General features: G+C 41.3%; 2 protein-coding genes and 1 non-coding gene across 10 annotated transcripts; 1 reads left to right on the plus strand and 2 right to left on the minus strand.

Annotated features, from left to right (window-relative positions):
• Positions 1–3,967: 3,967 nt before the first annotated feature.
• Positions 3,968–13,623, plus strand: HNRNPA3 (heterogeneous nuclear ribonucleoprotein A3). 3 transcript variants are annotated; one of them, XM_066346620.1, is made up of 11 exons: positions 3,968–4,122; positions 5,988–6,110; positions 6,201–6,347; positions 6,427–6,637; positions 6,943–7,032; positions 7,116–7,211; positions 7,297–7,374; positions 7,719–7,862; positions 9,401–9,520; positions 9,610–9,680; positions 12,444–13,623. In XM_066346620.1, exons 1-10 carry the CDS (start codon positions 4,051–4,053, stop codon positions 9,663–9,665), a joined length of 1,137 nt encoding a protein of 378 aa, XP_066202717.1. In that variant the 5' UTR covers positions 3,968–4,050; the 3' UTR covers positions 9,666–9,680; positions 12,444–13,623. The 3 variants fall into 3 exon arrangements, with proteins under 3 accessions (XP_066202717.1, XP_066202716.1, XP_066202718.1); XM_066346619.1 differs by lacking the exon at positions 12,444–13,623 and adding an exon at positions 9,774–10,910; XM_066346621.1 differs by lacking the exon at positions 12,444–13,623 and adding an exon at positions 9,774–10,910 and having other exon boundaries at positions 3,988–4,056.
• An 8,387-nt stretch (positions 13,624–22,010) lies between these two features.
• NFE2L2 (NFE2 like bZIP transcription factor 2) lies at positions 22,011–57,571 on the minus strand. 6 transcript variants are annotated; one of them, XM_066345039.1, is made up of 7 exons: positions 55,019–55,156; positions 37,054–37,190; positions 29,076–29,192; positions 25,681–25,947; positions 24,928–25,017; positions 24,116–24,304; positions 22,011–23,747 (listed from the first exon to the last, which is right to left on the minus strand). In XM_066345039.1, the coding sequence occupies exons 4-7, from the start codon at positions 25,942–25,944 to the stop codon at positions 22,518–22,520; spliced, it is 1,773 nt and encodes a 590-aa protein (XP_066201136.1). In that variant the 5' UTR covers positions 25,945–25,947; positions 29,076–29,192; positions 37,054–37,190; positions 55,019–55,156; the 3' UTR covers positions 22,011–22,517. The 6 variants fall into 6 exon arrangements, with proteins under 6 accessions (XP_066201136.1, XP_066201137.1, XP_066201135.1 ...); XM_066345040.1 differs by lacking the exons at positions 37,054–37,190; positions 55,019–55,156 and adding an exon at positions 56,592–56,727; XM_066345038.1 differs by lacking the exon at positions 29,076–29,192.
• A 10,062-nt stretch (positions 57,572–67,633) lies between these two features.
• LOC136379252 (small nucleolar RNA SNORA65) lies at positions 67,634–67,763 on the minus strand. The gene has a single exon (XR_010746735.1). It is a non-coding gene; the product is annotated as a small nucleolar RNA SNORA65 (small nucleolar RNA).
• Positions 67,764–71,508: the final 3,745 nt, after the last annotated feature.

Raw genomic sequence — 71,508 nt, forward strand, 5'->3', positions numbered from 1 at the left:
CTATTAAAAAAAAATTTATTCATATTCAATTTTAATATCTTGTCTGATACATTATAGTTTTGTTTTCTTAATACCTTGTTGTAAAGCCAGTAGCCACAGCCACCATCACAGCTGCCTGGCCCATGCAAGTTTGCATTTGATTTGGACAGATGGTAATGAAACAATGGAGCCAAGAACTGGTGGGCCATTAGCTTTAATCCTAGCTTGCATCCAGTGGGCGAGAAATACACACAGTGGGAAAACACTTCCCTTTCCATTCAGAGCTCCCAAAGCCACTGACTTATCCGAGTTTCCTAGAATCAAACGTTTGTACCTCACCAGCCTTATTCACCTCTGTTCCCCATCTCCTTCTCTCTGTACAAACTCTGCACAAACTGGCTTCTCCTTCAGCATTCTGCCATCTTGGCTGCTTCTCCTCTCCTCCATATGGCCTTTCTCTGCTCTCCCTTCTAATGCTAATCTCAGGAACTGAGAGAGAGCAAGCTCCTGGTCTGCCCCATTATATAGTATAGAAATCAAAACCTTTAATCCAATATATATACAAACAAGAAAGTCTCTGATACAAAGTCACTTATCTGAGGCATAAATGAGATTCCTCATAAGAGTGCACCACCTCCTATCATGCAACAGTCAAGGGTGTGGGGAAAAGCTTAGTTTTTATGTTTTTTCTTTTTTTTTCTTTTTTTTTTTCAGAGAGAGAGAGAGAGGGATAGACAGGGACAGACAGACAGGAATGGCGATAGATGAGAAGCATCAATCATTAGTTTTTCATTGCGCATTGCAACACCTTAGTTGTTCATTGATTGCTTTCTCATATGTGCCTTGACCGCGGGCCTTCAGCAGACCGAGTAACCCCTCGCTGGAGCCAGCAACCTTGGGTTCAAGCTGGTGGGCTTTTTGCTTAAACCAGATGAGCCCGTGCTCAATCTGGCGACCTCGGGGTCTCAAACCTGGGTCCTCTGCATCCCAGTCCGATGCTCTAACCACTGCACCACCACCTGGTCAGGCGGAAAAGCTTAGTTTTAAAACTAAGCCTTAGGCCTGACCTGTGGTGGCGCAGTGGATAAAGCGTCAACCTGGAAATGCTGAGGTCGCCAGTTCGAAACCCTGGGCTTGCCTGGTCAAGGCACATATGGAGTTGATGCTTCCAGCTCCTCTCTCTCTCTCTCTCTCTGTCTCTCTCTTTCCCTCTCGCTCTCCTCTCTAAAATGACTAAATAAAATAAAAAAATTAAAAAGAAAATTAAAAAAAATTTTTAAAAATTTTAAAAAAAAGAAAAAAAACCTAAGCTTTAGGCTATAAGGACCCTGCCTGCTTACAGCCTGTCCCCCAATGCAAACTATAAGCGAGCAAACATATATATTTATAAACTTATTTGACCAACAATTATTTTATTTTAGTATGTTTATATAAAGAAAACATTATGAATTTTTTTAACCAATCACCATGTAGATGTTTCAAAGTCTCATTTCTACAAGCCCCTGTGCTATACAAAAATTACTGTTTTCTGTATGTGTTGTGATATGAAAGCAGTTGAGAGGTCCTACTATAGATTATTTATAAAATCTGTCTGCCACTTCATCCCACCTTAGGATCCCCGCTCCCAACTTCATGTATTCTTTCTCTCTCTCACACACACACACACACATTTCCAAGAGAGCCAGGGCTACAAGGACAGACAGCAGCCAAGGATTTTGTATCCAACAGGGTCAAGAAGTCAAGTAGGGATATTTGTATGAGATACTTACTGGGTGGCCACAGAACTGGGGATAAACTTAGACAAAGTATAAAAAGTAGTTAATGTCCAAAAACCACAGAGTCTGGATGAACAACATATCTGGGTAAATCTAAAAGGGGGAATCCACATTTTACTGAGGGACAAAGGATGCAAATTTTAAAAAAATCTGAATGGATTGACACACCATGTTCCTGGATAAAGGAAGTACTTAGTATCCCATCCCCTATCATTTCTCAAATGAAAATAAGAATTTAATTCAAAGAAGAAAGAATAATAACACAAATTATTGATTATAAATGGTTCTAAAACTCCTAGACAGCATAGGGTAAAGCGAAGTCAAGTGATCAGTTTTCATGATCACACTTGCAGGTTCTCAGCAGGCGCTTTGATGTGGATACCATCTTCCTGAGGCCTTTAACTTTTTGTTTTTCTACATACTCAGAATTAAATCAGAAATTAAGTTATCTATGACTATTTTTTAAAAATTATTTTTATTTATTTTTAGATTTTATTTATTCATTTTAGAGAGAGGAGACAGAGAGAGAGACAGAGAGAGAAGGGAGGGAAGAGCAGAAAGCATCAACTCCCATATGCGCCTTGACCAGGAAAGCTCGGGATTTCGAACCAGCGACCTCAGTGTTCCAGGTCAATGCTTTTACCCACTGTGCCACCGCAGGTCAGGCTATCCATGACTATTTTATAGTAATCAAATTCACCAAGCCTGGATTGTTAAGGAGACTCTAAGGGTATCAATTTTCCCAGTGTCTCAAGTACTGTTGCTGGGTATCAGGAATGCCTGAAAAGCAGAGTACACAACAGTTTGCTGGAATCAGAGCAATTGGAGGAGGCTAATTTGGATGGTTATTTCATCCCAGTTACACTGAGGACTGGTGACTGGTTTCTGCCCTGGAACAAAGTGCCTTTTGTTCATGTCTACCAAATAAAACATCTGTTCCGCTTGGGCAATGCTAGATAAACATTAACAAACTCTTATTTTTTGTGCTCCTTTTTTCCAAGCTCTAAGCAAACCATTCCCCATTTGTTAACACAAGATTTAAAACAAAATAATTTACAATATAATTTATTAAATTTCTAATCTTTCCAAAGGAAGGCCTGATCAAATTTTAAAGGAGTTTTGCACAGACTGCTACATTAAAACACAGGGCATTTCTTGGCAGGGTAGGCAGACTTGTCATCTGTGTTCACTTCCATCATTATCTTTGTTGAAACGTGGATCCACAGATTAACTGACAGCTGTCATGGGTGTTGGAAATGATGAAATCTCACCCTTTCTCATTAAAAAAAAAACCCCAAAACCCTAAAACCGAAGCTTAGTAAGACCAAATGATTTAAAATCACTTAGCGAGGCCGAGAAAGGATTACATCTTTTTTTTCTTTACATCTCGTTTTTAACTCTTTGATCTCGTTTCATCGTACTTCATAATTAGAATCATTAAGGTAAAACGAGCCAGTAGCTAGCGTACTTGGCGACCCTATTTTAAAGTTCTGAATATCATTCAATTCCCTAAATCCCATCCCTGAGAAAAGTTGCTTCAGCTCTTTCCACAGCAACCAGGAAATAGTGAGACAATAATGCTGGTAGATTTGAGATCAGTTCAGTACTCAATGACCTGACCTCGACTAGTCCTGCCTCAGCTCCTCACGGTAACATTTCATTACGTCAGCCGCGTTTGGAGGCCTCTCCAAAGTGCCCATGATTTATAAGGGTCGGTGTCAAAAAGATTTTTAGTATGGGCTCTCCGAGTGGGCGTCGCAGCTGTCGCATTTGGGAACAGGCGAAGCGAAGCAGAGGGGCCGAGAGGTCTTTCTCCGGACCTTAACATACAGGAGAAAACTGTGGTTTCATGCAACCACGGGCAGTAAGATGAATTCGTAAATTAAGACTAGGAGGCCTACATGGGGGAGGGGAAAGAAGCGCGAGAAGAAAGGGAAAGGCCTTTTTCTCCGGTGGGCGCGGTCACGAGGCGTTCTCTCGACGTGTGCACACGCCATTGGCCAAGCAAGAGATGACGTCCCCGCAGCCGCCCCGGTGCAAACCGCGGCAAGGGCGGCGCCGCACTGAAAATTGGTGAGGCGCGCGCGCTCCCGCGGTCTGCCACGCCCTCAACCTCCACTCGCCAACCCGCTCGTCCAGTCCCTCTTCGCGCCCATTTAGCCACGCCCCTTTCGTCATCGCTCCTCCTTCACCAGACCGGCGGCGCGCGGAAAGCGCGTCACGTGATGACTGGCCCCGCCTCTTCCTCTCGGTCCCATATTGAACTCGAGTTGGAAGAGGCGAGTCCGGTCTCAAAATGGAGGTAAAACCGCCGCCCGGTCGCCCCCAGCCCGACTCCGGCCGTCGCCGCCGCCGCCGGGGGGAGGAGGTATTAGGGGGAGAGTGGGGGGTTGATGGGTAGTGGCCGGCGTGGGGGGGCCTGGCTCGGTGGGAGCGGGGAGGCCGGGTGGACGGGTCGGCTGTCCCGCGCTCTGCGTGGAGACGGGCGGTGGGAGGGGGAGGGGAGCGGGCCTCGCGGGCCTCCCCGGGACCCTCGCCTGCCTCGCTTCTCCTTCGGCTGCACAGGTCGCCCTTCTGAGGCGCGGCGTGGCTGGGGAGCCTTGGGGAGCGGGGCCAGCCGGCCGGCCAGCCGCGCGGCCTCAGATTTGAGGCCGAGGGAGGCATGGCGGGCCTGGGCGGGAGCGGTTGGGAAGAGGCGGTGGGGGAGGGGAGGGGACGAGCAGTCACATCCGGGCGAGCGAGCTGGCGGGCGGCGGCCACATTGACATTGATCCGCCGCCGCCGCGTTACGAAATGGCGCATTGGCCCGCAATGGCCGCCGCCTCACTCCGCCACCGGGAAAGAGTGGGATTGGAAGGAAGAGGGAGAAGGCGGCTGGGCAGAAAATGCCGCAGATGGCCTCGAAGCTTGCGGCGCAGTGCCTTTCCTGAAGTTTGCCGAGCGTTTCCAGTTCTTGCAGACCTATTTAAGGCGACGAGATTTTTTTCTTCGCAGCATCCAGTTGAAAATAAAATTTTGTAATGCTTGATATTTTATGATATCTCCTTATGTATTCTTGCTAAAGTAATTCAAATCCTATCTTCACGCCACTGTTTTAAAATAGGAACTTGGAAAATTTTTTATCTTTATCTTTCCCATGGCTCTGGTTATAGTTTCTTGAATCTTTTTAGAGGACTGCAACCACAGTTGAATTTCTCGTGTGCTTGAAATAATTTTATGTGGGGTATAGTTTTTTTTAAGTCAACTTGGTGTTAATTAAATGCATTTAACCAATACGTTGGAAAAGATAAGTGAATTAATGGTTTAGGCTGTTAATCATTTAACATTTTTTCCTGGGGTATGACGTTCATTTGCATTAAATGCTTTAACATCTGTACATACTTTTAAAAGACAAGACATTAGAATGTAAATGTGAACCCCTTTATGAAAGGACTGAATGATGTCTTGATGCATGGATTAAATGGCAATTTATATAATTTAGAAAACAGCTGGTTAAATTATGTTCACAGCTCTTTAAAAAAATCTTAACTCGAAGTATAATAAGTAGTATAATTTACATAGTCCAGTGTCCCTTTTTGTGTCCGTATAATATGCATTTAAAATTTTTGCCATGTGATACAAGTGCACATAGGGAATTTTTGCAGCATATAACTTAAAACAAATTGATTACAAAAATTTATCAAGGTGCATGGTGGATATTTTTAGAGTTTTGGGGGGTGGGGGGAATTTGCTTTATCGAGGAATGTCTTTTAGTATTTTCATTTACTTGTAACCAGTGAATTATTTTAATTTGCCACTCAAGACTTTTAAGTTGTACCGTACAGTTTTGTGATTTAGATGCTTGACATGAAAAGATGGCATGGATTAAACCCTGGTTCTACAACACTTTGGTTTCTTAGAAAATGGTATCTCAGTAGCAGCACCTTAAGTAATTGACCCCATGTACTTTTGTAGCTTATTATTAATAGACTTTTGATTCTGGGATTCCCTTTGGACTTCAGTTTAGTTGAAGTGATGTTGGTATTGGAAAAGCTGGATAAAGGTTTTCTGGTGTTTAGGTTTCTTTATTAAGTTGATGTGATTTATGTGATCCTACTCCAGTTTTTTAGCGAAGTGTTAATGGTACAGAATTTTATACTTTTTTTATTTGTAGCAGAGTAAAGGCTTGTACATCTTAGCAATTCACCTACCAAAAGAAATATATAATTAAAGTGTATTGATTTGTTTTCTCAGGGCCATGATCCAAAGGAACCAGAGCAGTTGAGAAAACTGTTTATTGGTGGTCTGAGTTTTGAAACTACAGATGACAGTTTAAGAGAACATTTTGAGAAATGGGGCACCCTCACAGATTGTGTGGTAAGTTACTAAAAGAACAAAAGAAGGTTCTTGGAAAGGGTAGAAGATGTGTGGAAGTGTATTTCAATGCTTTAAAATTTTCTTTTGTAGGTGATGAGAGACCCTCAAACAAAACGCTCCCGGGGATTTGGTTTCGTGACTTACTCTTGTGTTGAAGAAGTAGATGCAGCTATGTGTGCTCGACCACACAAAGTTGATGGGCGTGTAGTGGAACCAAAGAGAGCTGTTTCTAGAGAGGTATTTTAATACCATGCTGTATAACATGAACACGTTGTAAACATTTGGTTTTTTTGACTTACATATTTTTTACTTGTAGGATTCTGTAAAGCCTGGTGCCCATCTAACAGTGAAGAAAATTTTTGTTGGTGGTATTAAAGAAGATACAGAAGAATATAATTTGAGAGACTACTTTGAAAAGTATGGCAAGATTGAAACCATAGAAGTTATGGAAGACAGGCAGAGTGGGAAAAAAAGAGGATTTGCATTTGTAACATTTGATGATCATGATACAGTTGATAAAATTGTTGGTAAGTAGCAACTTGAAGAAGAAAGCTGAAATGGCTTTTTTGTTCTACACTAAATTTGTTAACTTGCTTATAATATTGTATCGTACATAATGGCGTTGACAGTGTATGAGTCAAGTAACTATGCTTGTGTAACCAGCATCTGGATCAAGAAATATATGTCGGCATCCCAGAGTTTTCTCTCCTCCCCACTCTGAAGTCATTCCCGTCTTGATATTTTAATGTTATACAGTACTAAAGGATATCATTTGTATCTGGTTTTTCAAACATCAAATAACTTTTGTTTGTTTGATTTAAAAAAAATTTAGTTCAGAAATACCACACTATTAATGGGCATAACTGTGAAGTGAAAAAGGCCCTTTCTAAACAAGAAATGCAGTCTGCTGGATCACAAAGAGGTGAGTAGTGCCATATATACTTAAACAATAAACGTGAGAGGTGTTTGTAAGGTTCTTAAAGACCTTCCTTGCCTGTGTTAAAGGCCGTGGAGGTGGATCTGGCAACTTTATGGGTCGTGGAGGAAACTTTGGAGGTGGTGGAGGTAATTTTGGCCGTGGTGGAAACTTCGGTGGAAGAGGTAGGATGGGTATGTTGTTTAAGTATGTCTGTCTAAAGTTTATTAGTAAATTAAGCTGTAATTTGAATTCATACCTCTTCCTCAGGAGGCTATGGTGGTGGAGGTGGCAGCAGAGGCAGTTATGGAGGAGGTGATGGTGGATATAACGGATTTGGAGGTGATGGTAAGTTTTTTTGAAACTTGTTAATACTATTTTGATTTTTCCTGTTTTTCTGAAAATTAAATTTTTCATTTTTCTAGTTTCGGTCAAAACTAGAATGGCTTGATGGTTAAAATAGGCTTCTAAATATAGAAGCCCACTAAAGACTTAACAGTAATTTTTTGCTAATTAGGTTAGTCAAACTGACATTATGTATCAAAATGTATTTAATCATTTATCTTCAGTTCTTACTAGCTTAGTGTTAGATCAGTACATTAGCTTATTTTTTCAGTGGCTTAAATGTAATATAAAAAGTCAATAATTTGATCCTTCATGCGCTTTTTTGTGTGTGACCCAATTTCTTTTAGGTGGAAACTATGGCGGTGGTCCTGGTTATAGTAGTAGAGGAGGCTATGGTGGTGGTGGTGGACCAGGATATGGAAACCAAGGTGGTGGATATGGTGGAGGTGGTGGAGGATATGATGGTTACAATGAAGGGGGGAATTTTGGTGGTAAGTTTTCACTTATTGTTCAAAACATTGTTTATAGTTTCATTACAGATGTTTAAAAGTGTTAATGCATTTAGTCAAATTTCATGTGTAGAATTAGATACTCAATTGGGTAATTGAACTAAATTATCTTACTATGCTTATTTAGTAAAATATTAGAATGTATTTCATTCTTTATTTTGTACTTGAAAAGGTGTTACTGTACTTATTGCCAGAATTTTACCTATCTTTAGTCACTTTTAAACTGGACAGATGGGAACTGCAAATTGTTGGCAGGATGGAGTGTCAGCTGGGGTCTAAATGATGAAAGCACTTTGAATCTGAATGTGTGGCATAGATACACTGCAGGCGAAGCCAGACTGCATCATTACTCTGTGATACTCTCTAAAGACCTTCGTTATGAATACTGAGTTGCACTGTATTGATGTATCAACAATAGAAGATTTTTTTTTAACAGAGTACTTCTCTGTTGACTTAAAAGTTGTCTTCTAGTCAGAATTAGAGGGAATCACAGACCCTGGCCGGTTGGCTCAGTGGTAGAGCATCGGCCTGGCGTGCAGGAGTCCCAGGTTCGATTCCTGGCCAGGGCACACAGGAGAAGTGCCAATCTGCTTCTCCACCCCTCCCCCTCTCCTTCCTCTCTGTCTCTCTCCCCTCCTTTCAGCCAAAGCTCCATTGAAGCAAAGTTGGCCCGGGCGCTGAGGATGGCTCCGTGGCCTCTGCTTCGGGCGCTAGAATGGTTCTGGTTGCAACAGAGCAACACCCCAGATGGGCAGAGCATTGCCCCCTGGTGGGCGAGCCAGGTGGATCCCAGTCAGGCGCATGCGGGAGTCTGTCTCCCCATTTCCAACTTCAGAAAAATACAAAAAAAGAGTGAATCACACAGTTTTGATGGTGTTAGTGGTGTGGACAGAACATGTGCTAGAATGTATTATCAAATATAAACAAAAAATGACAGCTAGCTAGGTACATACTTTGGGACCATCTTTCTCTCTTCCCTACACATGTCAGGTCTGCCAGTGGGCCTCTGGTAGAGTTTGGTAGCTCTGTCAAGTGTCTGTTTTTTTTTTTTTTTTTCTTTACCAAGTGAGAGGTGAGATAGACTTCCACATGCGCCCCTATTGGTATCCACCTGGAAACCCCTGCCTGGTGCCTATGTTCTGCCCATCTGGGACCATGCTCACATCGGAGCTACTTTTAGCACCTTAGGCAGAGGCTCCAGGAGCCATCCCTAGCGCCTAGGGCAGATGTTTTTGAACCAATTCAGCCATGCCTGTGGGGAGAGGAAGAGAGCAAGAGGAGGGTGAGGGATGGAGAAGCAGATGGTTGCTTCTCCTGTGTGCCCTGACTGGAATGGAACCCGGGATTTCTACACACTTGGCCAGTGCTCTTATCATTGAGCCAGGGCTGCAAAGTGTTTTTTCAAAGAGTCTCATAAATATTGTAGACCATGCTGCCATGATTATTAAGATGGTGTATGTATTAGAAGAGGGAAATTACGGTGTTTAGGTTAACCACAAATAAAACCTTTGTAATTTCAGGTAACTATGGTGGTGGAAACTATAATGATTTTGGAAATTACAGTGGACAACAGCAATCAAATTATGGACCCATGAAAGGGGGCAGTTTTGGTGGAAGAAGCTCGGGCAGTCCCTATGGTGGTAAATAAATTTTCATTGGAATTCTTTATATTCCTTAATTTATAAACTCGAGTATTTCTTTTTAAGTTTCTTAATGTATATATTTCCAGGTGGTTACGGATCTGGTGGTGGTGGAAGTGGTGGATATGGTAGCAGAAGGTTCTAAAAACTCAAGAAAAGGGTAGGTATCCTTTAAATTTTTATCATGATGATAAAGCATATGTGGAACTGTTCACTGAGTGTAATAATTTTTTTATCCTGTATTATTCAACAGGCTACAGTTCTTAGCAGGAGAGAGAGCGAGGAGTTGTCAGGAAAGCTGCAGGTTACTTTGAGACAGTCGTCCCAAATGCATTAGAGGAACTGTAAAAATCTGCCACAGAAGGAACGATGATCCATAGTCAGAAAAGTTACTGCAGCTTAAACAGGAAACCCTTCTTGTTCAGGACTGTCATAGCCACAGTTTGCAAAAAGTGCAGCTATTGATAAATGCAATGTAGTGTCAATTAGATGTACATTCCTGAGGTCTTTTATCTGTTGTAGCTTTGTCTTTTTCTTTTTCTTTTCATTACATCAGGTATATTGCCCTGTAAATTGTGGTAGTGGTACCAGGAATAAAAAATTAAGGAATTTTTAACTTTTCAATATTTGTGTAGTTCAGTTTTTCTACATTTTAGTACAGAAACTTTAACAAAATGCAGTTTGGAAGGTGTTTCCTTGTGAGTTAACGAGTAAAGAAGATCATTGTTAATCACTATTTTGTATGACTTTTGCTAAAGTTAACTGTAAAGAAACACCTGCTGACTTGCAGTTTAAGGGGAATTCTCTCCATTTCCAAATCATGAAATGAAATGAAATGAATGGGCTCTGACATGTGGAGAGAATAGATAATTGTATGTTTGCAATGTGTGTTTTAGATAAATAGAATTGGGTATTTAAATTATCACATTTGTGACTTTAATAGCATAAAGACTTACCTTCAAACGAAAAATCTCAATTTCTATTTGGTTTTTGTGCATTTTCTTTAAAAATGTAATCATGATTTTAGTGTGTTAGCTTTGCTGAGTCCTGCCTCTGTTTAGAATAACTCCATCCTACATTCACTTTGGTCACATGTGAGCTGTTGCCATAGTTTTATTTGGGTGTAAAGAATGTCTGTTGGCCCTCTGTTTAAATTCTAGAAAGGGGTAGAATGTTTTTTCTTCTCCATTAAAAACCATTCTTAAAGTTTTCAAAATATATAGGACCACTAAACCTGCTGTATCTGAGCAAACTAGTGGGTACCTTTTTTTCCTTTTTAAAGCACAAGAGGCCCATAAATCTTTAGTTATTTTCCTTGGTTTAATATATATTTTTTTGATACAAGCTCTCAAAGCAAGAGAATAAAAATCACGCATTGTTGAACCTTTAACTGGCTGGCATGCTTTCCTTTATGTACCCTCTACATTTTCCTGGATGAAACCAAGGACAGTCTGGATATAACTGACCCAAGTGACTTAATGCAGTTAGAGGAGTACCACAGTTGCTTAGTACAAGCTTCCCACTTCCCAGAGACCTGAATCCAAGTTTGGATTGTCTTGAGTTCTAATTCAAAATTCCAAAGAACACACTGTTACTCTATGTGTATGCTTGAACCTAAATCATGTTGGTATGAGGTAATTTGTTTGGAAGACCCTGGGTGAGATTTGTAGATAATAAGGTCATTATATAAACCAATGTTTACTGTTTTGCGCCAGCCTAGTGCTGAACCATTTCATTCAAGCCCTAAGTATGTGCCCTGCTGTTATTTCTTTTGACAGTTGAACATTGAATTCAAGGTTCTTATTTTTGTTTTAAGAGGTACTAAGCAAAACAAGCAATAAAAAGGGGGATGGGGCGTGTTAGTGTTTGCATATGCTCTCTTGTTGCTCTAATTCTGTGCATTAATATTTGGATGCATGCAATGCCAGCATGGATATTGGTCTTCACAGATACTTCAGTTTTCCAGAAAACACTCACAAACCAATAAATGTAACAGACAACATGCCATTTGTTAATGGATATGTGTGAATAAGCAGTGTAGAAAATAGGCAAATATTAGAAAATGGTTAAGTCTTTGACAACTGCAAGTGTGGTTCTATGAGTGGACACTGTCAATGTTTATAACAAACCTGGGTACCTGGTCAAAATAATGCTTGGGAAAAACATTTTATTAAAATTGAGCTAAATTGTCTCAAGTTCTTTTATTCATATAATAAAGGTTGAAGGAATGGGGGAGATTAACATTTCCTGTTTTTATGTTTGTGGAATTGCTTGACACAACCTTGACAGTATCCTTTAATGGCATATGAAGTTAATTGTACTGTTAACAAATTTTCTATGTTCTGGAACTAGTTTTAATAGTAAAAATATATTCAGTAAGTTGATGTCTGCAACATATAAGCAGGTGAAATCTGTGTATGTGACCTGTTTATAAGTTGTACTAGCTTAGTTCTTGTGAACAGTGTGGAAAAGTAAGCCATGAGGAGGGCGATTTAACCAGCTTGAAAGGACCTAAAGATGTGCTTTTTAAGCACAGTGGATCAAAGGAGACTCTCTAAGACAGGACTTCAGCAGCCTTTTGAGTATGGACAAGTCAGCATAAATAAAGAATGACAAGGCAGCAGCAAGAGCTTCAACTACAGAGAAGTGAAAGCATAAGATACTATGGTGATAGTGAGCAACTTTTCAAAAGCTAGTTTTAAATCTGCTTTTTACAACTGAAATTTCGAAGAAAGTCTAGCAGGAAGGAGCTCTTCGCCTTTTGGAACATCAATGAGAGATAGTTGCCACAGTCACTAGGTCTAGCATTTAGACCTGCAAGGAAGGGCAATAAGCATTAGGTAAGGCTTGAATTTGAATTTTTTCACTAATTAAAGAGTAATTTTTTGTAAAGCAAGGTAAGAGTAATCTTTTTGATTTGCAGGTTGAATGAGAACCCTACTTGCCTAAATGAGGAATGTCTTTCCTACCATCTTAAATACGAAGGTTTCTGGCTGGGTAAGGTTTGTAGTTCACAGTAAAACCTGATGACACCATTTGTTTCCCTACAAATTTATATTACACATTTGAAACTTAGGTACATTAGCAAAATGGTGCAACTGAAAGTATTTTGGAACCACATCCAAAACATTTTAAACAGTTTTTTATATTTCCCTGCAATAACCATGAGTGTTCATGTTGAGGTGTGGCCCCATATACACAATTCATTGTTGGTGTCTTAAGGATACATTTCTGACAAGAAGGAAATAACCAAATTTGCAGAGCGATTATAATAAGAATGACAGTTGGTAAAAAGAAGGATTAAGCTGCCAATCCAATCCTTGTTCTAGGAAAAACACTTTGGAGAGTAAACTATATTTTACCTATGGGCGGGTGGTTTTTAAATTGCTACATAATACAAATATAAAAATGGTCTTCATTTAGCTTACCTCATATATAAGTTCTGCATATAAGTCAGGGAATTGATGGGACTACTAGAATAAGAGTGTGTGTGTATGTGTATGTATGTATTTGGGTGTGTGTCTCCTTGAACCTGTTAACCAGAAGCAGTGGGGACCTAATTATGTTAATGCTCCTTTTAAAAAAACAGCTTCCCAAAGAGTAATCAAACTGTTAATTACTGTTCAAATCAGTTGCTAATTCCATAAGGGCTATTACTGCTGCCCCCAAAGGGCTTGTTAAAAATTGAGATTTGATGTTAATTCACTTACAAAACAATTGGGGGACATACATTTAAAGTGAAACCAGCTTCTAAATTATAAATGAAGTTCTTACATAAACAGGAGTATGCTAGTTTATTCTCACAAAAAGACTGGTTGGCTATCTAAATCACTAAATTTCTACACATCACTGAAAATGAAGTGTTGAACAAGTTCATCTTTTATTGATGCATTTTCTTTGCAGCATGGTTTTAGGGAAGCAAATTTGCTAAGATAGGAAACTTAAGGGATTTTTTTTTTTCAGTCCATCAGCTATTTATGAAGTAAACTGATTTAATTTAAATGTGGTTACACTCATTTCTGAAAAATACGCTCTTAAGTTCCAAAGGGAAATTGGTCAAGGCAAACAGCTGATTGTCAAAGCAACTCACAGGTTACTGCTTTCCACACTATTAAAAAATTCCATTTGCACTCATGTCCCAAAGAAGAAAATTGGGTAGTAAAGACCATTTGTTACAGAACTAAAAAATTTGAAGAGGTTTGGTTTTAAGAATTCCAGTATGGAAGTCGCAATTTGAAACATTTCTAGTTTGTGAGAGTATCTTTTGGAGTTCCTCTAATGTTGCAAAGTAGGAAATGAGATGCTAATGTGCAGGGGTAATTAAGGATTGTTATCAAATATTCAAAATTTTAAGTATCAATGTCTGATTTTTAAGATGAGGTGGTCTGTAATGGATTCAAATGTTTCATTTGTAGGATAATGAAATGTTTACAGAAAGTAACTTTTTCATTAAAATATTTTTAGAAATGTGTGTGGTGTTGTCACTTGCACGATCTTCATGTGACTAAAATGCTATAGGTGGATATGACAACAGTAATAAAGTGGAATGAGCCTTTCTTTACATGTGTTACTTTTAAAATGGTTTCTGTTAAATATTAAACATTGACCTGGGAAATACACATGAAAAAATGGTAAAACAGTTTACTGCCACTTCAGGATTTAAGTCTTGAAGGACAAAACAGCATATAATTTGGGTAAAAGGTGAAGAATCAGTGAATTTTCAGGGGAAAATGTATACAGTTAAGGATAATTTGAGCAAAAGGAATCACCAGTTGCTGAGTGTATTGATTGTATTCTGTTTTTAACTTGTAAAAAGGGGCAGGCAAGGAAGGATGAGAAGCATCGACTCCTAGTGTGACACATTTGCATTTCCACACGCTTTGGGGGGTGGGGCGGCCCTCCAGCTGGGTCAGACCTTGGTACTTCATGTCTGGGTCCTCAGTGCTCCAGACAGCATCACCACCTGGTCAGGCCAGTGAATTTTGGGGGTGGGGTTTTTTGAGGAGGACAGTCCATACTCCTGGAGCGCTGTACAGGGTTGATGTTCTGTCCCTGTTGGGCAGTGCTCCAAATAGCTGTAGGGGGAAGCAATAACAAGGGGGTGCGTGTGGCCAGTTATTTGAATCAACCCCGCGATGGCTGCGGAAAGGGGGAGTGGTGAAGAAGCAGGTGGTCAACTATCTGTCCTGACTTAGAACTGTCAGGTTACTGCTGAGGCAAGCGGCCAGGGCATTTTTACCCTTTTTCCAAGTGAGGGAAGATAGACTCCTGTGTGCACCTGAACTGGGCTCTACCTGGCAACCTTTGTCAGGAGCTGTGCTGCAACCAAATTTTCACCTGAGGCAGAGGCTCCATGGAGCCCTTCTCTGCACCCAGGACTGATGAGCTAGACCCAATCAAGCCATGACTTAAGGAGGGGAAGAAGAAAAGAGCAAGAGTAGAGAAGCTGATGGTCTCTTCTGTGTGCCCTGACTGGGAATCGAACCTTGCACATCCACACAGTTCTGACACATCACTGAGCCAGCTGGCCAAGGCCATTGAGTGTCTTAAAGGCAGTGGATTGGTTGGACATTTTGTGCTGAGGGCGGGTTGGGTAAACACTTGAATCTGTAGATTGAACTACAGCACTGCAGCAAGTAAAGGTAATAGTCATTTATGACACTGGATTCTTCGTGTTAATAGCTAAGACCATTGTAAGTGAAGTGATTTGTGAATTGAAGTCATGTTGGAACTTGAGTTAACGGTTGCAACACATTTTCATTGTATTCAACATAAGGTCAGTGTGTGTGGAGGTTTCATACTCGGTAATTTTAAGTACCTTAAAATTCCAGTTTAATACTTGAATCCCAAAACAACTCGGATCATGAGTGGATTTCATTTCCACCAAAGTATTTTCTTGGAGTGAAATATTGTTAAACTAAAATATTTGAGCATGATAAAGTTGGCGTCCTATATGTACTCATCACAACCCAGTTCAGTTTTTGAAGATTAATGCTACTTTTACAAAAATGGGGTCCTGGCCCTGGCCGGTTGGCTCAGCGGTAGAGCGTCGGCCTGGCGTGCGGGAGTCCTGGGTTCGATTCCCGGCCAGGGCACATAGGAGAAGCGCCCATTTGCTTCTCCAACCCCCCTTCCTCTCTGTCTCTCTCTTCCCCTCCCGCAGCCAAGGCTCCATTGGAGCAAAGATGGCCCGGGCGCTGGGGATGGCTCCTTGGCCTCTGCCCCAGGCGCTACAGTGGCTCTGGTCGCGGCAAAGCGACGCCCCCGAGGGGCAGAGCATCGCCCCCTGGTGGGCAGAGCGTCGCCCCTGGTGGGCGTGCCGGGTGGATCCCGATAGGGCGCATGCGGGAGTCTGTCTGTCTCCCCGTTTCCAGCTTCAGAAAAAGAAAAAAAAGGGGGTCCTATCAATATATTAGGTTGATATAACTTAGAATTGAAAAGTGCCAAAGTTGAGGAGAGAATATGGTAATAGGTAAAACACGTACTTGCCCATCACAGTTTCATAAACAGTGTGGCGAAGGTGTATTGAGAATTGACTTTGTATAGTAAAATTTAAATGGGCAAAGTACTGAAAACCAGTTAGGAAATAGTAATTGACCCATATTCAACTAAAATGTATAGGTAAGGAATATATACAAGGGTGTTTTTAGCTTTAAAATAATTCAAAAGATAGATTATAAAGCTTGACCAGGCGGTGGTGCAGTGGATAGAGCATCAGACTGGGATGCAAAGGACCCAGGTTCAAGTCCCAGAGGTCGCCAGCTTGAGCGCAGGCTCATCTGGTTTGAGCAAAAGCCCACCAGCTTGAACCCAAGGTCACTGGCTCCAGCAAGGGGTTACTCGGTCTGCTGAAGGCCCGCGTTCAAGACACATATGAGAAAGCAATCAATGAACAACTAAGGTATTGCAATGCGCAATGAAAAACTAATGATTGATGCTTCTCATCTCTCTCCGTTCCTGTCTGTCTGTCCCTGTCTATCCCTCTCTCTGACTCTCTGTAAAAAAAAAAAAAAAAAAATTTATAAAAAGTTTTAGCCCTGGCCGGTTGGCTCAGTGGTAGAGCATCAGCCTGGCGTGCAGGAGTCCCCAGGTTCGATTCCCGGCCAGGGCACACAGGAGAAGCACCCATCTGCTTCTCCACCCCTCCCCCTCTCCTTCCTCTCTGTCTCTTCCCCTCCTTCAGCCAAGGCTCCATTGGAGCAAGGTTGGCCTGGGCACTGAGGATGGCTCCTTGGCCTCTGCCTCAGGCGCTAGAATGGCTCTGGTTGCAACAGAGCAATGCCCCAGATGGGCAGAGCATCGCCCCCTGGTGGGCATGCTGGGTGGATCCCGGTCGGGTGCATGCGGGAGTCTGTCTGCCTCCCCGTTTCCAACTTCAGAAAAATACAAAAAATATATATATATTTAAAAAGTTTTATATATAGCTGTTACAACTAATAAAGAGCTTAAAATCAGATGAGAAAAATTACAAATGTTTATTTGTTATATCTGAAAGTTATAAGGTGCCAGTTAAGTGGTGGTGCAGTGAATAGGGCGATGTAGTCCCAGGTTTGAAGCCTGAGGTCGCTTGCTTGACGTGGATCATTAACATGATCCCATGATTGCTGGCTTGAAGCCCCCCCCCACCCCCATCCCCACCCTTGGTCAAGGCACATAGGAGAAGCAATGAACAAATGAAGCAACTATGTGTTGATGCATCTCTCTCACACCCGTCCTCAAAAAATGTAAGGTTTTTAAAAAAATACACATTGCATTAGTCCATGCATTTTGTGAAAGGAGTCAACTTGCATCCTTTAAAAGAATATATCAAAGGAACTCTGATCAAAGTTTTCTATTTGGACTTATTAAACCTGTTACCTTCTCTTTCACCTTTAATATGTTCTGGGAGAAAATTCAGTTGTAGTTTTTGGCTATCAATAAAATTTTAAAAAATGTCTCCATTGATTAGAAAGAGAGGAAGGGAGACGGAAGTATCAACTCATTTGACTGAGTTGTTGCATTTAGTAGTGCACTCATTGCTTCTCGTATGTTCCCTGACCGGGGATCAAACCCATGACCTTGGCACGCCAGGACAACGCTCTATCCTCTGCGCCAGGGCCTATCAGTAAAAAATTTTAAACCATACTTAACGTTTTGTAAGCTTGGGCAACTTATTTAGGGCTTAAACGTTTTTGTGTGTGTGCCATGCTACTCTTTGGCAGTTTGGTGATGCCAGCTGACCCCTTAGAATGTTGTTTTCATATACGTATATTAAATATTGTAGAATTAAATATTACATTGAAAATAGTTGCCTGACCAGGTGGTGGCACAGTGGATAGAGCGTCAGCCTGGGATGCTGAGGGCAAGGTTCATAACCCCGAGGACACCGCCTGGAGCAAGGGCTTACCAGCTTAAGCGTGAGATCATACACATGACCCATGGTCACTGGCTTGAATTTAAAGGTCACTGGCTTGAAGCCCAACATTGCTGGATTGAGCAAGGGGTCTCTGGCGGGGCTAGAATCCCCTGGCCAAGGCACATAAGAGAAAGCAATCAACGAATAACTAAGGTGCCGCCAACTATGAGTTGATGCTTCTCATCTTGCTCCCTTCCTGTCTCACTCTTGCTTAAAAAAAAAAAAGTTATCAAAATACTAAGTTTGATTTACTAATGTGTGTTTTAAACATGAAAGGAGGCTAGTGCTGGGTCTGACTTCTAAATTTGAGTACATAAATTTAATTGAGATACTTGGCAACAGTAATCTGACGATAAAATTGTGGTTTTAATGACATTCAGAAGTATTGTGTATAGCATTGCAGTTTGCTTCCTCTAATGAAAGAATATTTAATTTCATAGATATTGGAAATAAAGAATCTTTCTCCCAATCAAAATTCTTTTGTGGTTTGCTACCTATAATGAAGGAATGTTAAATTTCACTGATTAAAGGCTTTTTCTTTTTTTGACAGTCAGAGAGGGACAGATAGGGACAGACAGGAGGGAAAGAGATGAGAAGCATCAATTCTTTGTGGCAGCACCTTCCTAGTTCATTGATTGCTTTCTCATATGTGTTTTGACCCCGGGGGGCTCCAGATCAAGTGACCCTTTGCTCAAGCCAGCTACCTTTGGGCTCAAGTCAGCGACCATGGGGTCATGTCTATGAGCCCACGCTCAAGCCGGCAACCTCGGGGTTTCAAACCTGGGTCCTCCGCGTCCTAGTCCGATGCTCTACCCACTGTACCATGGTTGCCTGGTCAGGCCTAAGTCAAATTTTCTTAAGCTAATCTGTCTTTAGTTTCTTTCACTTGCAGCCAAAAGTCATCCATTTTATAAGGTTAAAGAAAATGAGAAAATGAGGACTTAGGTACAGTACTTTTTGTGGAGTAATTCAAATAGGCTTTACAGATGAGGAAAGGAGCCTGATTGCTTTCAGTTACTGTATTTCCTCATGTAAAAGATGCACCCTTCTATGAAAAAATTGGGGTCTAAAAACTGGGTGCGTCTTACACAGTGGTTTTTTTACTTGCATTTCCCACTTTTTGGCGTGGATAAGTTGTATGAATTTTATGATGAATAAAACTTGAGTTCAATAACTATGTAATTTTTTTTTCAAATTTCAGGCCCCCAAATTGTGTCTTATACATGGGGAGATATGGCACTAGAGGTCATTCTAGAAAGGCAGCAGCAAGCCCAGGCAGTCTGGCTCTGGAGCCTGTGGACCTCTGTGCTATATTCCTCCTAATGGATTGATAGAACTCTCAGTGAATAATTTGCATAGTTCTTATTCTAAACATTCTTAACACTCAAATGAATCTCCATTTCCCCAGTTTAAAACAAGACAAACATTATGTGAGGAAATAGTGAATGGTTCATTGGGTAGCAGAAAAATGTTCAGTTTTTAGGGGCCTTGATTTTGTACTTGATACTTACATGTTTAATCTCAATATGTGAGATTAAACTGATTTTAATTCAACCGATTTTCCTCACTTTGGTCTCCCTCTAACTAGTCTCCATCTTTGGGCAACTTAGTTCTTAGAGATGTTCAAGTCCTTGACTCCACTTTCACTCCACACTCCAATTCCATTCTTTCAGAAAATCCTTCTAGTTTTACCTTTGAAACATGAAGAGAATCCAGTGCCTTATTATCACCCTTGACCGAGCACAATATTTCATGTGAATATTGCAGAGCAGCCTCCTCCTGGTGTTCTGCTTCCACCTTTATCCTCTACTATTCTCAACACACAAGGCAGGGGAGACTTAAAAATCAAATGTTACTCCTAGCTGACACCTCCAATAGTTCCCCACTTTGTTAGGTAAGAGCCAAAGTCCTTGTGAAGGCTTACCAAGGCTCTGCTAGCTTCACTCTACCCACTCACTCCACTCTACCCACTACCTTTTCCTTCCCCTCCACTTTCAGCCTATAGCCCTTGTTTTTCTTAAACAGGCCCCAGAACCTTTGGTTTCTGTCCTGTCTGAAATATTTTTAGTTAATGGAATGGGTTTTCCACACCTTCAAATATTGTCATCTCAGTAAGGCTTTTCCTATTTACAAACCTATTTTAAATTGCAATGTTTTACCAGTCATTCTGACTCTTTCTGGCATTGTGTAGTACATTTGCTGGCTTTCCTCACTAGTTCCAGGGGCACAGGGGTTTCCATTTTGTTCTCTGTACTTTTTTTTTTGTATTTTTCTGAAGTTGGAAATGGGGAGGCAGTCAGACAGACTCCCGCATGCGCCCAACCGGGATCCACCCGACATGCCCACCAGGGGGCGATGCTCTGCCCACCTGGGGTGTTGCTCTGTTGCAACCAGAGCCATTCTAGTGCCTAAGGCAGAGGCCAAGGAGCCATCCTCAGCACCTGGGCCAACTTTGCTCCAATGGAGCCTTGGTTGCGGGAGGGGAAGAGACAGACAGAGAGGAAGGAGAGGGGGAGCGGTGGAGAAGCAGATGAGCACTTCTCCTGTGTGCCCTGGCCGGGAATTGAACCTGGGATTCCTGCACACCAGGCCGATGCTCTACCACTGAGCCAACCAGCCAAGGCCTTGTTCTCTGTACTTTAAACAATGCCCAGCCCTGGCCGGTTGGCTCAGCGGTAGAGCGTCGGCCTAGCGTGCGGAGGACCCGGGTTCGATTCTGGCCAGGGCACACAGGAGAAGCGCCCATTTGCTTCTCCACCCCTCCGCCGCGCTTTCCTCTGTCTCTCTCTTCCCCTCCTGCAGCCAAGGCTCCATTGGAGCAAAAATGGCCCGGGCGCTGGGGATGGCTCTGTGGCCTCTGCCTCAGGCGCTAGAGTGGCTCTGGTCGCAACATGGCGACGCCCAGGATGGGCAGAGCATCGCCCCCTGGTGGGCAGAGCATCGCCCCCTGGTGGGCGTGCCGGGTGGATCCTGGTCGGGCGCATGCGGGAGTCTGTTAGACTGTCTCTCCCTGTTTCCAGCTTCAGAAAAATGAAAAGGAAAAAAAAAACAAATTAAAAAAAAAAAAAAAAAAACAATGCCCAACACATAGTATTCTTTTTTTTTTTTTTTTTTTTTTTTTTAACATAGATATTTTTAAAGATTTATTGATTTGCCCTAGCTGGATAGCTCAGTTGGTTGGAGCATTGTCACGAGGCGTGGAGGTTGCTGGTTCGATCCCTGGTCGAAGCATATACAGAAACAGATTGATGTTCCTGTCTCTCTCTTCTCTCTAAAATCAATAAATATTTTAAAATTTTTTTACTGATTTTAGAGAGAAAGGCAGGGGTTTGGAAGAGTGGGAAGCATCAACTCATAGTTGCTTCTCATATGTGCCTTGACTGAGCAAGCTCAGGGTTTCAAACTGGTGACCTCAGCATTCCAGGTTGATGCTTTATCCACTGCACCACCTCAGGTCAGGCACAGCAGTTTTCATGTCGAGGTAGAACACTTGTGAGATGTACCTGCTGTTGAAGTAATAAAGTATCTTTTTTTTTTTTTTTTAAAGATTTTATTTATTCATTATAGAGAGGGGAGAGAGAGAGAGAGAGAAGGGGGAAGAGCAAGAAGCATCAACTCCCATATGTGCCTTGACCAGGCAAGCCCAGGGTTTTGAACCGGCAACCTCAGCGTTTCCAGGTTGACGCTTTATCCACTGCGCCACCACAGGTCAGGCAATAAAGTATCTTTTTGATATACTTCATTTTTCTATCTCTGGCACCAAAAGTTTAGTACAAAAAGCATACTGTAGCCTGACCAGGTGATGGTGCAATGGATAGAGCATCGACCTGGGACGCAGAGGACTCAGGCTCGAAACCCTGAGGCGTTGCTGGCTTGAGCACAGGTTGCTGGCTTGAGTGTGGGATCACAGACATGACCCATGGTCACTGGCTTGAGCCCAAAGGTTGCTGGCTTGCCCTATCTGTCCCTCTCTCTGTCTCGGTCACACAAAAAAAAGCACATTGTCAAAACATCCTGAAAATGCAAAATACCTAAATGTGTTAAATGTAATGTCATTGAAAATACTGTGAATGCATTCAAATTAATTACAAGTAATTTAACACAATCATAATATTCCTTTATTAGTACCAGCTTTTCAACTAAAAATATTTTTTGGCAGAGCTAAACAATTTAATATAAAAAAATGCCATTTTTTTGTTCATACAATTTTATAAAAAAGTATATAGTGGTTAGTTTTACAACAATTTACTTTTAGCCAGATGTCAAAACATATAAATCTATGAATGTAACAAATGAGATAAGAACAGTATAAATAAGTTTTTGTAGTTTTTACACGTATACAGAAACTAGCCCAAATGGTGTTCTAAGAAATTAAGTTTGCAGTTAAAGTGAAACTGATTTCAGTATACTGATAACTTATTTTAATGCTTTTAAAGTTTTATGTTATTTTCTACACTAGTTTTGGCTATAATCTTGCATAGAATTATAAAGTATATTTCTGTATTTCACATCACAGTAGGAGCTTGTAGTATATATAACAGTACAAAACAAAACAAAAAAAACAAAAAACACTAGCTCAGAAAAGGTCAGATCTTCCCATATCTAGTTTTTCTTAACACCTGGCTTCTTACTCTTGGGAACCAGGAATACATTGCCATCTTTCGTTTGCTGCAGGGAGTATTCACTAGGAGAGTAAGGTTTTCCATCTTCATCTCGTAGCATGCTGAAGACTTCGAGATACAAGGTGCTAAGTTGTTTTTTCAGTAGATGGAGGTTTTTGTCATTTTCTCCTTTTTCTTTGAGCAATTTTTCTTTTTCATCTTTTAAATGATCTAAATCTTGCTCCAGTTCCACTATATTTTCCAGTTTTCTTTTCCTGCAATTCTGAGCAGCCACTTTATTTTTACCCCTCCTACGTATATCTCGAATTAATGCAAGTTGAGCCTCATTGAATTGTTCCTTAGACATCATTTCATTGAAGTCATCAACAGGGAGGTTAATAATTTTTTCTACAGGGAATGGGATTTGGAGAGCTTTTGCCCTTAGCTCATCTCTTGTGAGATGAGCCTCCAAGCGGCTTGAATGTTTGTCTTTTGTGAATGGGGTTTTGCGATGACCGGGACTTGCAGGCAATTCTTTCCTTTGTATGTTTTCAAACTGGGCATCACGCACTGGAGCACTTTGCCCCTGAGATGGTGACAGGGATTGAAATGTATCCCCAGAAGGCTGTACTGGCTGTGTTTTGGTACCTTTGTGTTTGACACTGCTAGGGGCACTATCTATCTCTTCCATTTCAGAATCACTGAAGCCAAGTGGTGTGTCTCCATAGACAGAAGATTCTACCGAGTGTTCTGGTGATGCCATGCTGGGACTTGTGTTCAGGGAAATGCCCGAGTCTGAATCATTGAATTCTGCTGTGCTTTCAGGGAGGTTCGGATTGAAGGCTTTACACAGGGATAGATCAGAAACATCAATGGGCCCATGGAGAAGTTCAGAGAGGGACTGGCTGAAAGTAGCAGAGGCGGGCACGCTGCTGCTGCTGCTGGGCTCTGCTATGAAAGCAGAATAGAAGTCGTCACCAAAATCTGTGTGTACTGTCACATCCGAATTTAATGAGTTCACTGTCAACTGGCTGGGGTCTTCTGTGGTAAGGATGCTGCTGAAGGAGTCTTCAAAAGCATTGAGAAAATGTGGACTGCAGTTACCGACTTCTTTTTCCAGTGAAGGGATCGATGAGTAGAAATGGTAACTGTTGTCCATGGCTGCCTGTTTGGTTTCTGGACTTGGAACCGTGCTAGTCTCAACCAGCTTGTCATTTTGAATATTAAGACACTGCATGGAAAAGAAGTTTACATTATGTTAGTGAATCTTAAGTATTTTCAATAGCAGATAATCTGTAGATGAGTAAAAACTACTCACCCCCATTCTGTTCGAGCTGTTTTCTTCTCTAATACAGAGATAATTCCCATTTCCAACAGATACGTGTGCCTCAGCAGAATCTATCCTCAAGACATCCTGCCCCTTTAACTAACAAAATTGCATTTGAGTAAGCCATGGGCAGCTCTCATGACTAATTTAAAAGAACTCTCTAATCTTTCCTATAAATAGGTGGTATATAAATAATAAATAACCAGAATGACTAATTTAGAGGCACTGAATATAAAACAGCATCTTTGGCATTTATGTTAGATCTTAGTTACCTGTAATTCTGGAATGGATAATAGTTCCTCCCAAACTTGCTCAATGTCCTGCTGCATATTATCTAAATCACTGGTTAGCCGAAGGACAAGGGGTTCCAGTGGCTGAGTCTGATTAGGAGCTGTAAGGACTGGGCTCTCGATGTGGCTGGGAACATCAGAAACAAGTGATTGAAACGTAGCCGAAGAAACCTAAAAACAACAAGGCATTTATCTACGTGAGCCCACGGCCAACCATGGATGAGTGCCCTCCCAGGCCATCATCACAACACCTCCAGCCGGCACTGGCTACTCTAGTGACCCCTTATGACCCCAACTTCTGAAAAAGGAAACATCTTTTTGTCCTACCCAACTGACTCTGAATTTACTTTTTATTTACTGGTTTGTTTTATCCGATGCATTTGAAGGCAAACTTTCAAATGAGTAAGAATAATCTTTAGGAGTTAATTTGCATCTTTTTATATAACACTAGATATAGTGCTTCAAACACAAAAGGTTTATTAAAATTGTAAATTGAACAAGTTTTGGTGTATTACCCCGCTTTCTCTACTCATCAAAATATTTTAGTACCTGTAATAAATGTGTTACTTGTTTCCCTGGTTACGTTGAACCATGCTTATGGATATGCAGTAGAAAACATCTTGGGTTTTGCATTGTGTGGGAGTGGGTAAAGTTATGTATAGGCTAAGGTTTCCTTGACAAATTTCCTCTAAAATGTTTTTTATTCCTTTTTTTAAATGGAGAGACAGTAAAAGGACCCATATAGGATATATTAGGTGTAGCTGTGGAGTTTTGCTGTGAAGCAAATGTTATACCTCATTGTCATCTACAAATGGGAATGTCTCTGCCAAAAGCTGCATGCAGTCAGTGAAGTACAAAGCATCTGGTTTGGGAATGTGGGTAACCTGCATAAAAGGAAAAGACAAAAAGGAAGAAAAAACTGTTCAATGTTCCATTCCTGAGTGAAAGGTTCATGATTGATGGTCTTAAAATGTTTACAATCTGTTTAACCCAGTCAAGTGTTTCTTAAGTTCAGAAATCAGTTTAGTCTTGTAGTTAAGAGCACAGAAACAAACCAGACTATCTGGGTTCAAATTGGTTCCCCAAATTTCTTGAGTCCTCTGGGCAAGTTCTTTAACCTATTTGAGCTTCAATGGCTTATCTGTAGATAAAATGGAGATAGTGGCACCTACTTCAGATAATTGTTATATTGATTAAATCAGGTGCTTTAGAATAGTCACAATTACTGTTGCAGTTGGTACCAAAGTAATTCCTGCCCCTGGCTCCACTACTGTCACCAGCACTGCTGCTGCCTGATCCTCCCATGATGTTTCTATAGCTTACAAAGCTCTTTCATGTAGCTTACGTCCTCCTAACCCTTATAACTCTGTGAGGAAAGTCAGGTACTGAACTCATCAGGAGGCCAAAGCTGGGAATGACTTGACAAGGTCGTGAAGACACAATAAAAGGCAAAGCTGGGACTCAAATCCAGATGTTTTTAACTCCTGGGTTAATGTTCTTTTCTTCAACCATGCCATACATCTTCCCAAGAACTGAGCGCTCTGTACCTGGGAGTAGCTGGCAGATCCACTGGGTTCCGACGGGACGTGTTGGGCTGGCTGAATTGGGAGGAATTCACCTGTCTCTTCATCTAGTTGTAACTGAGCAAAAAAGGCTTTCTCTTGCTCCTTTTGGAGTTGTTCTTGTCTTTCCTTTTCAAGTTTTTTCTGTTTTTCCAGCTCATGCTCCTTCCGTCGTTGACTGAAGTCAAATACTTCTCGACTTACCCCAAGATCTATATCTTGCCTCCAAAGTATGTCAATCAAGTCCATGTCCTATATTCAAAAAAGGAAGAAGACCATGGTTAAGATGGTTTTAAAATGGCAGATATCACAAAATTCATCTTATGCCATTGTTGCTGGGGGGTGTGGTGTGGTGAGGCGATTACAAACAAAATCTGAGTGGGAACAAAGATCCAATGTTCTGGAAGGGCACAGTTAATTCCACTTAATGAATCTATTCGTTAAAAAAAAAACCAAATAACCTACAAACACAGCCATCTATTATAATCATTTACTACTTGGATTATTAACAACTGGTGATGGTAGAAATCACAAAAGAGCAAAATTAACAAATGTTGCATGTTACAGTTTTTGAATTAAAAGAAATCCCACAATTGTTTAATGGAATATAAAAATTAGAGCAGGCACTCCAAGCCACTGGTTTATTATGATAACTGGCATTTGGAAAACATGATTGAATACACAGAATTTTTTTTCTAAACTTGCTCAGCAAATGCCCAGTTTACAGAGGAGGAAAAAACCCCAAGTTGAATTGTCAGTCTAGCAGTTGTGAAATAGCACCATTCTCTGGGCCTTTCCTATATTGGCTTATCTTTTCCTCATTTCTTGCTCCTCAGCCTCTGTGACTCACTTATTAAAATTTCACCTTGACTTGAGTTTTATCACCTGAGGCATGGACAAATTGGTAAAGTCTTAGCTATTGGTAATCTTGTGACATGGGTGAAGTGAGGGGTTGCCTATTGTTTACCAAAAAAGCTGGGAAAGAGATAGTGCCTACTGGGTTCACTCCTAAGAAATCATAAATAACTCTCTGAAAACAAAAACAAAACATGGCTCCTGGGAAGGTCAGACGCTATTAAGTTTTAAGATACTGAGAGACTCCTACAATAAGGGAATGGTGTTTTTATTTATATACAAGGTGCCATGTCTGTCCACATTTTCACAAACACAAAATTGTGTCAAAAGTAAATTTTCTGATTTATAACTTGTAGCATCAAATTTTGTATTTTAGTTCTGCTGATGGCTGGAAGCACCAGGTTGGCTCAGGATGTCTAGAGCTCTCCTAATGTCAACCTTCCAAGGACAAAAATAACATGGTTGTTGCTTCGGTGAGCAGTCAAGCTATTTTTATCCATCAGAGAAGCAGGCCACTCAGTCTAGAGAGAGCACAGCTAGCTGGAGAGCAAAAGCCACCTCTATCTAGCCTTGATCGAAAGTTGGTGTTGGAAACTTAAATGCAATGAAATCCGGCTCAGAGGATTCATCATCATTCTAGTCTTGAACAGTATAATATTTAGTATAAAGCACACAGGGTAGGTATAGTTAAAGCAACACCTGTAGCTCTTTAGAACTGGCTAGGATAAACCTGTGTTTAGACCGACATCTATTAAGGGCTTTCTATATGTCAGGCATTGTTCTAAGCACTCTGGATATATACAAACATCCTCAAAACAACCATATAAGGGTAACATATATCTCTTATTTTATAAATAATAATGAGGTTTAGAGAGAAGGAAGACTACTACAAAGGAAGTAGCTGAACAGGAACAGGTATGCAGACAGCCTCAATCGTGGACTGACTGGTGCTTTTTAACCACTGGCCTGCACTAGAAATATAATAAAATCTGATCACTGGCCACTGGTTCCTAAAGTGGACAGGATATAAAATCAATCCACTGTCTCAGATACTTTGCCTTGATATCTTGGTGGTGTGAAGTGGCCAGGTTACAGAAGGTAGATTAAGCACATGTCACCTGGATCATTTTCCTGGCCACAAGCAACAAAATAAGCAACGTAGAAGCATTCACGGCTACCTTCTCAAGGGGGCTTCCATTAACATAAACCATGAGAATAATTCCAATTTTTAAATGATCTTATTTCCATTGTAAAAGTTTTTCTTGTTTGTGTTTTCACAGAGACAGTCAGAGAGAGGGATAGACAGGGACAGACAGGAACGGGGAGAGAGATGAGAAGCATCAATCATTAGTTTTTTCATTGCGCGTTGCAACACCTTAGTTGTTCATTGATTGCTTTCTCATATGTGCCTTGACCGCGGGCCTTCAGCAGACCGAGTAACCCCTTGCTCGAGCCAGCGACCTTGGGGTCAAACCAGATGAGCCCGTGCTCAAGATGGTGACCTCGGGGTCTCGAACCTGGGTCCTTGGCATCCCAGTCCGACGCTCTATCCACTGCATCACGGCCTGATTAGGCATCTTATTTCCATTTTAATGGGCATGTTTCCCCAAAGGTCATGTAAAGCAGTGTTCCCCAACCTTTTTTGGGCCACGGACTGGTTTAATGTCAGAAAATATTTTCACGGACTGACCTTTAAAATGTATCACATGACCGAGACAAGCATCAAGAGTGAGTCTTAGATGGATGTAACAGAGGGAATCTGGTCATTTTTTAAAAATAAAACATTGTTCAGACTTAAATATAAATAAAATGGAAATAATGTAAGTTATTTATTCTTTCTCTGCAGACTGGTACCAAATGGCCCAGGTCTAGAGAGCTGTGATTAGGTTGGGCCATATCTTGATGAATCTAACACAGCAGATTATCTTATCCAGACTGTTTTCCAAACTGGGGCTATCTGACCAAGGTATTTAAGGAGGTGGGTGTTCAGGATATTAACATCTACTAAATGATAGCACTAAAAATGAAAGGAATGCATGGTCTCACAATCTTGAACTCTAGTGTCTCTATAAAATAGTACCTTTCCTACCCATCTCGAAAACTGATGCAGAATGTGAACTGAGCTATTCAGAAGATGAAAATAAAAGAGGAACCCAAATACTTGTCTCAGCACCCAGGGACCACTCTCACATATCCCTCCCTCACTTTCCCCGGACTGCCTACACCTGGGGCTTCTCGTTGTTAAGACATTCCAGGATAAGAATCAGTATCCAGTTTTGACTTTTCCATAAAAGAACTGAAAGAGCACTGAAGCAATTTATGTTGGAAACAACTACTCCCAAACCTGACTACAAAGTATCACGAGAATGGTTGGAGGAAAATTTTGAATGTAATATACTCTAAAATCAGTGACAATCACACCAACTCTATTCTTTCTTTTTTCTCCCTTTCCTCCCCACCAGATGAGATGTCTTGAGTGGGTTGGGATGGTTTAGCTATAATTTAATGTACTTATTGCATCCTACCCCTAATCATACAGATGTTGGTGGATCAAATGAGCCATGCTGACGGTGGTGGGTCCTTCTACAGGTTATACGCAAGACCAATCTCCAGGCCACTGGATAATCAACTCCTGCACCTAACTGTAGTGGGGGCATGAAATAACAAAGCAATAAAGTTATCTTCCTCAGGGAAGGTCTGAAATTGACAATAAGGCATGTGCAATGTGTAATGTGTAAAAAAAAATAGATAACATACGCTTCTATTTATACCTTTATGTATACATACACACCCGTTCAAGTGCAAGTGAGTTTCTGACATAACTACCCTTCAATGCACAGCTCCAAACCAGTTCAATTTTTAAAACACAGAAAAGGACATCTTGATGAATCTTTATCAATGAACAGGAAAAATAAACCATGAAGTACCATTTGGATAAGCTCTTGAGCACCAGTTCTCATTGATCTGAAACAACGGGGGACACCAGGGGGTAGAGGACCCCTAGAGCCCTAGCTTACTGTCTCCACCAAGAATGTCACCAAAAGATGTTTCAAGTGACATCTAATTGTTCTTAATGCAGGCGGGGCAGCCTTCATTGAGATCACATTGGGCCCAAACAGGTTTCAAAGTATTCTCAGAGGTATCTTGTGTTTTTATTTTTTAATTTTTTAATTTTTAACAGAGACAGAGAGAGAGTCAGAGAGAGGGATAGACAGGGACAGACAGGAACGGAGAGAGATGAGAAGCACCAATCATCAGTTTTTCATTGCGACACCTTAGTTGCTCATTGATTGTTTTCTCATATGTGCCTTGACTGTGGGCCTTCAGCAGACCGAGTGACCCCCTGCTCTAGCAAGCGACCTTGGGTCCAAGCTGGTGAGCCCTGCTAAAACCAGATGAGCCCGCGCTCAAGCCGGCGATGTCGGGGTCTCGAAACCTGGGTCCTCCACATCCCAGTTCAACACTCCATCCACTGCGCCACTGCCTGGTCTGTTTTTTTTATTTTTATGTAATGCTTATTCTTGCTATAGAGGCTGCTAACTTTTTTTTCTGCCTTTTTTTGTTTTGTTTTTTTTGTATTTTTTTTTCTGAAGCTGGAAACGGGGAGGCAGTCAGACAGACTCCCGTATGCGCCTGACCGGGATCCACCCGACATGCCCACCAGGGGGCGATGCTCTGCCCATCCGGGGCGTTGTTCTGCTGTGACCAGAGCCATTCTAGCGCCTGAGAAGGAGGCCACAGAGCCATCCTCAGCACCCGGGCCAACTTTTGCTCCAATGGAGCCTTGGCTGCGGGAGGGGAAGAGAGAAACAGAGAGGAAGGAGAGGGGGAGGGGTGGAGAAGCAGATGGGCGCTTCTCCTGTGTGCCCTGGCCGGGAATCAAACCCGGGACTCCTGCATGCCAGGCTGACACTCTACCACTGAGCCAACTGGTCGGGACCTTTTTTTTTTTTTTTTTTTTTTTTTTTTTTTTTTTAGCAAGAGAGACAGAGACAGATGGGGATAGATAGAACGAGAGACAGATGAGAAGCATCAATTCTTTGTTGCGGCACCTTAGCTGTTCATTGATTGCTTTAGCATATGTGCCTTGATCTGACAGGGCGGGGGCCTACAACTGAGCCAGTAACCCCTTGCTTAATTAAGGTAGTAAGCCTACACTCAAAGCCAGCGACCTCAGGTGTTTGAACCTGGGTCCTCTGTGTCCCAGGCCAACGCTCTATCCAATGCGACTGCCTGGTCAGGCCTTATTTATTAATTTATTTATTTATAAGAAAAAACTCAGTCGATCAAATTTAGTGGCAGCAATAATGGGTTTCTTGCCATGGCCTTAGTATGTCATAGTCTGTTACTCAGATTTTCCACCGAAATTTCAGAAGAAAACGCCTGCAGGGATTTGGTACTATGTGAAACACTCAAGGGTTTATGTTGAAAATGAGAGGTTTGCCCTGACTGGATTGGTTAGAGCTTCATCCTGAAGCGCAGTGGTTGTCGGTTTGATCCCTGGTCAGGGCACATACAGGAAAAAAATCAATAAACTGTCTCTCTCTAAAAATCAATAAACTAAAAAAGGAAAAAAAATGATAAGTCTGTCCACCCAGGACTCAGTGCTGGGGAGCCCCACAGGCTCAGGACTGTCATTCTGCACTAACCTCACAGTGACCGTTTCCTGTAAGAAGCCCTGTGACTTGGCACATGACTTCTTCCACAGATGACCCATCCCTGTAAAGCTGAGCCCCATCTAAGAGGAAACAGCCTGGGTGGAGCCCATAACAACATGACACTGGCCAGTGGGGAAGGGAAGTGCCTAAGGAAGAACTAAAACTGCCCTTCTGCACACAGATCCCCGCCACTGGGGAAGTGCAGCCGCCTGATCCCCTCGGAGTCCCAACGGGGAAAGCCGCCATGCAAAATGGCGGGTAAGAAGGGTTTGGGGGAAGAGGGAAAACGGGGTGGTTTGTACAGCATCCCAACAGGTATGCCCTTAAAATATGAAAGCTGCCTGGCCTGTGGTGGTGCAGTGAACAGAGCCTGGACCTGGAACAGAGGCCGCAGGTTTGAAACCCCAGGCTGCCTGCACAAGGCACAAAGGAGAAGCAATCAATGAACAAAAATGAAGCAACTATGAGTTGATATTTCTCGCTCCGCCCACTCCCCTCTCTTTTCACTCTCTCTGTAAAGTCAATAAATCTAAAAAAAATTAAATTAAATTAAATGTAAAAGGTTTCCAGGGTAAGGCAGGCGCAGCTGTGAGCCTTCACATGCCACAGGGAGCAAACGCCACAGACACTTGCTATCTTTTTTTGTTGTTGTTGTCCTTCAGTGATTCCTGACTGTGTTCCAAATTATGTTACTAGCTTGGCTTAGACAAAAGACAATTTAATAAGAAACATAAATGTTCAACAATTCACATTAAATCACCATCTGGCCCAACGAAAATATTCATACTTAAAATGTATATATCATCCTTTGCCATCTGGGTAATCTGTTACATGTTTAATGGGAAATGTGAAGATGTACAGTTAACTCATACCACTTTAAAATGAATATTTTTGTTCTAAGATAACAAATTAGGCCCTAAACACAGAATACCAGATTGAATGTTTTTTTTTGCAAGCCAATTTTAATGTCTTGAACAAACAAGCACTTATCATACTCGGAAGAGCCAAGGAAAAAGAAAAAAAAGAAAAAATCATAAAAGATAAAAAGTAAAAATATCAGAAAGGATATCACAATCTTCTAAATTAAAGCAATTCAGTAAACTGAGACTTTGGAAAAGCATTTGAAATGAAAAATTAAATGGTTACTATCACACATTCTAATGTGTAAATGAGACCTGTACCCTCCCTCACACCCTTCCCTCCCTCCTTCTCCCATCCTCTGTTTTGTCTGAAAAATGACAGTAAGGTGGTGGGAGGTTTTCTTATAGAAGTACATTTCACCAATAAACTGCTAAAAAAAATAATAAACTGCTAAAAAAAATAAACTTCAGGTTACTGACTTTGTAAGCAAAAAATAAAAACTGATGCATACTTCCAATTTTATAACATAAGGGTTAAGACAGTATCTTAGGTTATTCCTTCTTAAAAATCATGTATTTTCTTTATTTTTATTATTATTTTTTTATACAGGGACAGAGATAGTGTCAGAGAGAGGGACAGATAGGGACAGACAGGAACGAGAGAGATGAGAAGCATCAATCATCAGTTTTTCGTTTTGACACCTTAGTTGTTCATTGATTGCTTTCTCATATGTGCCCTGACCACGGGCCTTCCGCAGACCGAGTAACCCCTTGTTTGAGCCAGCGACCATGGGTCCAAGCTGGTGAGCTTTTGCTCAAACCAGATGAGCCCGCACTCAAGCTGGCGACCTCGGGGTCTCGAACCTGAGTCCTCCACATCCCAGTCCGATGCTCTATCCACTGCGCCAATGCCTGGTTAGGCAAAAAATCATGTATTTTCATTAAGAAAATAATACTAAATCAAAGTTTATTGCTCTGAAATCTCATCATCTAAATATTAATTGCTAATATTCTGGGTCTAAGTTACAACTGGTAATGTTTTTCTTCCACACATTTCAGTCTTTATATTGTGCCCAGGTGGTTATATTATTTACCTAAAAGCAAAATCTGATTTAATATTTTTTCCATAAAAGCTGCTCAAAAGCAAAACCAGATGGAACATGAATCACATCCTACCGTGTTAGAATATAAACCAAATAAAGATCTATGGACTACAAAAACAACTGATGGTGTGCCTGAATTTTGAAGAATTGATAAAATGAAAGAGATCTTGATTTGCAAGGTTCTTCTTTGCAGTTACAATCCTTACTAAATAAAGTAAAATGACTCCAAGCAAATGTGTTTTTGCATTGCACATTATTTACTACAGCCAAGATTAGGAAGCAGCTCTAGTGTCCATCAATAGATGAGTGGATAAAAAGCTGTGGTATATTTACACAATGGAACACTACAAGGCTTTAAAAAAGTAGGAAATCTTAGCTTTTCCAACAGCATGGGTGGACCTGGAGAGCATTGTGTTAAGTGAAATAAGCCAGTTAGAGAAAGACAAGTACCATATGTATGATTTCACTCATATGTACAATCTAATGAACAAATGAATTAAGGAACAAAAGAGAGACAGATTCATACACAGAGAGCAGGCTGACTGACAGCTGTCAAGGTAGGGGTTGGAGGCTGGGTGAGGGGTGTTGAGGGATTGAGCAAAAAAGGACAAAAAAAAAATCTTGCTCATGTCCACGATGTTTCATAAATCTATCTACTGGTTTACTTTTCTTTGCTTCTCTCCCACTGCAATACACAACACAATGTCAACTGTTTTCAGTGAGAATTCTAGGGAAGACAAATGACAGGTTATTCTTTATAGTGTTACCACATTCAAGTACTTTTGGTTCCACTGGGCTGATTTGCCAACTTTTGCATATATTGCTACAATAATTATGAAGTAGGTAATTAAAAACAAAGAAATCACCCCCCACCCACACACCACCAAATACAGAATCACAAAATGTTACAGAGGGAACATTTGTCTCTCTTTTGTTCCTTCCAGCCATCTAGGCCAGATATAAATGTCACCGGGTTCACTTCTGTGTAATTACAGCTTTGTGTTAAAAAATAACTTACCTAGTAACTATTATAGTTATATATGTCAATAGAGACTCCAAATGGTAGTAAGTTACCAGTAATCAAAATTTTCCTTCTCGAGAAATTTCACTAAGGATTTATAGTTCTTCTCTCATCTTCCTCTGGCGATTTTTAACATTATAAAAATTCTCAAATACACACCAAGAGACAAATTATTCAACAAGTGAGTCTCCCAGATCATGTATTTGCTATTCCTTGGTTGTAGAAACATCCTTCTTTTTGCCTTTTGTTTTTCAATGGGAAAGTAGTCTAGTTTCCTCAGTCTGACACGCTACTACTCTGTACACAGTTGAATGGGCTGCTTCCTGTTCACAAACAAGTTTCCTAGCAATGACTCAGAGTCTGGGCCATATGATACCGCCAAGTTTACTGGAACTCACCCATTACTCTTGTCTGCAAACTGCAACGTATGATGAAAAGATAAGGCAAGACTGGACACTTGAATTTTTATTTTCTAAAGAGACACACAGGTATTGGGGCAAAAAGAAATCAGAAAGTTACTTTCCAAAATAGTAGGTTGATCCCACCTGCTACCAAGAGTGCATGGATCTGACTTTTCCATGAGAAGTTTCACACCAGGATCTCAAATGAGCAGTGATTTTCAACCTTTTCCATCTCATGGCACACATAAACTAATTATTAAAATTCTGCACACATCAAAAAATATTTTTTTCCAATCTTACCAAAAAATAGGTATAATTTTGATTCACCCACACTACTGTTGTGTTGGCTGCTGTGTCATTTTTTTTATTTGACAATCTAAGTGAAAAAAAGTCAGTGCCCCTGACTAAATAATTAGGTATTACATGTTTTATTTTGTTTTTCCTTAAGTGAGAAGCAGGAAAGCAGAGAGACAGACTCCCACATGTGCCCCAACCAAGATCCCCCCGCAAACCCTCTCCCGGGCGATGTTCTGCCCGTCTGGGGCAGTGCTCCGTTGGTCCATACCCAAGCTGTTTTAGCACCTGAGGCCAGGCCATGGAGCCATCCTCAGTGCCCAGGCCAACTTGCTCCAAGGGATCCGTGGCTGAGGGAGGGAAAGAAGAAAGAGAGAGAGAGAGAGAAGGAAGAGAGGGAAGGGTAGAAAAGCAGATGGTCGCTTCTCCTATGTGCCTTGACTGGGAATCGAACCCAGAACATCCGCATACCAGGCTGATGCTCTACCAATGAGCCAACCAGCCAGGGCAGGTATTGCATGTTCTAAAAATTCTTGCAGGGACACCAGTTAAAAATCACTGCAATAAAGTTATTTCTTGATGGTTTGCATCTACCATAGCAGGATGCTGCAAGCTAGACCTCAAGGGATCTATGTAAGGGTTATCACCACTTTGCCAAGAAAATGGCATGGTTTGATAAGCCAATTTTAGAACACATTTCTCTAATCTCTAACCTACTTTTTTTTTTTTTTTTTTTTTTTTTATTTATTTTAGAGGATACAGAGAGAGAGAGAGAGAGAGAGAGAGAGAGAAGGGGGGAGGAGCAGGAAGCATCAACTCCCATATGTGCCTTGACCAGGCAAGCCCAGGGTTTTGAACCGGCAACCTCAGCGTTTCCAGGTTGACGTTTTATCCACTGCGCCACCACAGGTCAGGCCTCTAACCTACTTTTGAACAGGCTATACATGTATTCAGTTCTGGATGCTCTCCTCCACATATGAAAGGAATATCTCATTTTTGTGAATAGGCTTTCCATTACTATAGAATGATTCTTCAGAGAAATACACACACACACACACACACCACACACACACACACACACACACACACACACACACACACACAAGCACGCTAGCATTAGTAGCATCAGAACCTTCTGGAGCACTGGATCTAATTCCCTAACCTACTTTACCTTTCGTGAACTGAAATTAAGTGGGTGTGGACTAACAAGGTGGCTCAGATCGCCACCATGCAGTCAAACAGCCCTGCCTGCCCATCCTCGTGTGCCCCCCTCCTACAGGGCATCCCCGTGAGGGCGGCAGTACCCCAGCACGCCCGAACACTTCTGAACTCCGAGTTGTAAAGTTGGTCCTGCATTTGTAAAAAGCAATTATTTATTTCAATCTTAAAGCTCTTTTCAGATTTAACTGCCAATAATTAGCTTTAAAAAGTAAGAAACAGGCCTGACCAGGCTGTGGCACAGTGGGTAGAGCGTCGGACTGGGATGCGGAGGACCCAGGTTTGAGACCTCGAGGTCGCCAGCTTGAGCGCGGGCTCATCTGGTTTGAGCAAAAGCTCACCAGCTTGAGCCCAAGATCGCTGGCTCGAGCAAGGGGTTACTCGGTCTGCTGAAGGCCCGTGGTCAAGGCACATAATGAGAAAGCAATCAATGAACAACTAAGGCCTCGCAACGAAAAACTGATGATTGATGCTTCTCATCTCTCTTCGTTCCTGTCTGTCTGTCCCTGTCTATCCCTCTCTCTGACTCTCTCTCTGTTCCTGTTTAAAAAAAAAAAAAAAAGTAAGAAACAGGACAGTCATCCAGACTTGGGAGCCAAGTAAATACTATATGCTGTTTGTGACTCTAACCAAAGACCATGGTGCCCATGGTGGTGTTGAACACTAGTGGTGAAGATGATTTTTGGAAGTGTATATTATATATTGTGGCAGAGAGCCTATTTAAAAAACTTAGCTTCTTTTTTTTAAGCTGCAAGTCCTGCTAAAATATATTCGAGGGGGATTTGTTTAATTTTCTTAGTTAAACTTTTTAAAGTATGAGTTATTTATTGAACCAGAATGGTTGTAGTTACAGTAAAGATAGTGGTCAAGATCAGTAATATTAGTGCACATACTACCCTAACTGGATCATTAATCCACCTGCCCACCTAATACATATATAGAACTCACCTCTCAGATGCCAGGGACTGTGCTACGTGCCGGGGACACAGAGACAAAGAACAGTCTCTGGCCTGGCCTGTGGTGGTGCAGTGGATACTGCGAGGACCTGGAGCACTGAGGTCGCTGGTTCGAAGCCCTGGTCTTACCTGGTCAAGGCACATACGACAAGCAATCAATGAATAACTAAAGTGAAGCAAACAAGAATTGAGACTTCTTGTTCCTGCCACCCCCTCTGTAAAATCAATAAAGAAAATCTTAAAATATATATATAGTCTCTGATCTTAGTTTTGAGATGTGCTAAGAAACTGTAGGAGCTACGGCATTACTAAACTGTACAGAAAAGACCTCACACAGGAGTGACAGCTGATGTAAAGTATACCAGCCACAACCATATGAGCATCCTACCCAGTGCACCAAGGGTTTAACCGAGTGCAAGCATATGTCTAATAGCAAAGGAGGTGCCGGAGGTGGCGAGAACACACCCACTGAGTGCATCTCTCCTCTACGCACCCTCGGTCTCCTTTCCTAGCAGGGGCAAAGTTTCCCCCACAGAAGCTCAGATTTCCAGGGCAAGGAAAATTCTCAAACTCAAGGAGACTTCCTCTTCACATTTGAACTTTTCGGTCAATATGACTCATCTCAACCAAGATGGGAATTACTGCTAATGCCACACTGTCACGAAATGCTGCAACTGGAAGGGACCATAGGATTCACACACACAGCCCCTTTCATTTTTCAAATAGGGAAACAGGTCTAGAGGGTGAAATGACATGCCCAAGGTCATTTCAAAACTACCTTTGGTCTACTTTTTGACTTTTACAAACTCTTGCCAAGTTATTTGGCAGAGGGGGGAAGATATGTTTTTCCTTCACTTTAATTTTTGAATGAGCATTTCTTGCTCCAGCTTGCCATTGCCAGCCTCCAAGTCCCTAACAGCTTCTATTACAGCTGGTGCCGACATGGTTCACAGCAGTGTTTGTGGGCAGTATCTCATTTGAGCCTCACTGCAACAGCACGAAGGAAGGTGCTTTATTTTCATTTATGGATGAACCATTTAGGCTTTGGGCACTGAGCAATCATATCCCAAATCACATGTCCAGAACCCAGCAGAGCCAGGACTCCAACTCAACTGCTTCTAGCCTGCCGGGCTCTTCCCACGCCATGGTGCTGCTCCTTGTCATTCACACAACAGGACAAGGTTGGAAACTGCTTGAGCCTCAGTACCCTCTCCCCAGGCAGGACATCAAGAAGGCAGCCCTCTTGACACTCAGACCTGCCTTCTCTGAAGACTCATGGGTAAATCAGGTCAATGTAACTGCACAAGGAGAGCTTAGCATTTAAATCAATCCTTCTATAAAGTCAGTATTTTATACTTTACATGTCTTTTCTCTTTTTTTGTCTTTAAATTTTTCCATTGATTTGAGAAGGGTTAGGGGAGAGAGAGAAAGAGAGAGAAGCAGCAACTTGTTCCACTTGGTTGTTCCATTTAGTTGTGCACTCATTGGTTGCTTCTCATACACGCCCTGCTGACCAGGGGTCAAACCCACACCCTTGGCGCACCAGGAGGACTCTCTATCCACTGAGCCACTGGGCCAGGGCCGAAACTGTACATATGTGTTTCATCTGAGCTTTCTTAAGATGATTTAACTCAAGTGTAAACTCCTAGGATTTTTGTAAATAGATAATACATGTATATGATACAAAATTACAAAGTAATTTCTCAGTTACCTTCCCCCATGGCAGCCACTGGCATCAGTTTTTTGTGTTTTCTTAGGAAGATATTCTAACAAATACACAGATACTCACAAAGTAGCACCTCATCAAAGTGTTCCACTTATTCAGCCTTATTTAATATATTTTAGAGATTGTTCTACATCAGCATAGAGTTGTCCTATTATTTTTAATAGGCTGAGTGGTATTTCACTATAGATATACTATAATATTTCCTAATTATGTAATCAGTCCCTTGTTGGGCTTTTAAGTTAGTTTGAGTCTTTTGCTGATACAAATAATACTATAATGAGTATCCTGTACATAAATCATTTCATAAATGTGTGAGGATATCTGTAGGATAAATCCACAGAAGTGGAATTGTTGGGTCAAAACATGTGTATTGAAATTACGCTAGGTGCTGCCAAATGGTTCTATACAGAGGTTGCATCTTCTATACTCCCACCAGCCATGTGTGGGCGCCCACTTCCCTGCTCTTTGCCCAGCTTGGGTGTCCTTCACACCCAGCACCATATTGACACACGGTACCCACTTACTAAATGTATGTTAACTGTTCGTACAAGATCTCCTATGTTAATTCCAGAATCATTTCAAAGTCAGCCCTTCCCACTATCTTTTAACAATAAAATTGAGCCTAACAAAGAGAACAAACTTCACATACAGAAATGTCAGTTGGCCACCAGTCAATGCCCAGCCAAGCTAAGCTTGGTTGGTGCCTCTGGAGCTGGCAGAACAGTGGCAGACACAAGAAACGTAGAGGCCGTGGTACACACAGATAAGACAGAGGTTGGGCAAAGTGTCAATAGGTGAAACACTCTGTCATTAACAGGCAAAATCAGAAACCTCAGCTCTTCTAAAAGATACCGTAAACTTCAAAGAAAAAGCAAGTCCAACCAGGCTGACCCATTTACCAACTCCTTAAAGAGGCATTCTTTCTAGGGATGTGTCTCTCAGAACAGATGTTTGTTGGCCATTAGGTTACATTTAGAATACAGAACTAACTAAGGAGAGCTGACAGTGATCTTGGAGATCATAGTCCAACCCCCAGGTTTATAAATAAGGATCTTGAGACCCAGAGATGCTAAATGGTTAACCAGTCCTGGGTCTCATCTGACTGAGCAGAACTCAGGAGGGGTCATCTGGTCAACCCAATACAAATTAGATTTTAAACTAAACTTGCCTATTATGATTCCTATTACTTAAAAATTCATTAATTATTAGGAATTACTTTGAGATCTTAAAAAAAAATGCTGCATAGGATTCAATCCTACAGCCAAATTAATGGCCTATGAAACTCTGATGTGCACTTTTCTATAAATACCTTTCCTTCCCCCACCCCCAAGCTCAATATAATCTAACTGAGAGCCCCCCAGTTCCAACCTCTCCAGGTAGATCATCTCTGCTACTAAGAGCAAAAGTAGCTCAAACTTAATGTGGAGCTCTGAGAACTCCCAAGTCATGTGATCAAGGCTCTGGACCCGCTAAATGCACATTCCAAATGGACTCATCCAAAGGTTCACTAAGACCAAGTGCAACTCAAGACACAGTTCTACATCTACTTGGAGAAAGAAAGCCCTTGGAGAGAGCAGCCCTTACTTATATTTGTAGTGCTTTCAGAGCACAAAACGCTTATACTGCATCATGATGTGGCATTTGTGGCAGAAGCAGCCTTCCTCTATATCTGATGGACAAACCCATAAATCAAACCACCATTTAGTAAGTCGTAATGTCTCCTTTTCATCCTCTACTCCTCAAAATATAAGCATCTCATTTGCTGTGAGGGTGTTCACTATAGTTATTAGTGGCTATTTCCTTTAAATCAGTTTTGCTATACTCCTAAGAAAACAATACCATGAAACAGGCCTAAACTTTTACCAAATGTTCTCAGATAACCTCACTGAATAATAAACACATAAAGTCAAGCTCTTAGTCTTCTCAAGAACAAAAACTTTGGGTCTGTCTGCTTTAAAATCTCTGGTTTAAGAGAAAAGGATTTAAGTTAAAATCTGAAAGCCAGCTGTATGGAGTTTTCCAAAGTAAATGCTCACACCAAGCGTGGGAATGATTTTTACCTTATCACTACTCCCCATGAAAGTATCATTATACTGCCCAACTAAAACACACGTCAAACACATAATTGATCATGCTGTCCGCTGGTAGGCATAGCACAAAAAGTTCTTTTTACTTACTGTTCAAAATAATTTATTTCCTTTAGTCTGGATCTGGTGGGGACTTTAGGTCTTTGCAGCCCTGGTGCCCACCATGTTTCCAATGCCCAGTAAAGCCGGGACACAAAGCAATAGGCCATAGGGGTCACCAGGTTCCAGCTCCCAGCTGAGATTAGTTCTGCCACTTATGGTAACAGTTAGCATTGGTTTGTTTGTTTTTTTGTGTTTTTTTTAACTTTTAGTACTTTTTTTATTTATTCATTTTAGAGAGGAGGAAGAGAGAGAGAGAGAGAGAGAGAGGAGGAGCAGGAAGAATCAACTCCATATGTGCCTCGACCAGACAAGTGCAGGGTTCTGAACTAGCGACCTCAGCATTCCAGGTCGACGCTTTATCCACTGCACCACCAAAGGCCAGCATTGGTTTTTCATCTGCCAAAGGATAGAGTTGGGTTAGGTGACCCTAAGATCCATTTTTTCTAAATACCTCTGATTCTTTGCAGTCCAAAATACAAGACTGAAAAATAATTCTGAATTTTAAAACAGGTTAATTTCAGCTACCTGTAACAGATGCTCTAAAGCAGCACTGTCCAGTAGACAGGTAATGCAAGCCACAGTAATGTGAAAAGTTTTAGGCCCTTGCTGGGTGGCTCAATGGATAAAGTGCCATCCTGGTGCGCTGAGGTCGTGGGTTTGATCCCCAGTCAGGGCATGTACGAGAAGCACCAATGAATACACAACTAAATGGAACTAAGTGGAACAATGAGTTGATGCTTCTCATTCAATCAATGGAAAATTAAAAAAAGAAAAACCAAAACTTTAGGAGCCTAACTACAATAATCCAAGTGAATTTAATATTAACAACATATTGAACTCAATGTATCAAAATTTTAACAGGTAACCAAAATTTAAATTCATTAATGATATTAATAGATGTGAACACATTCAACATATACTATAACAAATCTCACCCGACATGATCATGAAATGTAGTCCTACCAAAGGTTATATTTAACAATAAAATTTTATACGGCTGTTTTAACATTTAAACCAAAACTCATTATTAGGAAAAAAAATCAGTTCTTCAGTGCACTCACCCCATTTCAAACACTCAAAAGTGACAAGTGGTGACACCGTCGTTGGACAGTGAGCTCTGTAAAGGCCTATGGAGTGAGCCCTCCACATTCCTTAGACGGGAATCTAATGAACCAGACTCTTCAAGTGTTTTGTAAACTACTGTACTTCCTGAGGAAACACTGGGAACACAAACTCTTCTAAAGTACACTAGGTAGTATTTATACTTTTAGCAATTACTTGTAAAAAGCTACCTCAATGATCTGAAAGTGCTAGTGTGAAACTGAATTACTAAAAGGGCTCAAAATGACTAAATGGATCATCTTGACATTATTCAGCAAAGCTGTGCTCCAGATGCCACAGGATCACCATGATCACTGCAAAGGTCATCTGATGAATGATTAGAAGCAGGCGGCCTCAGGTGATGGGAAAGTGTTACCCGTTCTAACTAAGGCTATGAATAATCCTGAGTTTGAAAATGATATTTCAACCACTTTCAGATGTACACATTTGAAAATGCACAGTACCCACTCTTGTTGCCAAATGCCCAGCAGCAATTGAGACCTCTTAAAAAAGAAATTATAATTACTGTATTGTCATATTACTACAGTCTCTTTAAATCAATATAGGAGTCTTTTTTTTCTTAATGTAAATCTTTTCAATTAACCCACTAAATAAATATGTAAGAACAGGGGTTGCCTGATAAGCCTTCACATTAAGATTTGGAAATGAATGATCACAGTGTCAATATTTTCAGTTCATATTAAGACAGGAATGGCACCATCTAATAATAACAGCCACCACATAATGTGCAGTTTCTATATGCTCCACACTATCCTGGGCACTCGTATTCATTATCTGTTTATGCTCACGTGAATCTGCGAGGTGGGCAGTAGTATTAGCATTATCCTTTTGGAGCAAGAAAACCAAAGCACGGAGAGGTTAAGTAATGTGGCTTGAAGACCTCCATCTAATAAATGGTGACAAGGAGCTTCAACCCAGGTTTATATTACAGAAGCACTCAAATAAACAGGCTCTTACTTCAGAATAACCTAGGCCTCATTAAGGGAGGCTGCTCAAAGAACACTGGCTGGCATGGGCAGACCTGCAGGGTGCCAGCTGGGGCTCTGGTCTACCTCCGAACCTCCCTGTGCTGTTCCTATTAGGGAACACCCAGACAGAATACCCATCCTCACAGAACTGTTTCCATATGAAAAAAACAGTATATGGATACCCCTTAGAAATATAGGACAGCTCACAGATGAGGTATTAATACTAAGCTCAACTCCTAAACTGATGTCAAAGGAACACAAAAAGCATCTAATTTTTAGGCTTCTGAGTCCAACCACTATACAAAAAAAAGTGAGGCCCTAACTTGTTTATGTATCATACATCTGCATTGCAACAACAGAGAGTGCTGCCTGACCAGGTGGTGGTGCAGTGGATAGAGCATCGGACTGGGATGTGGAGGACCCAGGTTCAAGACTCGGAGGTGACTAGCTTGAGCGCAGGCTCATCTGGTTTGAGCAAGGCTCACCTGCTTGAGCCCAAGGTCACAGGCTCGAGTTAAGGGGTCACTCGGTCTGCTGTAGCCCCCTGGTCAAGCCACATATGAGAAATCAATGAACAACTAGGGAGCCGCAACGAAGAATTGATGTTTCTCATCTCTCTCCCTTCCTGTCTGTCTGTCCCTATCTGACTCACTCTGTTTCTGACACACACACACACACACACACACACACACACACACACACACACACACACACACCAAAAGAACAGAGGGTGGTAAATGTGAAAGGTTTTCAGCTGTGTCATCTCTCGGAGGGACCTTTTAGAAGGCTCTTTTCCTTCACCAGTCTGCCTATTTTTTTTTAAAGACCAGTTACTTTGGGGTAGTGATTACTAAAGAAATATTTGTCTTTAAAGACTACAAGAAGGGGGTGGGCTTTGGAAGACTAGGCCACAGGGGTCAGCTCATTCATGTTTGGGTTTAGCCTTCCACTAACACACTTCCATGCCCCAAACTCTTTCTGTTTGTACAACTTGCCTATAGACACTGCTCTGTTTCTAAGCTCAGAACCCCAGAATAAGAAATTCTGCCACAAGTGAACAAGTGTTTCTGGGAAGGAGTTTTGTGAGGTAGCTTATCGATCCACATAAGTGCAGGGGATCCAGCGCATAGGCCGGAGTGTCCCATATAGGACTGGGCAGCGCGTGGCCCTCTGCTGTCAAGCGCGCACGTTAAGGCCTTGTTATGGATTGTTTTTCTGTCTCAGGAAGCTTCAGTCGCCGCAACAATCAGGCCCTCACACATGACCAAGGACATGCATAGGGAAGACCACAGGAGAGTGAGAAGTTTATTCTTTTCTTAGTTTAGGAATGCTGTGATGTAGATATCAACCACATCTTAAAAAGGATGAAATGGAGCCACATCCCACTATAAACTCTATCAACTTACCCTCTGGGGGCCTGAGTTCTCTGCCTATAAAACAGGGATAATGCTCCTTACCTCACAGGGCAGAACAAGGAGTGCACAAGACAAAACCACTTTGTTAAGAGTACTTAGCACTTCCCCAGCCTTGGGAAGAGCCTGAGGGATGGCTGCTGCCGTCACCCACACTGTCACATGCCACTTCTGTTTGCTCTGGACTCACAAGCAAAGCCCATGGAGGAGAAAGAGAGGATATTGGCTTTTTTTTTTCTTTTCTTGAGTGAATACTGCCAAGCATTGGGACTGGAAGTCAAGGATGAGACTGTTAGCGGTGATTCAAGAGAGTAAGAGTAAATCAATCTTAGAAAAGGACAGAGAGAAATTTCCCCTGTGCTACCTTGAAGAAAACATTCATCCTTACAACAAAACGCAGCTTCTGGCTCATTTTCTCTCCTGTCGTTCATGGAATTAACACACTGGAGGACGGGTTTCTGGTTAAACACCAGAAGAGCAGGGAATGCAAATCTCAGCACACCATGGGGCCAAAATTAGGAGGTAATATACTCCCCTCCAAACTTTAAACAATTTCCTTTTAAATTCTGTAGTTAACAAAGATACAGTCTAGAGTCACAATTACAGATCTTCAATATATGTGTAAACCGATTCAACCACACACACAGAAGAGGCCCTCAACATTCACTCTGCCTCCAGCCTGGCCGTCCACTGATTCACAGGCCATCACTTTCTGTCCACATCCAGCTCATGTGTCTTGTCCTTTCCAATACCTTCCGTGATTTCCAGCTGCCTCGTATAATTTCAATGCCACACACAGGCACTTGGAGGCCCTCTACCGCCCCTAAATTAACCTTCTCAGCCCTAGCGACCCACTATGCTGCCCCAGTCCATCCAACTCACACCTGCATCTTCCCCCGAGCTTCCCACTAAAGCTTGAGCCAAATGAAACCCATGGCTTAAAAGAATCTATTTAAAATGCTTCCTCTCCTTGGTACTGTCATGGAGCTGTCATATATCACAGAGGAGCTCGCACAAACACCAAGCTCCTGGAGCGCAGTAATGGACTCTCATGTTTTTGAGCTGTTACTATTAATTAAGAACCAGGCATGGCACCAGACAACAGTTACAAAAATGAACAAAGGCAGTCTCTATCCTAGAGAAAATTATACCTTAAGCAGAGGGAACAAAGATGTAAAGCAATTTATACTCATTATGACATCAAGCATGTCCTATAATCCAGGTGTACAAAGAGCAAAGGGATCGATTAATTAAAAGGGGCAGTTTGAAAAGCAAATGTCCTTCAAGGACAACATATCTGCTGCATTATCTTCAAAGAATAAAATAACTTCGTGTCCTAAAAGTTCCCCAGGGTGTGTAAATACCTCATAAATATTTGTGGGATGAATAAGTGTACATTTACACCCAGAATTTGGTATTTTCATTGTATATTCAAGATATCTGGAGTTAAAGAGTTATAATTATCGAAGTAACAAAGGTATGTTTAATATCATTTATGACCCAACTATTAGTCATAGAGAAATTATTTAACTTCATTCGAAGTAACGATACTTCAAATTATTGAATACTCTATTAAAAACAAAGTATTATATTTTAGGAACTATAAACACACACTCCAAGTTAAGAGTAAAGTTGATTCTTTGAGAGAACAAACATGATAGTATCTTCAAATATCCATTAAAGAATTTTACAATTTGGATAATATAACAATCAAGCTGTATATGATTTAAGTGTATATTCTTAGAGAACACTAGTTATTTTTCCTCAGAAAATGAACAAGAAACGGGCAACCTCACTTTGCCCCTGTATTCTAGACTTTTGTCCTAAAGCATCAAATTATTACCTTATCTCAACCTCCTCAGCTATTCTACGGCTTCCCTTACCTTCCAACCTCAGTTTCCGGACATCTTCAAAAAGTACCCCGAAGAAAAGGCAGCAAAGACCCAGAGAGATACGGCATATGATTTTTAACTTCATCTTCAAAATTAAAAATAATGTTTATCTTTTTCAGCCCAATTTCTCCCAGCTATAGGCCCAGAACTGGTAAATCATGGTAGCAACCACCATCAAATAAGATGCTCTGTTAAGGGAACCGAACTAGATACTCCAACTGAGAAAATGAAACGTACCTGGTCCCTCTGGTTTCTAGAGCCTTCATCAGTTGCTATGAGCTCTCTCCCATTTCCCCCTTTCAGTTTAGAATATAAGGGGTGAACAGGCTGCCATCTGAGGAGATAGTGGCCTCTCTACAAAGACCAAGAAAATATAAGCCTGAGAGTTCCTAAGACCAAGCGGTAATATTCTAGAAGTCAGTACACCACAGTGATTCCACTGGGCTGCTACCCCACCACCTCGGAATGTTTGGAATTTTATGGGGGTGGATGGATCCATTTTCTGGTTGTCACAAAATACCCTGTAACGTGGGACTGTCCTACACTCCAAAGAGAAGTCCCTCCAGCCCATGTGCCAGCAGCACGCCCTTCAGTAAACACGGAATGAGTTCCTTGAGGTTGAGACACTGGTTTAATGAATTTTTGTAAAGAAGTCCCTCATTCTTTAGCATCTGACAAAACACAAAATCATCAGACAAAGAAAGAAGGCAGAGAAGGAGAAAACAGGGAAGGGAAAGCAGGGATGATGGCCAGACATCTCAATCACTGTTCTAGCACTGTGAGGGGCATGGCCCTGGACGAACTACTTTATCTCTTTGAATAGGTTTTCTTGTCTGTAAAGTGGAGATAATATCCCCCATCACTATAGATGACTTGGCCAGATCAAGTAAGAGAACATGCCTAGGACCTGCTATAGTACTAGCAGGTATTTAGTAAATGTTAGACACCCCCTCCCTCCCCGCCCACCTTTTACAAGATGTAACAACAGAAGGCCAGCTCTCTTCAACTTGGTTTTGAAGAAAGTGAGCTGGTAATGTGAACCCAAATGAAAGACTAATTGTTCCCTCCACCTCATTATCATTGCCAGCGTACATACAATCACTGAAGATTTATAGCACAATTGTACTGTTAGCAGGTGAACTTTGGAAACCCATAACACTGGGTGAGAGATGTATGCTCCTGGAGCCCAGACATCCAAGAGTCAGGGATAGAAGGAAGATGAATGAGCGAGCTTCTATCTAGCACAGTCATTTTACCTACATCTCTGTAGGGAGAAAAAGCTGTGAGGTTCCCCCAGCTTTACTGAGCCAAAGGCCAATACTAAAAATATCCATATATAACCATTCTTGCCCTGGCACCCCAGGGGCACCTCGTGGGGAAGGGAAGAGCACAGAATATATGAGCAATAGAAATACTTATCTAAATTGGGAACTCTCTTAACAGAGACTTGGTCTGCACTCTGTAGAAGATTCCCTAAGTTACATTATTACTGAATTACTCTGTGATCACAAGCGTGTGCTCCATTAACTAGAGAGAATATATAAGATGTTCTGTGGAAGTCAGAATAAAGGGGGCGTTGTGGTCTCATTCTCATTGCAAATGGCAAAACATGAACCCCATGCTGTATGGGACTCCCATGTAATCCACCCACAAGGAGTGACAACTGTCCCTGCTCTGGTCCCAGGCTCCCTTACCAACTGGCTGCCAACTACACTCCACCGTGGATTTGGAAGCTGGGCCACTGGAGAGATGCTAGAGAGTGTGAGAGGGCACCTCTCAGTGGTCCCAGCTGCTGAAGCCCAGCCAGCTCCCAGTTCCAGCTTCAGGAGGGCAGGCCAGATCCTGGTACTGGACCATCTCCCGCTGCCCCTCCTGCCCTAGGGATGGCAGTGGCTGCCCGAGGCTGCCAATCTTGGGTTGTCTGGCTTCTCAGCACTTCCATCACCTATGTAATTAATTTTCTATATTACATTCCCTCTGTTCAAAATATATTGCATGGCTTCTGGTTTTCTAAACCAAACTCTGGATTATTTCTTAACCTCTCCAAAGAGTTTTCTCACTAAAGACAAAAATCTATACCAACAGGGTTGTTAAAAGAACAAAAGATAAAACATGTTAAAACAGCACAAGTGGCCTGACCAGGCAGTGGCGCAGTGGATAGAGCGTTGACCTGGGAGGCTGAGGACCCAGGTTCGAAACCCCGAGGTTGCAGCCTTGAGCGTGAGCCCATCTGCTTGAGTGTGAGATCATAGACATGAGCCCACGGTCACTGGCTTGAACCCAAAGGTCACTGGGCTGGAAGCCCAAGGTTGCAGGCTTGAGCAAGGGGTCTTCCGTAACCCCCTGATCAAGGCACATATGAAAGAGTTATCAATGAACAACTAAGGAAAAGTAACTTCCTGTATGTCTGTCCCTATCTCTTTCTCGCTAAAACAAACACACAAACAAACAAAAAACACCACAAGTAAACACTCAACAATGCTTTCCCTTTTCCATATGGACAACTTAAGTGGAAAAGCAAAGGAAGTGTTACAGATTTAGGGGATTGTCAGGTAAAAATCCTGGGTCAACCTGAGGCTTCTTTCAGGAAGAGTCCAAAATGGCTGGATTCCTCCTGGGTTCTTTAAAAGGAATCCTTGTAAACTAGCTTTCTTTCTCCCCTCAGCTCCTCTCCTTTTAATTGCACAACCCATTTTCCAAGGGAAATGTAGCCTGGACTCTCCCGTTTCAGAGTCACCATCCTCACTGTCAATCCAGTGCCCCGAGGGTTCTTCCTCTCAAACATGCACTGCAGGCCCTGGCCGGTAGAGTGTCGGCCTGGTGTGCAGGAGTCCCGGGTTCGATTCCCGGCTGGGGCACATAGGAGAAGCACCCTACTGCTTCTCCATCCTTCCCCCTCTCCTTCCTCTCTGTCTCTTTCTTCTCCTCCCACAGCCAAGGCTCCACTGGAGCAAAGTTGGTCCGGGCGCTGAGGATGGCTCTATGGCTTCTGCCTCAGGCACTAGAAAGGCTCTGGTTGCAACAGAGCAATGCCCCAGATGGGCAGAGCATCGCCCCCTGGTGGACATGCCAGGTGGATCCCAGTCAGGCACATGTGGGAGTCTGTCTGACTGCCTCCCCATTTCCAGCTTCAGAAAAATACAAAAAAACAAACAAAAAAACCCATGCACTGCAGAGAGCCTAATGTTAACAATGAACTTCAGTTTTGAGGTAAACACCTATCAGGCATATCATTCAGCACAACATTCATAAGAACAAATGAAAGAATAGAATAAATCTTTAAAAAAAATTTTTTTAAATCTTAAAAAAAAATTTTTTTAATTTTTAAAATATTTTTCTTCTTTTTCCAAGTGAAAGGAAGTAAGAGGGATGGACTCCCAAATGTGCCCAATGGAGATCCACCCAGCAACCCCCTGTCTAAGGCCAAGGCTCTGCCCATCTGGGGCCATGCTCGCAACCAAGCTACTTTTAGTGCCTGTGGTGGAGGCTCCAGAGAATTCTCCTCAGCGCCCAGGGCCAATGCATTCAAACCAATCAAGCCCATGGCTACAGGAAAGGAAGAGAGAGAGAAAGAGAAGAGGAGAGGATGGGTAGGGAAGCAGATGGTTGCTTCTCCTGTGTCCTGACCGGGAATCAAACCTGGGACATCCACATGCCGGGCTGACGCTGTACCACTGAGCCAACCAGCCAGGGCCATTTTTTAAATCTTAAGGCAATCGAAGAAGATGGGTTAACAGAATTATTGGGTTAACAGAATTCCAAACTACTGATGACTAGTTAGCAGAGCAGGCAGCTTCCCAGGGGAGACTAAATATACCTCTCCAATGGGAGGACAGTGATGGGGGCAAGACTGGAGTTGGACAGCACAGCTCTGCTTGGGAACCCTGGGGAGTGGCCGGGGCTGCTGGCACAGGGCTGCCACGCCCTGCTGGGCCTGTTCCCACCCTCTCTGCAAGGCTGGGCTAAGCCAGCTTCAGAAGGCCAGAACCACACTCGCAAAGTGTCTCGAGTGGGACTGCTGTGCTGCACATCTCCATCTCTCTTTCCTCCTCCCACCTTCCATCCCTTTCTTTCCCTCTCAAATATAATTCAGAAGTTAGTCCCAGTTTCCAAATATGTCACCAGAAAGCCATTCAGGTGAGTACAAATGGTAGCCATTGTGATCAGAATATAAAGTCAACTTTACCAAGCAGATACAGGAAATCAAAAAATTAAGTTGCTAAAAGATGCCTCCTTGTAGTTAAGTTTTTTGTTTTCTTTTGATAAAAAACAATATTACCCAAATCTCCTATAGAGATTAAAGAGCTCAAGTTATATTTACTAAATTTCAAACATTCAGAAGGCACCTTAAAACACAGTTCTCAGCTCTGGCCAGGTAGCTCAAGTGGTTGGAGCATCGTTCCCATACTCCAAGGTTGCGGGTTCGATTGCTGCCACACACAAGAATCAACCAATGAATGCATAAAATGAGTGGAACAACAAACTGATGTTTTTCTCTTCCTTCCTCTGCCTCTAAAATCAAATATAAATAATAATTTAAAACACAATTCTCAGACTTAAATGTTGATCTTAAGGCTGTGAAGGTCAGCAAACAAATATAAAAACACTTCCTCTCATGATTTAAGTAAGACATACTAACCAGATTTTCTAAGTCTCTGTATCAATATTATCAATGGCTACCAAGCACTGAACCACAATCTCCAGGGCACTGGTTCTCAAACCTGACTGCACACTGGAATCCCTTCAGAAGCTAGAAAAAATACTGTTGCGTGGGTCCCACCCCCAGAGACTTTGATCTAATGAGGGATATGGCCTGAGCAGCAGTATTTTAAAGTAGTGATGGTGATTCTGACAGACAGCAAACCACTGCTTGCTGTAGGAAATAAAAAGAAGTATATAAAGTGGAAACAAACCAATATCCGTCAACTAATGAGTAGATAAATACAATTTTGTGTATATATACATATATATTTTTTTAATCCTTCAGAATATAGGCTGTTAATGGATCATATGACTCTTTAGAGTCAATTATCAACAAGGCCTTTGAAAGACACTCTAAGTCTGTATTTGTCTTTACTGCTACTAGAGTTTGGGTCAAATAAACCTATACACTCTCACACACAGAAACTTTCATAGAGGAAGCTTTAAGACATTTAAATGAGTATTAAAGGACATATGCTGTAAAAACGGTTAATTAAAAGTGCTTCCCATTTGCAGAGTTCCTCAAAGTCCTAATATTGATACTAATGGTTTAAAGCATTTCTTGTGGCAGGGTAGCCCAGAGAAAACACCAAGTTTAGGAAGGGTAGAATTTTGTTCAGCAGTCTTGTTTTGTTTTTGTGGGGAGGAGGCAAAGGTTGGTGTAAGAACACCATTTGTATTTTTCTAATACCATTCAGGAATTATACACATGACATATTTCTGTAATCATTTCCAGAGAATATATCATTATCAATTGAAGAAGACTTGGCCTATCTATACCTTACAGCCCTTTCAATACATGTTTGTTGGAGCATATTTAAAAGCAGGTGGCAAAGAAATTTTAACAACTCCTAGAAATCATACTATCAAAATATAAACTCTATACTCCATTTTATGGTAAACTGAAACATTTGGCTATAGATGAAGAAAGCAGGTTAAATTATTTTTTTCAGTCAACTTGTCCTCCTACACCGTGGTGTGCAACAGATTTTTAGCTAACTTTTAGAGGTGGCTGGGTCAGGCATTTAAACATCTTGGGTTTACCCAGACCAACTTTTAGGTAAATCATCCATTGGGTCCTAAAAATCCTGCAGGATCCTTAATTCAGAGAAATAAGACAGTAATTCCAAAACCAATTTGTTTAATGCTAAGGACTAAGAAATAAAGCATTTAATTTTGAAATGTACTACTCTCAAAATTCCAAGTAAGCTTCAATTAGATAGACTTGAACCTTTATTCTTGTTTCAACTCATAAATGCCAAAACAGATTAGTGTTCAATTCTACCAGCAGTTTTCAACTCAAATTCTCTCCATTCCACTCACTTTCCTTCAACCTGATTTAATCCTGTCTGTCTCACTCTTGACCATATATATACATACACACATATCTTTACTACCAAACTTACTTTGAATGACTACTTCAAAAGGAAAGGAGCCAATGGAACAACAGGAGAATGTTCTAACAAGGCAAACTAACATGAACAAAGACTCCGGTAGCTAAGAGATTTCATTATGAAAAAAGGAAAACTGTCCCTGAAAAAATATGAGGCAGAATCTTGAACACAGGTAAAATCTCAGAAATTTAAAAAACTTTATTATTATATTATTTATTAAATTAAACCCACCTAGGCCACTGTGTCTTCCTTAAAAGGCCCCCATGTGGTAGTTCCATTGACAGGTTTATTTACTCTCACTGTAAAGAAGAAGATCCACCGCCACATACACATTTACTGAATTTCTTATGTGAAAAAGGTTAATCTCTTTAATTCCTGCCTCTCCTTTTCCTAGTTTTTCTTAAATGTGAGCTTTTTCTCCTGTTCAAAGCTTAACTAGTCATGGTCCAGTTTGGAAGTGGTGATTAAGAGGTATGGGACTCAGACCACTTAGATTTGAATAATGCCTATGCGCTGCTCAATAGTTGGGTCACTTTTAAGCAGAACTTTTGGCTTCTGTCTGCCTCTTTTCTCACCTGAAAACTGGACATAATAGTATTCCGCATGGAATTACCATGAAATTAAGCATGTGAAGCAATTATTGCACTGCATGGCAGCAAGGAAGTGGCCAGTAACTCATCTATGATCATCTTAGTGCCAAATTCTTCCTGCATCCAAGTTTACACTGAACCATTAACCTCAGATCAAGGAAAAATCAAAGAGGAAATATTACTTATGCAAAAATCCCTTTAAATAAATGCATTCAACCAATAGAGAAGAAATTTCCAGGGGGGGGGAAAGTGGCTTATTAGTTTACAGAGGGTTCCTTTTCTCATGCAGTGCCACAAGTATAATTCATTCTGAATAAAAAATAAATATTAAGAAAAACAATGTATCTGGCTTCCAACTCTTCCAGATAATCCTAAAGACAGACAGGGTTTTTGTTTTCCTTAGCATTGTTTATAAAAACCCAAGGTAAAAAAAAAAGATTCCAAAATGGTCCAAGTCACTGTTAATACAGAAATACTGATGTGAGATGTGTATTAATTTTCCTACATGCTGTTTCTACAATCTCTCAAGAGGTTTTTCATATCTAAAAAGCCAAGCTGTTCTTTGATTAACGTTCATTCAGGAGATGAGAGGCCTGTCCTTTTAAAAAAATATATACAAACACTGGTTCAATTTTTCGCATCAAAAGATAAAACATTTTTCAAAAATGGGATATACAAATTGCTCTCATGCTGGCAAGAAATCATTAATAATAATGGCAATTATATTATTTAATAAAGTTTATTGACGGTAAGAAAAATTTGTATTTTGTTTTATTCCAAAAGCGGACAGAACTTTCCAGTAGACCTTATATAATGGTATCCCTCTAGTCCAAGATCAATTTCATCCCTCCCACACAGAAGTTACTTTATCTCTCCAAGACACCCTTGAAAAGACTAAGGGATGGTTCCTTCCACCTACTGGAGATAAAGCTCTCCTTACCTACCTGTTCATCAACACCTCCTCTGCACAGAGGGTGAAAAACTGTATCATAGTACCACATTATATCTGGAGATTCTTTGACAAAAGGTCAGAATCCACTTTGACTCTTCAAATCTTTCTAGACTACAAACTATGATTTAATATGAATCAGTTACAGACATGAAACTGATTTCAAAATATACTCCATTTTCTTTTTTTAAAAATCTTCAAATATGCTAATTGATTACAAAGGTAGAAAAGGAATTACCTCACCTCATCAAACATAACTAGAAATTTCACATTTAAATGCGAAAGCAGTATATAAGCTTTATACACTTCTGTATATAGAGTGTTAAATTACACAGTAAAGAAATAAATTTTTTTAATTTGTGGGTTCCACTTCACAATTCCTGAATTTAGGAAAACTAAAGTCCATTAGCATCATATATCCTTTTGTCATATACATTATTGTATAAATAGCAAGATAGATTACTCTTAAACAGCAGCTAAATCTGAAAGCATACTTCTTTATATCAGTGAGATACAATCTCAATCATTAATGGGGGAAAGTTCAATACAAACAGTTTTAAAGAAAAAAGCAGAATACATTGTCAATAACTTGAAACTTCACTTTAGATATTCAGGATCAGTCTAAAATATCAGGTTTAAGAACATAAACATATTTACTTATTAAGTTACACATTTCCTTGAACCAAATAATATTTCCTGAGAACCCAATTACAAAAAAACCAGAAACATAAATATCTACTCCTTTAAAAGTCCCTACAAAGAACAGAAACTTATTTTCACTTTTTAACAATTTACAGAACTTTGTAGCACAGCTTTATGAAACACAGGTGTCCCATCCTCGGTCCTTACAAAAAAAGCAGCATGGCAAGAAATTGAGGCAAATTCTCAAACAGAAAAAAACAATCTGTATAAAGCCCCCAAGAAGAAATAATATACGAAAGTAAAAAAAAAAAAAAAAAAATTATTAACAGCCTAAAAACAACAGACATTCTAATCTACACTCGCAACTCTTACCCTTGACAGCAGAAAACAGAATATCCTGCCTTACACATTTTGGAACTGCAATTCTGAAATGCTAAATCCAAAGACAAAGCCGCCCTGGGGAAAAATAACAATTGCGCAACAGATCAACAGCTCCAACTTGTCCCTTGGCCCCAGCGCGGCAAGGTTTGCACGCTATAAAGCAGGAAAGGGCCAACCAAGGGCCGTCGTGACAGCCAACCAGCCACTGTCACGGAGGCCAAGGCCATGCACGCGGCGTGTCCCATCAGGAGACACCGCGGGAGGACCGAGAAATTCCAAGGCGGCCCACTACAACTGCGAGCCCCGGCCCCGCCCGTTCTTCCCCGCGCGCGTCGGGAGCCAACCAGGGGTCTTCCAGTCGAACCTTTCCCACTGTGAGAGGCCCGGTTTAGCGGCCGCACGTCGGAGCATCCTAGCACACTAGGCACTTGAGGACCTCTTCTCCCACCCTCCTGGGGGCTGGGCTTACAGGCCAAGCTGCCTAAGAGCGATCCTGTGGATGGACTGATTATTGTGCAAAGGAGCAACATTAGATGGCCTGTAACTGAGTGAAATGCTTCCACTCTCTGATGGCCTTCATTCGGACTAATAGTTCCTGCTATAGATATAATTAAGTAGAGGAATTCTGTTTGAGAAACCCCTTAATCAGCATATAAGTAATGACTTCAGAACCAGACTCAGTTTAATTAGCAAGGGTCCACTAGGAACAATGCGATTTAGAAATTTTGCGCTCTTCCTTGGACACCTTTGGATGCCTACCTATATAGGGAACCCTCATCTACACCCTTGCCTCGCCCCTCCTCCCTCCTCTTGACAGTAAAAGACGCCTGAGTGGATTTGAGCATTAGTTCTCCCATCTTCTCAAGCTAGGCCTTCTCGTCAATAAACCTTTCCTACCAAACTTTGATGGACTGACTACTGTCCTTTCTTTTGAAGCGCCGGGCACTCGAATCTTGTATCCGTAGCATGCCCAGATGGGGTGAGGAAACTACCCTGCAGCTCATACAATCGGGGACAACGGTGGCCTGGGCCCCACCCCGAAGGAGACCTCAGCTCCCCCAAGAGCGGCCCCGTGACTAGGCACATTTTTGCCAGTTCCCAGGCGGGGGAGCGGCTCAGCCCCGGAAGTGCCGGCCCGCGCCGGCTCAGACCGCCGGCGTCCGCCCCCTTCTGCCCTGCAGCCTCTGGGGCCGCTCAAACTTAGGGGGTCGGTTGGGGCTCCGGCGTACCCAGCCGGCCGCCGGGGATGCAGCTAGAGACGCCCCTGTCGCCCCACGCACGGGGGCGTAGCCCCTAGCCCCCCACCCAGTCGCCATCTGGGCGGCAGGCACCTTATCAGTGGGAACACTCGAGCACGCCCCCAGTCCCCTCGCGGCCCCTCGGGTCCCCGCTCTCCTGCCCCGCCCCGGTGCACACGCAGCGGCTCAAGTGCGCGGCAGCCGCAGTCCTGGCTCCGGACACAGACAGGAGGAGCCAGTGGCTGCAGCCTCTCCCGGATCGCGGCTCCCTCGCGCCCCTGCCCGGGTCCTGGTACTAAGTGGGGCCGAGAGGGCTGGGGCAGCACCTGCTGGGACGGCAGCCCTGGAGGCGGCAGCTCCAATTCCATCATGCTGAGCTGGGACCGTGCTCCGAGCCTCCCCGACGGCGGTCCTCTCCCGGCTGCCCAGGCGCGGCGCAGACCCGGCGGCACTGACAGCGGCAACTCCTGCGGGCTCCCCGGCACTCGCTACTCGGCGAGCAGGCCCCTGCCGCCCGCTGGGCTCCAGCCCCGCCACGCCTCCCGCCCCTCGAGGGCGTGGCAAGAGCTGGGCCTTTCCTTCCCCGACAGGCCGCGCGGGCAGAGCCTCCGAAAATCCCCCACCTCCGCTCGGGTGACGCAAGAAGCTCGCGGTCCAGGGTCAGTAGGGCCTCCGGCAGGGGTCCCAGTTGGCGGCCGCCGGCAGGCGGGGTTCCGAGAGGTGGGCTGCAAGAGCTACCAGGCCCCCGCGCTCTTTTTGCCCTCCCCGCAAATAAAACTAACGCCCTCCGCCCGGGAGATTAGGAGTTGTTTGCCGAAGGTCTCTGGGGTTCAGGCGCTTTGAAACAGTTTAAACAGTTGGAACAGATACGGTTGGAGACCCGGCAAAGGCGCTGGTATCGGAGCTGCGCCTCCCTGATTTGGAGAACCTTGCTCCGCTTTATCTCACACCACCGCCCGAGAGTGGCGCCAGCCCCGGGGCGGGGGCTAGCGTGTTGGACCCGGCTCTGCACACCGTCAACTGCCCTCTTGCCCTGGTACCCTGCGGGGCTGGGCCAGTGGGACTTGCCCAGGGGAAGTGTGGACCGCGCGGGGAGCTCGTGCTTGCAGTCACCCTGAACGCCCTCCGCGTACTCCCACGCGCTGGCAGTCTGGCTGGACTCAGGACACCAAGGGCAAATGAAGAAGTCTGTTTTGGTCGGCGAGTAGTCAGTACTGCTAACTAAGACCTTTCTTTTCCCACTAAAGCGCACATGCCTTTACCATTGTGCAGTATTACGACATGCGATGATCTTTTCAAGTTTTTTTTTCCACGTACGCAAGTATAACTTAAAAAATAAAAATGAAAAAAAAAAACCCACAAGTTATAAAATAGTTTGCATAGTATGGATCCGTTCTGTAAAAACATGTGCTTAGGAAGAAAATTGAAAGTTGTTCACCAAATATTAATAGTGTCATGAATGACTTATCTTTCTGTTACTTTATGTATGCTGTAGTGTCATGAATGACTTATCTTTCTGTTACTTTATGTATGCTTTCAATCTATTATGAATATACGTTACATTTTACATCGAAAACAATTACTTAAAAAATTAATCACTACCCACAAAAATCTTCAAGTTCTTGAAAACAGGAATATTGTGAAATCTTAAAGATTAAAAAAAAAATAGATGTTTTTTTCTCTTATGAATTAACAGTTTAACTCTTTAACAAGCCTGGTTTTCAGTTTCTAGCTTCTTGAAATTATGCAAAACCAGGTGTAGTAGTGCTATTTCATTCAAAAAACTCTCTCTCTCTCTCTCTCTCTCTTTTACACACACACACACACACACACACACCTGACTATAGCAGATCAACTCCTAAAGAACTAAAGAACTTACTTTCTCTTGGTTGCATAATTTGACACTCCCAGGATTTATCTGTAAATTTATATGTTCAGATATTTCTTGAGGTAAGTAAACCTAAATCAATTGCTTGTAATTGAAGCAAGCTTCTTCAACTTGAAATAAACCCTTTCAGCTGTTATGTGAAAAGTCTGTGAAATTATCTGCACACAGAAAAAGAAGCCTTAGGAGAAATTATTTACAATGAAAGTGGCATGAAACATACAGACATAATGAAATGACATTTCGGCTTCAAAGAAGAGCAAAAAGTACACTGTTAACAATTTAAATTGCTTATTAAAACTAGTACATCGTTTTGCCTGAATAGTCAGGTTTTTTATTCTTCCCTCAAAGATCTCTGTTGTGGGTGTTGATAGTCCTATTTTCTGCTGCTTTGCTTAATATATAGTGTTTCCTTTATCCCTCCTACCTCAATGCCCCACTCATATTTCAGGCTGGGACCTACTCCTAATTTAGAGCTCTCTTTCCCCCTTTTGCCAACTTCTATTATGAATCTACCTTTGCCACCCAGCTTAGTGTATCCCAAGGTTCTCTTTACCATTCCACAGACGCAGAGCTCCAGGGAAAAGCAACCTGGTCTCATCTCTCCAGGCAGAGGAGAGCAGAAGCTCCATATCCACGCATGCTGCAAATGGCTTTTCCAGTCTACCTGAATCATTACCAGCTAGAAGCAGCGGTCTTTGGGACTTGGACATGAGCTGCAAAGTATAGAATGGTGACAACAATTCCAGTGCCATGAGGACTTTTCCTGGATGTGGACTTTTCCTGGACTCCTGCTCCCTGTGACAGCTCCTAACAGACTGAACTGTGGTTGGGTTGCATTTTTCAGGGATTTAGCATGGTGATGGGGCCAACTTGGACTTGGTGAACATGTTAAGGACACTACTCTTTTATGGATTCTTGCTGTATTGGCCAAGAGTTTGCTTAAAGGCTTTTAATCACTGTAAAAAAAAATAATAGAAGACTGGATAAAAAAGATGAGGCACATATACACCATGGTATACTATTCAGCTAGAAGAAATGATGACATCCGATCACTTACAGCAGAATGGTGAAATCTTGATAACATTATGTGGAGTGAAATAAGTGAATCAGAAAAAAACAAGAACTGCAGGATTCCATACATTGGTGGGACATAAAAACGAGACTAAGAGACATGGACAGGAGTGGGGTGGTTACGGGGGGTGGGGGGAGGGAAGGAGGGAGAGGGGGAGGGGAGGGGGAGAGGTACAAAGAAAATTGGATAGAGGGTGACAGAGGACGATCTCTCTTTGGGTGATGGGTATGCAACAGAACTTAATAACAAGATAACCTGGAGATGTTTTCTTTGAATATATGTACCCTGATTTATTGATGTCACCCCATTAAAATAAAAATTTATTTATAAAAATAAACAAAAAAACTAGTACATCGGAGAAGGTAGATAGTGAGTCCAGGAGGTAAAAGATACCAAAGTCATATATGACATGGCTGCTGCACTCAAGGAGTTTATAAAGTGATTGGTATTTCTCTGTTAAGCAACAAATTTCCAATTAGTTTAGACTGAATGAAATAACTTTTACTTTTGCAAAACTGCAATTGCTGGGAGTGTATTATTTTAGGCACCTTCAAAATACATATTTTCAAAAGGAGGAGAGCAATAATAGAATCTGAACATGTTTAAGAAAAATAAACACTAAAAAAAAAAACCTCTGGCATTGAACAGTGGTTCAGTACAAAAAAAGGGAACCCAGGTCTCAGACCACCCGTGTCAAGCAGATTTCCAGTCTTTGCAGACACTGAAATGAGACTGTTTCTGTGAGAACTTAGGTCTTGCACTCTAAACTTACATATTGTGCTTTGGGGGCACATGTTGAGAAGTTCCAGAGGAACAGGAAAGATGATACTGGTTTTTCTCTTCTGTCCTGGTGCCATGAGAGTCCTTTCTTACTGCCTGGCTCTCCTAGCTATTTTATTTTTTCCATCGATTGATTTCACATTCTGTCAACCCTTCTACATTTCCAGTGATGCCTGAATTCTTTGCTGTCTTTGGAAAGACAACCCTCCAAATATGCTCGAAATGTGTCATAATTGTAATATGTATCGATACTTCAGAGTTCTCATTAAAAAAATAAGTATTGCCTGACCTGTGGTGGTGCAGGTGCTAGAGCCTCAACCTGGAATGCTGGGGTCACCGATTTGAAACTCGGGACTTGCCCGGTCAAGGCACATACAAGAAGCAACTACTACAAGTTGATGCTTCCTGTGCCTACCCTCTTTCTTTCTCTCGATCTTCTCTCTAAAAATCAATAAATAAAATCTTTAAAAAAAATCATCATGAAGTAAGCCTTCTGAGCACAGAGTTTGGATAATGGTAATGCAATAATCCATTTATTTCATCTTCTCTGTGATCTAAGCTGCCAAGTTTGCAAGGTACAAGAAAGTACCCACTATTTCAAAATCCTTCATCACCTTGCGCTTTCTTTCCTCTTCTTTTCACTTCCCCTTAGTTGTATTCCATGTTTGAGCCAGAAATATCTAGAACATGTTGAAATTATAGTTGAAATTCTAAATTTGTCCAGTTTACAGTTGGAGCATATCAGGTAGCTAGTTTTTAAAAATGGTACCAATGAATTACCTGCTCCCTGATATTATGTAGTTTCCTGACATTGAATCACCAGTGACCCTATGGCTTGCTTTAACTTATGAATGGAGGCTAGAAGTGACACGATGTCAGGACTCCACCTTAAAACAGTCTGACTGCTTTTACTTTTACACTCTTAGGAGTCAACCATCATGTAAGAAATCTGAAATCTTCATGGGAAGAGAAGCCATGGGGAGAAGCTCTGGGGGATGAGATTCCAAGTAGAGAGAGAAGCTATGTGAACAGAGCCACTAGCCATGTGAGTGAAGAAACCATCTTGGACCTTCCAGCCCACCTAGTCGTGCCCCGGAGTACTCCAGCCCCAGCTGCTGTCTGACTGCAACCACATATGAACACTCCAAGCAAGACCAGCTGAGCCAGCCTGGCTGAGCTTAGGCAGCATAAGAAATTGTAAGAGAGTGTCGGCCTGGCGTGCGGGGGACCCGGGTTCGATTCCCGGCTAGGGCACATAGGAGAAGCGCCCATTTGCTTCTCCACCCCCACCCCCTCCTTCCTCTCTGTCTCTCTCTTCCCCTCCCGCAGCCGGGGCTCCATTGGAGCAAAGATGGCCCGGGCGCTGGGGATGGCTCCTTGGCCTCTGCCCCAGGCGCTACAGTGGCTCTGGTCGCGCAGACGCCCCGGAGGGGCAGAGCATCGCCCCCTGGTGGGCAGAGCGTCGCCCCTGGTGGGCGTGCCGGGTGGATCCCGGTCAGGCACATGCGGGAGTCTGTCTGATTGTCTCTCCCCGTTTCCAGCTTCAGAAAAATACAAAAAAAAAAAAAAAAAAAAAAAAAGAAATTGTAAGAGATAATAAATTGTTTTTAGCCACTAATTTTTGGTGTGACTAACCAAAACAGCATATATTGATTATCAACAAATAACCAAAACAGAATATATTGAATATCAAGGGCAAGGTTTCTCCTGGCTGCTTTTTGTTAACTATTCTTGGGAGCACATATAGGATTGTGCCTTGCAAACCCTTAGTGGCAAATTTGACTTCCCTGTGAATAAGGAAGTTATCTTCCCCATAGTATATCCATGTTGCTACATACAAAATCAATCACCTCATCACAGCATGCACCAGTATCATATTATTAGCTAAATGATGTTGAGATAGTCTCCTTATCAAATACACTTAAGACACTCAGACATTATTACATCAATTAAGTAGATGGAAGTATAAATGCATACAGAGATTCTGGGCTTGACATGACCTCATTTACACCAGTTATGTAAGATACTTCTGAATATCTGTTGAGGAAATTTGAACTTCAGGAACAGCATGGCCAGTGGATAAACTGAACTTCAGTACAGCAGTGTTCAAAATAATTGGTGTATTAATTTCAAAACACGCCCATAACCTTGGTCCCTTGGAGTGCACACCTCACTATGCAAACTACTGATACAAAGAGCTGTAAATCTCCAAAGCCAGTTTTAACTTGTTTCCTGCTTGCAATACAAACAGTGCTCTGTAGGAACTGCAGTGCAGTGCATAAAGAGAAAAACCCAGGAATTCAAAGGAGTGCTTTTAGATTCTATGTGTTGATACATACAAGAAAAAAAACCCCGAAACTGAATGTGTATGCTCAAAACGTTAACCATAATCATCCTGATTTTATTTTTTTCATTTTGCTATCTGCATTTTCCTAAATAAACATATATTACATTTATAATAATAAGCAAAAATGGGAGGGTATGGGAGGAACACTGGCTTTTCCCCTAGCCACTGGGTCCACTTCATTTTCAAACTGAATTTTCATTACAAGCTTTGCAAATCTTCCCATTCTGTATCTCTCAGAGTGGAGCCTGGCGAATCTGAACACATCTTTAAGCGTGCTTCTAGTAAGGGTCTAAAAACCCTTCGCCCTTTCAATCTACTTCTGTATTTGCAAAGTGTCACTCAGCAGAATAGGAGTCCCTAGACAAAGATGGAATTATGTGAGTACATTGAGTAGACACTAAGAACTGCAGCTCTGGAGTGATACACAGACTTGTCCATATATAACATTGCTGTATGGGGAAAATAAACAGAAGACAGAACAAAAAACACTTATGCCTGGAGCAATGTCTCCAAGGCCAGTCACCAAGTATAATGGATATCAAATATCAGATGACTTTCCCTTTCTTCTTTGTGCTTTTCTGCGTTGTTCAAATTTCTACAGTGAGCATTTTTAAAATTGGGGAGGGGGGAATCGGTTAAATTCCTTTTATTTTGGGCAAATAAAAAGTAAGCGCATCCTCATAGACAGACCTTGTAGACAAAGCCTTTAAGTCTCCCGGAGGCTGGAATGTGAAAAAGAGAAGTAAAGTTTGCCAAGATATTTGTCTTCCAGCATTTCCTATACCAGTTACTTTTATTTTGACCTTTGAGTAATATGAGAATTAAAATAACCCTTAGAGGTCTTGCTCAAAGATGGCAAGTAGGTTTTACTTTGGTTGCCAACTCCAGTTGACTGATAGTGTTGGCTGCTGACAATGCTTTGCTGAGAAGCAGCTTCCTAACTTGGTAGGAAAATTGCAGTGATTCATTAGCTATGTCTGCAATGGGCACAGAGTGACAGGAGTGGTAGCATATCAGGTGTTTACCTGCATTGATCCAACTCTCTACTTTTACATTTGAGGAAACTAAGGCATAAAGTGATTACCAATGATCACAAAACTAGTAAAACTAATTTTACTATTAGCGGAGCCAGTAGTAGAATAATAATATTTCCTGCCTCCTGGTTTTATGTTCTTCCCATACAACAAATTGACTTGGACTCGTGAAGGCAAATCTATTGTAGTACTGGGCAAGACCCAAAGGGCCAGCTGTAAATTTTATTTGCATGTCAGCACCTTATTTGGGGAGAGATAATAACCCAATTTATTAATGATAATTATTTTGTGTATTTTCTAAAAATTCCCCACAAATCATGGAGATGTGATTAGGACCAGTATTATAAATCAGACAGCTACAAAACAATTGAGTTGCTCAAAGCTCAAGAAACTTACTAATGTATCTGAAACCGGCTGGTTCTAAAACCCAGGCACAGTCTACTCTGGGTTAGGTGTCTGTAGAGTCCCTTGTCTGTGCAGTATACACTGAGAATACTCACGGCAAAGCTCCCTGAAGATTACATTTTTCCACATTCTGTTTAATTAATTCCCCATGGACAAGAATGATAAAGTATTTTTCACTAGATAGAAAACTTGAAAACATGAGACCAGGATTCTACATTTAAGAACCTCCGAGTGAAGAGTCGAGAGAAACTAAATGGGCTATTTGCAACTTCAGCCTAACGCCAGGGTTTTTACTTTTCTATTTTAAGAACAAGGTGTAAAATGTACTGATGAGACTGTAAACTACTGTAACCTTTGCATTTCTTTCAATAATTAAATAAACTGGCTGTATGCTTCTAAAAGGCCTAAAACAAGTAACTTTAATGCTGGTTTAGAGCTATTTCCTCTTGTGAGATTCTGGTACCTGTTCATCACATTTTCTTTCTCCTGATGGAAGATAAAATATTTCAGTGTTTGGGGTTCATAAACTGTCAAAACTTTGTAATGATAAATGTATGAATTCACTCGCCTTTTTTATTTTTTGTTTATTTCTTTTTTTATTTAGTTAGTTTATTTTGTTCATTAAATTCCACATGTAAGTGAAAGCATATGGTACTTGTCTTTCTCTGCCTGGCTTATTTCACTTACCCTAATACTCTCCAGGTCCATCCGTGCTTTTACAAAAGGTAAGATTTCCTTCTCTTTTATGGCTGAGTAGTATTTCATTGTGTAAATATACTAGAGATTTTTAATCCACTCATCTACTGATGGACACTTGAGCTGCTTCCAAATCTTGGCTATTGTTTCGCTTGCCTTTTTTAAGTTGAGTTTTGACTACAGGCCATGCACTTTATACGGATTATTTCATTTAGTCTTCTCAGAAAACCAGTGACATAGGTATATTATTACCCCTTTCGAAATGAGGAAACTGAAGTTTGGAGAGGCTAGCTAATTTTATCTATGGTCAAGCGTGAGTCAGTAGCTGAGCAGGTCCCTCTGGCTCTCAAGTTCATAAGCATGAAGGTTTGCCACCTCCCATAGATGTTTAAAAAAATGGCAAGGGTTAACTAGGGAATTCAGGTAGAAATGTTTTTCCAGAAATTATCCAGGCAATTTATTAATTTAAAAAACAACAGTTGAGCCATGGGTGGAGAGCTATGTTGGTTAGAGTATTGTCCCCATATGCAAGGGTTGTGGGTTTAATCCCTGGTCAGAGCGTTTATAGGGATAGATCAATGTTTCTGTCTCCCCCCTCAAAAAAAAAAGTTGGATGGGGGGAAACAACAGTTGATGAGAGGTACCATGCTGGAGGAAAACCAAAATGCATTCTACTCTTAAGGTCCTTATGGTCCAGTAATAAAACATCACAATAGCCCATATCCAAGAAATGATGAATGCCAAGAAGCAGACACTTGATCTACCCAATCTAATGGCAGAAGGGAAGATTGTCTCTTCCTTTGATTGAAAACTTGAAGCAATGTTTTTTTTATATATAGCCTTATTAAGGTATAATTGACATAAAATAAATGGCACATATTTAAAGTATACAATTTGATAAGTTTTGATATACATGTGTGAAACCATCAGCACAATTAAGGCAATAAACATATTCATCAGTCCCAAAAGTCTGCTTGTGCTTCATTTTAATCCTCCTTCTCTCTGTCCCCCATTCGATTCCTAGGCAACCACTGATTTACTCTCTGTAACTATGAATTAATTTGCATGTTTTAGAATATTATAAGTGGAATCATATGTTATATACTATTTTTTTTAATCTGGCTTCTTTCACTCTGCATAATTGAGATGCATATATTTGCTTGTGTAGATCAATTGTTAATTCCTTTTTGTTGTTGAGTAGTATTCATTATGTGGATATACCACTATTTGTTTATCCATTCACATATTGATAGACATTATGTTGTTTCTATTTTTTAGCCTTACTAATGAAGCTTCTGAACATTCATGTACAAGACCTTGTACAGATACAAGTTTCATTTCTCTTGAGTAAATACCTAGGAGCAGAATGGCTGGGTCATAGGGTAGCAGGAGTATGTTTACCTTTATAAGAATCTGCTAGACCTTTTCCTAGTGGTATACCATTTATATTCCCACCAGCATCTATCAGAGTTACAGTTCCTCCACACCCTTGTCAAGACTACTTGGTATAGTCATTCTAATATATAAATATATTTTATATATATATATATACATATATATATTTCTCACAAAAATTAGGGGTATTTTATAGCTTCATATTCATTTTGAAATATTCCCTATATTTTGAGAGCAGTATGTATTACATGTATATCTATATATACACATGTATGTCACTGTGGTTTTAATTTGCATTTAATTTTTATTCCCCTAATGACTAAAGGTGTTGACTATCTTTTTACAGTACAGCAGGTTTAATGTATAATATAATGTTTTCTATATGTTGACTGAGAGGAAGGGAAGGGATACATTCCTACAATATGCTTCATTGTTAGAAACTATGCTGTTAGATAATCAAAGAGGCAGTATGGTAAGAAAATATCATTAGCTATTGATTTAAAAGACAAAAATTCTTCCCTGGCCAGATGGCTCAGTTGGTTAAAGCATCGTTCTGAAATGTAAAAGTTGTGGTCAGAGAACATACAGAAACAGATTAATGTTTCTATCTCTCTCTCCTCCTCTCTCTAAAACCAATAAATAAATTTTTAAAGAGACATATAAATTCCAGAAAATATAAAAATATTCACCTTAATGCATATTTGAGTTCTGAAAAGGGAAAGTACAAAATATTAAGCTTTTACTTTCAACTGGTGACTCAGAATTTCTTCCACACATCATGCTTTGATAGACCTAACTCATGTTTCCTGATCTGTATGAGAAGCAGCAACTGTTACCTGTTTTTTTTCTCTTTGATTCCCCTACCCTTAAAACACTAGTTATTACCATAAACAATTTTATTAAACTGGTTAAAATAATCTATTAACTACCCTTATAAGGTTACTGCTATTTCATTTTTTTTAAAGGCTGTAAACACTGAATAGATAAGTATTTTGTGACAATAGTGATTTATAAGACAGAGGAAGCTTTTATTGTACACTATAAATTTCTCCATGATGAACATTATGGAGACACTTCTTGCTAAAGTTTGCCTAGCCTAGTCTCTTGAGAAAGTAAGTACTGTATTAGCAGGAGTAAGAAATAGGTCCTTTTGATTTCAATTGTCTACTTCAGGGAAAAGGTCATATAATACCAACACTTAATCTCCTTAAAACAAATTCAGTTTAATAAAAAATTATCATGTATGTTGTGTGTAGTGCCCTAGGTGAGACTTGAATTTACTGAGCCTACTATATATGAGGCTTTACTTCCAGCTACTTTATTTGTATCATTACCAGTCCTCACAACAACCACTTTACAGGTGGTAAAGCTGAGTTCGATCTGATACAGTAACTTGGCCAAGGTCACACAGTTCCACGATTCATTAAATTGACTAAGGTTCATGGCAGAGTTCATGTGAAATCCTAGGTCTAACTCATTCCAAAACCTTTGTTCTGTTCACTGGGCCAAGCTAAATTGCAAGATACCACCCAATGCTTTGTGAATAATTAAATAATGTAGGGACTAAGAGCTATACCAGAGATTTTCAACCCTTTTCATATCATGGCACACATAAAATAATTACTAAAATTCTGCAGCACACCAAAAAATATATTTTTGCCCATCTGACAAAAAATAGATATAATTTTGATTGATTACACCAGATGGTTGTTGTTGTCATTTCTTTTTTTTTCTTTCTTTCTTTTTTCCTAGGCTGTTCCCACGCTTTCGGCACAGAGTCATCCACATGAAGAACAACCCTGTTTCCTAAGCTGGGGTTTGGTATCAGCTCACCACTGGAATGCACCAGCCAACAGAAAACTGATCAGGTGCAGTGGCGGGTGGCTATGTTGTCGTTTCTTTTTGTTTTACAATCTAAGGAAAAGAGGTGAATGCCCCTGACTAAATAGTCAGGCATTGCATGTTTTAAAAATTCTTGCGGCACACCAGTGTGCCTCTTGTGGCAGACCAGTTGAAAATCACGGATCTATACTATAATTTTTACTATGGACCTTATTTAAGTCAATGACAATCTTTGATGAGTGAAATAATATAAACTGCCATAATATTCATGTCATTTTTATATAGTTGTTTTTCTTTCTTGATTGCTATTTACCAATCTTCTACTATTGATCCAAATATGTAAATACCTAAAAAAAGAAATTATAATGGCTCCTAGAAACCTGTATCTGATTGCTAGTGGCTCATAGGTAAATTTGAAGAATATGACTCAAAGGAACATGATTTGGATCTTATAATATGATTCCATGGTCCATGGTCTTCAAAGCTAATTGCCAATCAGTGCCAGATTCAATCATGGGACTTTATCCAAATTGTCGCTTTTACTATAAATCACTTTCATGATTGAAATAATCTACAGCCTGCTCTGAGTGAGCTGTGCATTGATCATTCACCATGGAGTAAATGTTTTACTTCTTGGAAGGCTTAAGTAGAAGAGCGTGTGTGTGTTAGAAGGAAATCTGCACTAACATGGCAAAAAGGTACCTCTTATAAAACAATAATAATATAATATAAAAATTGTATAGTATCTTGAAAGATATGGTAGCCTTGATATAGATATTCAAAAACTGTAAGGCAAAGCAGTTCAAATGAACAAAAGATAAGGTTATAGAGAAGTTTGAAGATAAAAAGGTAAAGGAATATCATAAAAAGTATTAACTTTGTGATCTGGCCTGTGGTGGTGCAGTGGATAAAGAGTCAACCCGAAATACTGAGGTTGCCAGTTCGAAACCCAGGGCTTGCCTGGTCAAGGCACATATGGGACTTGATGCTTCCTGCTCTTCACCCCCTTCTCTTTCTCTTTCTATCTCTTTCTCTCCTCTCTAAAATGAATAAATAAAATCTTTAAAAAAATTAACTTCATTTATACATTGATGATTTTAATGCAGAATATTTTAATGACCAAAACTAACATGACCTAGTATCGTTTCATGTTCTTCCTGAACTGGGATTAAGTTACTCAGAAATACATTGTGCTTACAGTTATAGAGTAATTTTCTCCCAGAAATTCTCTGTGAAGCAGCAAAGGATTTAACGGTCAAATGACAATCATGTACTCTTAAAGTCTTAATATATACAAAATTAGTTTCTGTAGCCTACATTTTGGCAAATCCTGCTGGGTACTATGGCAGAGAGAATATAAGCACCAGAAACAGACAGAGCTGTGTGATCCTGGGAAAGTTGGTTAATCTCACTGACATCAGTTTTCTCATCTGTGAAATGAAGATTGTTGTGAGACTGGCATGATGTATATAAAGTTATATGTGAAGATGAAGAGCAGTTAGATCCTCTGAAGTGATAATCCAAAACCAAAAGTTTACTGTGTGAGAGGCACTGAAGTAACAATAGACCATTGCCAATCTATGGATATAAACTTTTTAGTTCTTTTCATAAATGCTGGATATTTGACGAAATGAAAACAAGTACTGATCTGAACTTGGAGAACTAGAGATTCTTTTTTAAAAAAATTAAGAGGTTGGCTTTAGACTTAAGTTCCTCAAGGGCCCAGGACGTTTTATTCATTTTATCCCATTGCTTTTTACTTCACATAGTATGTGGAGACACTCGATAAATATTGGCTAAATGAATTGCATCAGGAGGTTTGATGATTTATAAGATTTCTTTCAGAATTAAAACTGCTTTCATTAAAAGATGACAGATGCAGAAGTCCCGGGTTCGATTCCCAGCCAGGGCACACAGGAGAGGCGCCCATCTGCTTCTCCATCCCTCCCCCTCTCCTTCCTCTCTGTCTCTCTCTTCCCCTCCCACAGCAAGGCTCCATTGGAGCAAAGATGGCCCAGGCGCTGGGGATGGCTCCTTGGCCTCTGCCCCAGGCGCTAGAGTGGCTCTGGTCGCGACAGAGTGACGCCCCGGAGGGGCAGAGCATCGCCCCCTGGTGGGCAGAGCGTCGCCCCCTGGTGGGCGTGCCGGGTGGATTCCGGTCGGGCGCTCGCGGGAGTCTGTCTATCCCCGTTTCCAGCTTCAGAAAAATACAAAAAGAAAAAAAAAAGAAAAAGAAAAAGATGACAGAAAAGAAAAGTGCTTTGTATAAACACTGTTTTGCTGTGTTGTATTAAAGGCACATATTATAAATATCAGATGCTAGTTTTGCCAGAGACCTTGATATTTATGTTGAAATGAGGAGGCTGTATATGTTATTTTATATGTTTTTTGTTAATAGATTTATTTATTTAAGTTTTTTTATTTTTAGATTTTACTTATTGAGTTTTGAAGAGAGGGGAGAGAGAAAGAGGGGGTAGAAGCAGGAAGCACCTACTTGTAGTAGTGCTTCTTGTATGTGTCTTGACCGGGAAAGCCCAGAAATTTGAACCTGCAACCTCAGTGTTCCAGGGCGACTCTTTATCCACTGCGCCACCACAGGTCAAGTTGTTAATAGATTTATAACATTCATTTTCTACTCATCAGGGAATTATTTTGAGTCAAAAGAACATGATTTTGAGGGGGTCTTTGTAATGTGAAGCTTGCTTTATTGCACTTGTAGAATGTCAGACTCCAGTTAGAAAATGTTTTTAATGATTTAAAATGGTGGCAGTGGAAGCCCTGGCTTGGTGGCTTAGTGGATAAAGTATTGTCCTAATGCACCAAGGTCACAAATTCAATCTCTTGTCAGAAACATATGAGAAGCAACCAATGAGTGCACAACTTAATGAAACAACTAAGTGTAACAGTGAGTTGATGCTTCTCTCTCTCTTCCCCTCTCTCTCTTTCTTTCAACTCAATGGAAAAAATAATAAAATAAAATAAAATAATGGCAGTGGAAAACAAGGAATAATCCTTAGTGTCCTTTGTAACTTTTTATGTTTCTATACTTAGGAGCCCTTGCTGGTGGAATTCTGTGATACTATTGCCAAGAATTTGTAGATTGCATAAACATTTTCATTTGCTGAAATGTTAATGTCTTAATTTCAAATCCACACAATACTTACTTCATTAGAACTAATGACCTCTGCCACTCACTTTTACATTGTGACATAATTCAGAATTCTTTTCTTTTTTTTTTTTTTTTAATAGCGAGGGGGTGGGGGGACAGACAGGACAGACAGGGTCAAACAGAGAGGAAAAGAGAAGAAGAGATGAGAAGCATCAATTCTTTGTTGCAGCACCTTAGTTGTTCATTAATTTCTTTCTTTTTTTTTTAAATTCAGCGAGAGGAGTGGAGATAGAGAGACATATTCCCACATGTGCCTTGACCAGGATTCACCCAGCAAGCCCACTAGGCGGTGATGCTCTGCCCAGTTGCTCAACAATGATACTCCATTGCTCAGCAACCAAGCTCTTCTTAGTGCCCGAAGCGGAGGCCATGGAGCCATCTTCAGCACTCAGGGCCAACTTGCTCCAATAGAGCCATGGCTGCAAGAGGAGGAGAAGAGAGAGAGAAGCAAGAGGAGGAGAGGTGGAGAAGCAGATGCGTGCTTTTCCTGTGTGCCCTGACTGGGAAACGAAGCCAAAACTTCCACACACCGGGAAGACACTCTACTACTGAGCCAACTAGTCAGGGCCATTAATTGCTTTCTCATATGTGCCTTGACTGGGGGACTACAATTGA

Source organism: Saccopteryx leptura, chromosome 7 (genome assembly GCF_036850995.1).
Source record: "Saccopteryx leptura isolate mSacLep1 chromosome 7, mSacLep1_pri_phased_curated, whole genome shotgun sequence".
In the NCBI taxonomy this organism is placed as follows: Eukaryota; Metazoa; Chordata; class Mammalia; order Chiroptera; family Emballonuridae; genus Saccopteryx; species Saccopteryx leptura.

Bases quoted from the DNA above. Each gene is read 5' to 3' on its own strand.
- NFE2L2 (XM_066345036.1), bottom strand. From the start codon at position 56,636: ATGATGGAATTGGAGCTGCCGCCTCCAGGGCTGCCGTCCCAGCAG. The intron at 25,018-25,680 runs GTACAGAGCGCT...CCTTTTATGCAG, and splicing joins GATCTGCCAGCTACTCCCAG to GTTACCCACATTCCCAAACC. The intron at 24,305-24,927 runs GTATAACATTTG...TGTTGTTTTTAG, and splicing joins CATTTGTAGATGACAATGAG to GTTTCTTCGGCTACGTTTCA.
- HNRNPA3 (XM_066346620.1), top strand. From the start codon at position 4,051: ATGGAGGTAAAACCGCCGCCCGGTCGCCCCCAGCCCGACTCCGGCCGT. The intron at 7,033-7,115 runs GTGAGTAGTGCC...CCTGTGTTAAAG, and splicing joins GTCTGCTGGATCACAAAGAG to GCCGTGGAGGTGGATCTGGC. The intron at 7,212-7,296 runs GTAGGATGGGTA...CCTCTTCCTCAG, and splicing joins TGGAAACTTCGGTGGAAGAG to GAGGCTATGGTGGTGGAGGT.